The 72,089-nt window shown below is 31.6% G+C and overlaps 1 protein-coding gene and 1 long non-coding RNA gene across 2 annotated transcripts; both read left to right on the forward strand.

Moving 5' to 3' along the window:
* The first annotated feature begins 29,895 nt into the window (after positions 1 to 29,895).
* Positions 29,896 to 51,005, forward strand: LOC129958896 (uncharacterized). Its single transcript, XR_008783344.1, has 2 exons — positions 29,896 to 30,074; positions 50,664 to 51,005. It is a non-coding gene; the product is annotated as an uncharacterized LOC129958896 (long non-coding RNA).
* A 3,602-nt stretch (positions 51,006 to 54,607) lies between these two features.
* LOC129959353 (uncharacterized) lies at positions 54,608 to 58,291 on the forward strand. Its single transcript, XM_056072172.1, has one exon. It carries the CDS (start codon positions 54,608 to 54,610, stop codon positions 58,289 to 58,291), a length of 3,684 nt encoding a protein of 1,227 aa, XP_055928147.1.
* Positions 58,292 to 72,089: the final 13,798 nt, after the last annotated feature.

Here is a 72,089-nt window from a genome sequence, read left to right on the forward strand (position 1 = left end):
CTGTCTACTGAGGTAAAATACGAAATTGTCGAAATTTTTTAAGATGGATATTTTCTTGTTTGAAAATGACCGGATATTCCATAAAGCAGATATTATGTATTTCATACAAATACATTATTCCCTCAATTAAATACATAAATAATTAATGAACGAGCAAAAGCCAATTGCTAAGTTACTGTCTACTGATGTAAAATACGAAATCGATTATTACAAGTATTCAACATAGATTTTATTAACAATGTTTTAGAACATAATCAAAACTACTACGAGGGATTATCTAGAACATAGAAGTAGTAACTCGCTTGAGAACCCCACTACACTTCAGCTCTCGAAGACAAAAATCCGGGATGCCATCCATTTTCGTCACGGGTAATTAAGGCTCTTGAGTTCCAAATTATCAACGGTTCGCTCCACCACAGGAAAATCTTGAGCAGTAATAGTTTTTTTGTTGATTAGCCAAAATGGAGCCTGATTGATTTGAAACCTATATAACATCAATTAGAAAATGCATACTTCTACTGTTCTGAAATTGCAATGACTCATTTCCTCCGCCATTTGCAAGTAACTCTTTGCATATCATATTTTAAATCTATGAATTCATTTTTGTTTTCCCACATTTTAAATTTATTTAAGTGCTTAGAAAAAGGAAGGGTGAAAAAGTGAAAAAATATGCATTCTGATTTTTAGTTTGAATTTAAAAGAAATTGTTAAAGATTCGGTACAAACAATGGAAGCTGCTAGCTAATTATAAAATTCTTTTAGCATTGGCTAAATATGTAGATTTTATCTGATGATGATGATGATGATGTCGTGTCCGCATTACCACGGAAAGGGGGGAGGGGAAGTATTTTCTGAGGGAAAGGACCTCTGAGCACCCGAGGACAAAAGTTTGACTTCCAGCTCACATGAAGATGACACTCACACATTGGCTTGCACAAACCCTTTCTACAGAGGTTCGCTTTCACACACTTCCTGGACAGCTCAAACTCGGAACACCCAAATCTCGGCGAAGAGACGCTACCCCTATGTCAGGACGCCGGGAACTATATCTTCTGAGATCATTAGTAAATTGAATATTAAAATTCAATGAACCACAGAAACAAAATTAAAAGAACTTTCCAATTGAATGTAAACAAATTGGACTATTAGATTATTGTTTAGAATGCTTTAAGTTTTTAAATTGTTATTTATGTAAAGGAAATGTGTGCATTTTTATTTTCTAAAAACAAATTAACTTCTTAGAAGTTGTAGAGACAATTTTTCCGTAATGCTATTTTTCTAGTTCCCTGCAAACAAAAAGTTATTCAGATTTTTTTTTTTTTTTTTGAAAAAATCTATCAGCAAAGTAAAAAAAAAATCGGGAAATGACGGGCAGAAAAATTCAGTGCAGTATGACAGAGTTTTTTAAACTATGTATTTAAAACATTTTTGGAATTATGACTTAACGTGCCGGCGTCCTGGCATAGGGGTAGCGCATCTTCCCCGTGATCTGATCGTCCCGGGTTCGAGTCCCGGTTTGGGCATGGTTGTTCTTCTGTTGTTCTATCTGTGAGATGTGTGAATGTACCCTCCCGTAAAAAGGGGTTGTGCAAGCGAATGAGTGATGCGTGAGTGGCAAAGTCGTACTCTTGGCCCTAGTTGGCGCTGCTATAAAAAAATAAGAGACGTCCCCCTCAGGCTTAAATCGCTGTCTTCGTAACAGTGGGCTTGTCAGTGGCAAGTGCCATAAGAAACAAACAAACAAACATGACTTAACGTGGCAATCAAAAACTTGAATAAGATGACTAAAATTTAACATGCGGTCTTTTCGCCCCAAATTGTAAACATGCATCAAAATTTCTGAAAAACTCTGAAAAATATAGTCCTATAGCAGTGCTTAAGTCACTGAATGAAAAAAAAAATATTTAAAAAATATCGCTTTCTTCAGATAAAAGCGTTCGCCAATAAACATCAAAATTACCAAATGGAAAAACATATGTGATAATTGGTCACTGATTAAAGTATTTTTAATTACTGTTGTAAGATTTGTTTGATAAAATATCTGGTTGCGTTTCACATAGAACAAATTATTTTAGGTCACTGATTATAAGAGCACCCTTTTATTGAGGTATGGGAGAAAAGTTGGTGAACTCTTCAGACATTGTGTTCATTAGTTACTGAAATTTTGATCTAAATAGCAAAAATTCGCCAATTTTTTTCATATTAATTATAAACCTTTCATTGATAATGTTTCATTATATATCATAGCACATCACTTGTCTTTTTGAGAGGTAACTCTAATTAAATATAGTAAGAGAGTAAGTAAATGATTTCCAGATCTCACCTTTATCATGCTTACAAGAGATTTTAGAATCCTTTTGACTATTTTTCAATGCTATTTTTTTATTGTGATTCAAATATATACCAATTTTTATCCTCCTTCTAGCCGCCTTTGGCGAGTAGATAGTTCGCCGGGAATATTGGTTCTGTTAACTTTTTATTCGATATCTTATACGTATTTTAGTATTCTTGACTCCTTCCAAAAATATTTTTAAGTTTTAAATTTTAAGGGGTATTAAAGCCGTCAAATCATGACAGGAATATAGCCTTAGAACTATTTTCCCTGTATATATGGGCATTCCTAACAGAGTCAAGTCCCATGACATCATAATGCTGTTCAGACATAACTCTCCGGATAATTTATACTATAATTTTCGCGGTACTGTAAATCAGTTTATTATTCATCATGTAAAGTGCAGAGATATTAAACAGAATCTTTTTTCCACAGCTTTGAACAATGGAAGAATATCACGCTATTGAATATTTGACGGAACAATAAAAGTGATTTGGATTTCTGGTCAACAGTGTAACTATTGATGGAAAAGAGGCTGTAAACAATGAAAGCGATTGTTTAAAATTATTTAAAAAATTTTCTTAAGAAATTGCCAAAGTTCACGAAAGATTTGCATGACAATTAAATTGGTATCATTAAAAAGGCAATTTTTAAAATTTTTAAATGGTCTAAAAATAAATTCTGTGCTGCAATATTTTCGGAAGTTACGGTGAAAAACATTAAAATTTCTCTTAATTTTTAATTAATTAAAATTTTCAGAAATTTTTTTAGGAAGGGAGGGGGGTAAATTTAATGTTCAAAATATATCTGCGGCAAGTTCAAATGACCTGGTCTTTTGATCTAGCGAATAATATGTGCAATTTATAAATGTACTTTTATTATTATAAAATTATATTTCAATAGTTGGCAAAATTCAAGCAAATTACATACAGAAAGCAAATTTGATACATCCAGTAGTGTATATTATAGTTTCATCATGTGACTCAAAAGAGTTTATTATGTAGCTCATTAAAAACCACTAAAAAGGATGTGGTATCCTTATCAGATAAAATCCAGAAGGTATTTAAGTTTTAATCGCCGTTAGAAACTCATATGTTTTGTAATTATTAAAAATTAATTTGCAACATTAATAAGCCTTTTCCCAACACAATTTTTTTCCCGCTTGAACTTCATTGGAATCCCACAATTATAGGCAAAAATTTAAACCGAAATAAATATTATTTTTCATTTAATCACCCAATCAATTCAAGAATAAGATTCTGAAATTACAGCGTTTCAGTGATTTTCTGTTGAGAGTTCTTCAATTATAAGTTGCAGCACTAAATGTGGCCACAAAAATATTGTTTGAGAGTAAAAAAAAATGCGATAAGGATATTTTGTCACATATTTCAATAACAGAATCTATACATAATTAAAAAATCCTTCCTGAGTTGAATAAATTAAAAATGTCTGAAAATCATTTTATTACTTTTCTTTCCATCAAAATTTTCAATGGTTGTTTTACTTCCGAACAAATGTATTTAATGTCACTTGAAAATGGGGTTGCAAAAGCTTATAGATATATAAAAAAAAAGGGTGTCGAATGAAAAAAAAGTTTAAAATCCCTTGCTCAGTCAAATGTGCAGGTGCTGGTTTCCTATGATACAGTAATGTCTTGTTTACTGCCAAGTGTATTCGAACATCTCTTAAAACGGAAGTATACCCTACAGCTGGTTGAGAGGGAAACTTCCGGCGGAAACCATCAGCACATCGTCACATTTGGTTTCCAGATGGTCCCAGGTACATTGAGGGAAAAGGGGCACGTAAATGAGGGTGGATTTTGGGGTGCTTGCCTCTACCTCTGTACTGCACTCTCTCCCTGCATCGTTTTCCTAAATGGCACGTGTTAGGAGGGGAGAAAATCCGGCGGGATTAAAGAGAGTCGAACTAGAGGTTATAACTGGTGTATTTTTTGTTTCTTTGTATTTTTCTTTCATTTTCTACTTTTATTCCTTTCCCTGAAATCTGGAAACTCATTTTAAGACAACATAGAGCTTAGGTGGAGTTTTGTGTAAGCAGGTTCAAAGAGTTTATATTTTAAACTTGAAAGTCATTTGTTTGAGCGGGTTTTCTTAACTTTTCCAATTTGCGTCATCTTTCAGCAAGAAAAAAAAATCCCTCAGGCTAATTGGTGAAAGGAAAAACTTTGTTAATTTAAGCAGTGGCATATTCAGATATTTTACGACCCTGGACAATGTACGTCATTATGCCTCTCTTTTAATAAATTGGTGAATTTCGTTTCACGTTCCAACACATTTTTAATAAGCTAACCCCTTGAGACATTCATTGTTATTTTAATTACTATAATAATATTAGTAGCATTTAAGATATTTAATATCTAAGTGTTTTTTGTATTTTAAATTATTTAAAATTTTCACTTAACTGTGAATTTAAAAATTCATTAATTCGACATGCCACTATAAACGAAAATGTTAATATTTCATTTTAGCTTAATCATTTTTATTTTATTAGTTAAGTGAAATTGCATTAGTTTTTATTTATCTATTATTACTCCAAATTGCCTGGTATCCTTATTTATACATAATATTATTGAAGCACGGCCTCTATGTTTATTAATATTTTTATAAATTAGGGGAGGTAATGATACATATACGAACCTAAACTATAATGTTAATATTTGTTTATAAAATGATATTTTCCTAATATTTTATAATTCACAGAGTTTGTATTTTTCACAAACTTATTTTTTGACAAATGGAAAAATAAAGTCTAATAATCGATATGCTTGCGCCTCTTCTCAGCCTTGAGACCCTAGGTAGGCTAGCTGCCTAGTCTATCTAATCGGAAAGCCGCCTCTGCATATAGGTACAAAAATAGAATTGATGAATCAAGCAATAAGGATTAACATGTAAAGAGAGATGCATAATATTCTTTAAATAACACTTGTTTGGTGATTTTTTCACGAAATGATACAAATCAAGATATCTGCCTTAATTGATTTTACTTTTACTGAAGAATTTTACAGAAGTAATCATTGTCAGTTGTTTAGTAATGCCTAGATTCACGTGTGTATGTTCCTTTGGGGTCAGAATCCATATAGTTTAAGATTATCTGTATTCCTTTTGTGTGTGTGTTCGCTTTTAATTCCTGAATTACGAAAAGATGATGATTGATCGATTGGATGATTGATTGATTCCTGAATTCCAAAAAGATGATGATTGGATGATTGATCTCTCCAAAACTTTCTAATAAAGATAAACTCTAATGAAGATGTTATCCTAGAGAACGTCTTGCATGGCTCTGGGTTAAAATTATTACAAAATATTAATCTTTGGCGTGATTTTAGCATTTTTACTGAATATATCGTATGGCCCTTGGCGAGTATTTTGGCTATTAATCCGCAGCTTGCTGTTAGTTTCCGAAAATCGAGTTTGTGTTTTACACGCGTATTTCTCAACCAATTAAAACAAAAATTTAACTACTAAAAATAAAACTACAGATTTCACTTGTAGTCGCAAAATCAAATACCAAATTTGATGTATTTAAGTCATTGCATTTTTGAGTTTTCACTTTTACATGTTTACGGAAGTACAAATTGACAGATGATCAACTAACTCCTTGTTGGATTTGGCTAAAAATTTAACAGATGTCTACAATATAAATGCTAAATGTGTATACTGAATTTTATCTATGTAACTCAGTTCGTGTGTAGTTATCATGTTAAATTATATTTGAACAGCTGGACAGACAGACTTCTTTTAACCGGATTTTCCTCTAAATTTGGTAAGAATCTATAAATTTGGTGTAAAGACTATATACCAAATTTCATCCGTCTAGCTTAAAACGTTTTTGAGTTAACGTCGTCACAGACAGACAGATAGACGAATATACAGATATACATTTTTTTAATGTGTTTTCAAATTTATGAAGGTCCAAGACTTGAAGAATCGTCAAACTCTCGAATTCGAATTTTTTGACAATTACAATAATTTATAATTCGTATACTGAAAAGTAAAACAGTGTGTAAGTATTTTAAATAAAAAAAATGTTTCAGAAGATTGAAGAAGAAATAAAAATAGTTCATCAATGATACAAAATTCAGTAATTTTTGAATCAAAAATGAGTTACAAAATGCAGATATTTTTTAATTTAATATAAAAAGGATTCAAGCTTGAAACGACGACTCTAAAATTATAAAATGAATTGTATTCATAAAAAAATTACATCGATTTTCAAATGATTTTCTTAATCTCACGTAATCGATATATGATAGAGAAATATAGGTCCTTGCAAAATTTATTGCATCTCCATAATAGTTCAGATGTATATATTACAGTCGGTGCGACTAATGGGTTATTATTAATAATAACTGTAGTTAACATGATTAATAATCTGTAATTATTTATTCTAAACGGAATTGTAAATCAGCTATTTTGACTAATTACCGTGCTTAATGTGAATTATAACCAATAATTATTCATATTGAATGAATTTATTATTTTAACCACAACTTATACATACTTATTTAAATAGTTACCATAAGATTTTAAAACAACAATTTTTCATACTTTCAATTGAAGATGATCTCCTAATAATTTAATAGCATCGAAAAAATATTTTATGTACTAAAACCAAATAACATAATCTTGAAGAAATTTTCTGAATGTTCTTACGACTTCCAATATAAAACTAAGATTTGACTCTTTAGCCTATAATAAATGAATAAAGTAATCTGATCATTTAAATTATCCTTTTTCCTTAATAAGCAACGAAAATATGCGTTATTAATAAATATGTCAAATTTATGTGCCGAATTTGCTTTTTATTATTAATTAGTGCTTTATTAAATGTGCTTCTTCCTTTCGAAACGAGGTGCGATTTTTTTTTCTGTTAAAGCGGGTAAAAAAAAACAACATCAGCAGTGGCTTGCTGTTACCCACAATATTAATAGTATGAAGTTAATCATGTTAGCTAACTTTGCTGTGCAGTATCTTATCATAACAAATATAAGCAGTTACTGAAACTCATGTTACAGTTATTAATTTCAAAGTTATTTTAAATTATAACTGCATAACAAATATAAAGAATTCTGATTGTTTAACTATGCTTACAAAATGGAGAAATTATTTATTTATTAATTATTCATTGGTGTTATTAACTTTCATATAAAATAAAAAAATGGAGAAATCGGTACATTGATTGTGGCTGGAGGACTTTTTAAACGTTTTCTTCTATACAGAATATTCAGTGAAATATTATTTCGGGGAACTTCTCTCGAAAATGGAGGGCGGTGATTGGAAGGCAAGCATCCACTAATGGTGTATTTAGGGATAATTTTCATATTTAAAAAAATGACAAATCGATCGGATCAGTGGTTGAATAAGAAGACTGGTTCTTTAGTTTTGCCAATTATATTAAATATATAGGTGATTGGGAATGGAACAAGTTTAAGAAGATCGGTGTGAGCTGGATTACAGGATTTGGATCTCTTCGACTGAGACAAAATTTCGTTCCGACTGACGATCCGTAAGTTTTTTAACATCATTTTTCCGAATTATTTTCATTTATATGAATTGTAAAAATTATTAATTTGGCAAGAATTTGATCTATGTATATACACATAATTATTATATAAGTTAAAAAATGCATAATATATAGAGTAAATAAAATGCTGACTGAAATTACGTTTCATTTTGAAATCTGGAATTTATATTTTATGGGAGTAAGTATAGTTGGTCGTACGTCGAGATACAGGCGTGAAGGCTGTCTTATAATCTAGCAATTTTATAATTTTAACAAACTGAGTAAAAATTTATTAACTAACAGAGTTCTGGTCAGTTCTCACAATTTTTTTTTTCAAATTTACAACATTGATAAAGCATTTACGTAGTATGTTTGCAAGGATATTTACATTAAGCTCAAATCTCGAAATTATTTTTATTTGATGGATGCTTTAGCTGAAGCTTCTCTACTTTATTTATTGTTATGTGGATCTTGGAAATTGATAATTAGGTTTTAAAAAATTGGGAAATTTAATAAAACGAAAAAAATTCATTAAAATAATTTTTTAGAAATAATTTTAATGAATGAATGACTTTCTGCATAAGAAATTCCTAATCTTATGCAGCAAAGTAATGATACTCGATTTATGAATCATCTTATTGTAAGACTATTTTCTTTTCCCTAATTGGTTTTTCAGCTTAAATTTGAACTGTAAATTAGGTCTGAACTTTCTTCAGTACTTACGAAACAACAGTTTTGGCAGTGTAGTGATAAGCGAAAAAAATCCAAAGAAACCAAATTACAAAATAAAAGTTAGAATGGGAAATGTTTCTTAAAGAAAAAAAAATAATCGTCTCGAAATCAAGTCATTTAGTAGCGCAGAAAATGAGTTAGGGGTTATTATATAGAGGGGAAAAAATGCAATTTTCTTCCAAAATAATTATTTGTTTAATATACCATGCTGACCTAGTTGAGAATTCTAAATAATGTCAACTGTGATTTGTATAGGTAAAAATTTACACAATGTATTCTCTGAAAAAAGTAATAATTCCTATTTAGAGAGTTCTAAAGTGAATTAAAGAGTGCTTTAGTAATTCATAATAATTATTACTGTCAGGTAAGAATATGAATTCCGTGATCAATAAACCAGTTTTTGAGCAGCCTGTTTTGAGCTTAATAATACATCTCATTTTAACTAAATTAAAATTTTACTGAGTGCTAAGATTCATTCCATTTGAGTGGATTATTTCATCTATAGATTACTTCCTAAAAAGACAGGAATTATTGTCATCGTCTCATAAAACAGGGTTCTTCATATTTTTATGATACCAAAACACTTTTCCTTTTGGAACTCACCCAACACACCCAACATGCAATAAAACCAATCTTAAAAGTAATTTGAGTGAGTGCCTAATAAAATAAGTTATGAATTAAAGATTGTGTTTTGGAGCTCATCACTTTTTCATATTACTTAATGGGAAAAGCGTATCAAATTAAATTTTTATGCTTTCATTCATATTTTATATGTAAACCTAAACTTATTAATGGTTAACGGTTGACCACAACAAAATATTTCTTCATGTTCAGAAGCATCTGAGCGAAATGAAAATAAATTCCATGCAGCCTGTGGATGGTAAGAGAAATAGAATTACGAGCAATAGAAAGAAAGAAAAAAAAAGTATCAAGAGTAGTATCTGTCAGGGTAATTAGGAGCAAGGAGTAATTGGAAATGGTGACCACTGTTCGTTTCGGGATCCTGAGGCCAGCACTTTTCGACTATTGTATTTCGCGAAGAGTGGCGTGTTGTAAGATGAACGGTAATTACACCTTTCATTTCTGCGAATAGTCTATCAAACTATTGTTAAATGTAAATATTTCCTCCTTTCATCTCTTCTAGACGAAATAACACTTCCTGACGCATTCATAAAAGCAAGGTCCGATTTAGCCTAATTGGGACCTGGGGCAAAACTTCTTTGCCCCCCTTTGTCTTTTTTGTCTTTGAAAAGCAATGTTAAAAAAAGTTCATTAAAAAAGGAAACGTAAAATAAACTTTCTATTTGATTTGGGGGCCCTCCTCTGATGTGGGGACAACTGCCCCGTATGCCCCTGGCTTAATCAGGCTCTGCTTAAAAGCTCGGAGGTTTTCCGAATCCAAAAAATGAACAGTACAGATAAAAATTTAGCGAACTGGGTAACGCACTTTCTTTTAGGCACTGTAGAGGTAGACAATGAAATTTTTCAACGATTTTTTCCTATTTTAGTTTCAACCGTATGAAAAAAAGTGAGACCGAAACTTTTCTAAGTGTCATTATTCATTTCCTACATCGGTTGTTGGCAATGGCTTATGCGTTTCTTGGATCTACAGTATACAGAGGTTACGAGTAAGATTTAATTTTTATTTTTGGACTATCTTCTGAGAAACAGGATAGGATTCTCAGTTGCACCTGACAATTTTCATCAGAGGGTAATTAAGCACATGATTTTGATGTAATACATGTGTTTTCTTGCATTTTTAATAATTTATAATAAGAATGAAAGTGAAATTGAAGTCTAGGAACACGATAATGCCCTGTCCTGTCAATAATATTTATTATATAATGGCAAATCAGCAACTGATATTTTTAAACATTGTACCACGGGATCTACATGAATAGTACTTTTCACTTGTGAAAACTAATTATTAATAATGATTTGATACTGACTGACGACTAGAATACAAGAAAATAAGAAAATTGATCACAAGGAAAAAAAAAAAAAACGTGATGCTGACACAGGAATCCGAAGATGGTGATATTGATTCTTTTCAATAAGAAGCGGAGGTTGTGAAGATGGAGAGAATAGCATATATAATCATTGATGTTTGATTTTTTAATAAATATGTATATTTTTTATCAATTATGTTGAAGGTACCAGAATGAACGACCATTTTCCGTTCGTCTGAGGGATTTATGGAGGGATGGTGGGTAGCTTAATACGACAGATTTGAAGAATAACAATTTAACTAAATAAAAAATTGTTTTAATGATTATTGATAGTTTACGGTTGCTGAATGACAGATAAGTTATACTACCGTATTCTGTCGCTTAGCAGGTTTTTTAAAATAACGTAAATGTGAGGGAAACATTAATTGAATTGAATATCATAGGTTATACTTAAAAGGGGAACTATATTATATTCTACTAAATTTATGGATTAGTCCTTATTCATTTTAAAGCAAGTTTTAATATCTTGTATATTTCTTTCTTGTGTGTCTTTACGATCAGCTATTTCCGTTTTTGTAACTGTTTATTTTTATCTATTATATGAATTAGATTGCAGAATTTTCACAAATTACTCGAAACTGAAGATATTAAATAGTTACGACAGTTTTTATACGATATTACATGAAATAGAATATATTTTTTATTAAAAAACTTTACAAAAACCTGTACTTTGGAGTACTTGTGAACTGGCGATAAAATAAATTTTGAGACACTAAGCAATAACTTCTTATCATTCATTACAAATATGTTGTTACCTCATCAGTTCATTATTATGACTAGAAGCCAAAATAGGTGTTCTCAACAGCTTTGTATTCTCTGGAGTAAATGGACGCATTCTTGGGTAATTCTGAATGTTGGTGTAAATAAGACTGGCAAAAGATATTGTTAAATAAAGTTTCCAGATCATGATTACTCACATAAATTATATACTTATTTTTTTCTCATAAAAGCCTTTTAATTCGAGGAAAATGACAACTACGCAAAATTCTTTCCAATTACCCTAACTGACCCTACATAGGAAAGGTCAGCACACTGAAGCTGTTGCACTTGGGACATGAGGCCCTATGCTGATTTATTAATGATTATTTTCTGCGAGTTTCATAGTATATCACTGATTTCACGCGGGCAACTTTCTTATTGGAATAGTAATAAAATGTTAAATAATTCATTGAACGCCCATTTAAGGTAATTATTGGCCCGATTTCGTTCCTAGGCGCCTAAATCTCTCATATCAGCGACTTTTGTTAATAATTTTTTTAATAAAATTATCTTCGCATGCCTTCTGTAGCGAGTATTTAAAATTTGGTTTTATTCATTTATCAATTTTTGCTGCAGATTCCTCCAAACACGGAGAGTTAGTTTATGGCCAATTATTATGTTAATCCTTCGTTTTCCTAAGAAAAAACATTTTTTCGCCAATGCTCCAATTATCCGGATCAGTTCTGATCCCAATTAATCCAAATAATTAGATTAATTGGGACTCGTATAATACTAGCACATAGATCTGTCTTCACGAACGTTTGGATCAGTTTCGCCCCGAAAAGGAAAAGGAAAGGGAAGTAAAGAGGGGTATACTGATGATATATCTCTAGGACGAGTCATTATTCTATGACATGTGGCAGAGGGAGGGAGAGATGTACGTGCCGTTCGAAACAAACCGCATATACCAAAATCGATAATCTGTCAACTCCATTCAAATACAACTGAAATTGGCAGCGAGGGAATAGGTTATATCTTTACACTCAGTTAAATGATCTAATATTTGATCGCATCATATGTTTAAAAGTATGTATTTTGGAGCAAAACTTCATTTTCAAACATTATAAATATATATTCTTTAGTACAAAAGCTATCTATTTTATATTTAAAACAAAATTTATATTAAATTACGTTTTTAATACTAAAACGAAGGTATTTAACTTCAAAGGATTTTTTTTCCTACATTTTCAGACGCGTTTCAGATATTAGTTTTCCACGTGCTATCAACTTGATCTCTAATTGACTATAGTCTTTATATGAGAATCTTGTGTATGAAGTATAAAATGAGAAAGTATTGTAAACATCTAAAGATTTAATCTCGACATTTTGATGAATTTCCACATTTTGAACTACTGTGTTAAAAAATAATAACAATAAAAGTTTTCGATTTATAGCCGTCTGAGAATATGATAACTCAAAGGACACAATAAGCTAAACGAAAGAAATTTAGTATCCCATCTTTAAACTAAAATTGTTGCATATTTCTATCTTATATTTGAGGAAATCTATCCCTTGGAAGTCTTGTCTATTAAGTCCGTATGTCTGTGAACATAGAAACTTAAAAATACAACAAGCTAGACAAATAAAATTTTGGCGTAGGAGTTTATTACTTAACTTTAAGATCTATATCAAATGTTGAAGAGAATCTGTCGTTAGGTTAACTGTTTGGTGATGTACGTATTCAAGCTTTCCTGAAGAAAACAATGAGCTAGATGAGGAAAATTTATTATATTATCCTTACACCAATAATGTCGACTTGTATCTTGTCGTAAGAGGTTATTACTTAAATTGAAGATTTATATCAAATGTTGAAGCGAATCTGTCGTTAGGTTAACTGTTTGTTGATGTACGTATTCAAGCTTTCCTGGAGAAATCAATGAGCTAGATGAGGGAAATTTATTATATTATCCTTACACCAATAATGTCGATTTGTATCTTGTCGTAAGAGGTTATTACTTAAATTGAAGATTCATATCAAATGTTGAAGCGAATCTGTCGTTAGGTTAACTGTTTGTTGATGTACGTATTCAAGCTTTCCTGAAGAAATCAATGAGCTAGATGAGGGAAATTTATTATATTATCCTTACACCAATAATGTCGATTTGTATCTTGTCGTAAGAGGTTATTACTTAAATTGAAGATTTGTATCAAATGTTGAAGCGAATCTGTCGTTAGGTTAACTGTTTGTTGATGTACGTATTCAAGCTTTCCTGGAGAAATCAATGAGCTAGATGAGGGAAATTTATTATATTATCCTTACACCAATAATGTCGACTTGTATATTGTCGTAAGAGGTTATTACTTAAATTGAAGATCTGTATCAAATGTTGAAGCGAATCTGTCGTTAAGTTAACTGTTTGTTGATGTACGTATTCAAGCTTTCCTGAAGAAATCAATGAGCTAGATGAGGGAAATTTATTATATTATCCTTACACCAATAATGTCGATTTGTATCTTGTCGTAAGAGGTTATTACTTAAATTGAAGATTTGTATCAAATGTTGAAGCGAATCTGTCGTTAGGTTAACTGTTTGTTGATGTACGTATTCAAGCTTTCCTGGAGAAATCAATGAGCTAGATGAGGGAAATTTATTATATTATCCTTACACCAATAATGTCGATTTGTATCTTGTCGTAAGAGGTTATTACTTAAATTGAAGATTTGTATCAAATGTTGAAGCGAATCTGTCGTTAGGTTAACTGTTTGTTGATGTACGTATTCAAGCTTTCCTGAAGAAATCAATGAGCTAGATGAGGGAAATTTATTATATTATCCTTACACCAATAATGTCGATTTGTATCTTGTCGTAAGAGGTTATTACTTAAATTGAAGATTCATATCAAATGTTGAAGCGAATCTGTCGTTAGGTTAACTGTTTGTTGATGTACGTATTCAAGCTTTCCTGGAGAAATCAATGAGCTAGATGAGGGAAATTTATTATATTATCCTTACACCAATAATGTCGACTTGTATCTTGTCGTAAGAGGTTATTACTTAAATTGAAGATTTATATCAAATGTTGAAGCGAATCTGTCGTTAGGTTAACTGTTTGTTGATGTACGTATTCAAGCTTTCCTGGAGAAATCAATGAGTTAGATGAGGGAAATTTATTATATTATCCTTACACCAATAATGTCGATTTGTATCTTGTCGTAAGAGGTTATTACTTAAATTGAAGATTCATATCAAATGTTGAAGCGAATCTGTCGTTAGGTTAACTGTTTGTTGATGTACGTATTCAAGCTTTCCTGAAGAAATCAATGAGCTAGATGAGGGAAATTTATTATATTATCCTTACACCAATAATGTCGATTTGTATCTTGTCGTAAGAGGTTATTACTTAAATTGAAGATTTGTATCAAATGTTGAAGCGAATCTGTCGTTAGGTTAACTGTTTGTTGATGTACGTATTCAAGCTTTCCTGGAGAAATCAATGAGCTAGATGAGGGAAATTTATTATATTATCCTTACACCAATAATGTCGACTTGTATATTGTCGTAAGAGGTTATTACTTAAATTGAAGATCTGTATCAAATGTTGAAGCGAATCTGTCGTTAAGTTAACTGTCTGTTGATGTACGTATTCAAGCTTTCCTGAAGAAATCAATGAACTAGATGAGGAAAATTTATTATATTATCCTTACACCAATAATGTCGATTTGTATCTTGTCGTAAGAGGTTATTACTTAAATTGAAGATTTGTATCAAATGTTGAAGCGAATCTGTCGTTTGGTTAACTGTTTGTTGATGTACGTATTCAAGCTTTCCTGAAGAAATCAATGAGCTAGATGAGGAAAATTTATTATATTATCCTTACACCAATAATGTCGATTTGTATCTTGTCGTAAGAGGTTATTACTTAAATTGAAGATTTGTATCAAATGTTGAAGCGAATCTGTCGTTTGGTTAACTGTTTGTTGATGTACGTATTCAAGCTTTCCTGAAGAAATCAATGAGCTAGATGAGGAAAATTTATTATATTATCCTTACACCAATAATTTCGATTTGTATCTTGTCGTAAGAGGTTATTACTTAAATTGAAGATTTGTATCAAATGTTGAAGCGAATCTGTCGTTTGGTTAACTGTTTGTTGATGTACGTATTCAAGCTTTCCTGAAGAAATCAATGAGCTAGATGAGGAAAATTTATTATATTATCCTTACACCAATAATGTCGATTTGTATCTTGTCGTAAGAGGTTATTACTTAAATTGAAGATTTGTATCAAATGTTGAAGCGAATCTGTCGTTTGGTTAACTGTTTGTTGATGTACGTATTCAAGCTTTCCTGAAGAAATCAATGAGCTAGATGAGGAAAATTTATTATATTATCCTTACACCAATAATGTCGATTTGTATCTTGTCGTAAGAGGTTATTACTTAAATTGAAGATTTGTATCAAATGTTGAAGCGAATCTGTCGTTTGGTTAACTGTTTGTTGATGTACGTATTCAAGCTTTCCTGAAGAAATCAATGAGCTAGATGAGGGAAATTTATTATATTATCCTTACACCAATAATGTAGATTTGTATCTTGTTTGGATTATATCTGTGAAAGGATAAACTATTTGTTGTCTGAAATAATATCCATGGTGTTATGCAGTGATGGATTTAGGAACTTAGCGATACTTGGCAGTGCACAGTATGAGGCTCTACTTTTAATAAACTGGTTAATTTAGTTAATTTTAAACTGGTTTAGTTTCACCTTTGTTTAGAAACATGTTATCGACTTACTTTTGTTGATTTTTCATATTAGGAACTTTGTGAAATTGCTTTATTTAGCTTTAGCATAGCTTTATTTATTCTGGCTCGTAACAACTTGGGGTTTTTATCTGTACACACTATTATTAAGTAAATGTTTGGCATTTAGAAATATTTTAATAACGAAGTAAAGGTAATGAAACCTATAAAAAATTTACTATTTTACTTGGAAAAATATTACCACAATAATTAATATAATTAGTATTTTTTATAAATTTCCTTATTTGGCAAGTAGGCTCTTAACATATTGTTGTTCAACCTGTCCACTTTGGCTTTGAGCCCTGAGTCCTAAGCAGCTACCTGCATACTAATTCTCCCTCTTATTATGCTGGTGTGGTGTGGAGAGGGGGTGCCAGCTCAGGTGTCGTCCTCGTCATCTGACAGCGGTTCTGAATTACGAGGTCCGTCCCAAATTAGCCCTAGTGTTGCTTTACAACGGGACATTAATATAACTAAACTAAACTAAAACTAAACCCTCTTATTATGTGTGTATGCGAATGCTATAGAAACAATCTAGATAATTAAAATGTGGCATGTGGTTTTGACATCGAAATTGTTATAATTTAAATCCATCCGGTCAATGGGAAGGGGTCCAAAATACATCTACGCGATTCCTTTCATAATATGATGCAGCCGAACACAAACTGCACCACTAAGTATGCAAAAAATTGTGGGAGAATACATCGTGGTCTCTTCTAAGCATTTTAAATCCAATTGTCAACTTTCAAATCGAACGACTCACCGTTTTAGCACTGAGACACCTATATTGAAATATATATCTATAAACATATACGTATCTCTTTTGAAAGTACAAAAGAAAACAAAATCGGAGAAGAGCACGGTTGTGGGCTCTTCCAAGCATTTTAAATCAAGCTGCCTCCTTTCAAATCAGACGACTCTCCGTTTTAGGACTAAGAAGCCTATGTTGAAATATATATCCGAATGCTAAAACTTGTATTTCGGAGATAGGGATATAAGATGATATAGCTACTCTAAAGATCTTCTTTATCTATCAATAAAGCAGTGTGTCGAGGACGCTGGCACCGAATGATTTCATTTGATACTCAGTATTAGTATGATTAAGACGCCTATGTTTCAATATATATGCTAAAACTCTCATTTTGGAATTAGGCTTTATACATTGATAATAACCCCAAATATGGACACTCACAAGAATTAAGAAGAGTCAGAAACCTTGATATCGAATGATTTCGTTTGATTCTCAGAATTAGCAAGATGAATTAATTCGGAAAATTAATTTGATATGAAACATATGATAAAAAATTTTTGAAATAAGTTTTGTTTTTCTATTTTATTTGATTTATTTTTGCAATCGTTGAGAAAACAAAATTATTCAGTAGTGGGTTCAGTAACAATTATACTGATCTATGTTATCATCTATTAGACTGGAATAAATTGTACAGATCTTGACTGAACAAATCTTATCATCTATTATATAATTATTTTGAAATTAACCAAAATTTTTCAAGCAATGAAAATTTAGTTTATGCATATCGTTAGAATTATTGATAGATATGAAGCTTAGAGATATCTTTCAGAAAATTTATCAAGCTTTTTCCTTCAGCAAAATTTATGTAATATAAACCGAAAGCATATACGTATTTTACTTCAATATGAGCTCAAATTTCTGTTATTGAAAGCATTTAAAAGACTAAAACCTTTGAATTCGAGAGTTCGGAAAATTTAACTCTAGATATTAAAAAAATTTATGGTATATTCCTGAAACATTTGCGTTAGTTTTAAATAAAATCAGACTATTTTTGAGTTTAAATATTCCTTTGCAGATTTATTTTAAAAATATTTTACATCACTAATAAAATAATTTTTTTTAAAATTCAGCATACAGAATAAATTTAAGTAATGTGTCACTGAGAGCTAAATATTGTTTAATTTTTTCTATAATAAAAATATGATTTAATTTAAAATTTCAGATAGGTAAAGTGCAAATTTTAATTTTAACAAAAGATTAACAAGTAAAAATGAGTCCTTATTTAGGAGATGAAATATAGACGAAGTTTTTTAAAAAGTCAATCTTCCAAAAGCAAAAAAGAAAATGCAAGGGATTGTGGTCATTTGTAAAATTTTTTCCTCATACTACAAATAAACAAATTTTTGTATAAAGTGCATAAAAATGATGAAAACCATGATGAGAAAACTAGAAGCTCAACCTATACTCAATTCAATTCTCATGCCTGAAAACTCCAAATAAATTCAACGTTATTAAATATTAATTAACAGCTCGTAAAAAAAAAAATCGAAAACCATATGAAGTTTTCTAACATGAATGTATCCTATCAATATCCGAAGAGTCCTAATTTTGGACGATTCTATTTGGTTAAGGGTTGAGATGTGAAAGCGTGAGCTTATTTTCTGGAATTCTTCGATCTTGATTTCTGCTCATATTAGATAATTTTTTGTTAGACTTTTTTCCCACATGAATATGAATATCGTGTCTTTTCTTAACGCACTAGTTTGTTTCAACTCAAAATTTCGTACTGATTACTCATATGGCTAATTCAAGTGGCAAAAAAGCTTTCAGATGGGGCGAGAAAAATATATCAAATATCATTAAATATGACCCAGAAAATCTACTGTTGTTAATATCAAAATGTTATCAAAAATTCAATCACAAAAAAATTGTTTAACATAAAAAAATTATTATTATTATTTTGTAAAAAGCGAATTTCCAAATGTTAAGAACAGGAATTTCCCATTTATCATAATTTAATGTTTCCACCTCTTACAATAAATAAAAATTGCTCTTAAGAACTTTATTGTGAATTAGCACTTTTTCCGACAAAATTGTGAATTAGCACTTTTTCCTCCTCCTAAGTCCGCGGATAATCTGAATTCACCCTAATGTCAAATTAAACATCTCCTCCTTTTATATTTCCTTTCACCCCTATTTTGACTAAATTCAAGCATCCTGACGCAAGCGCAAAAATGCGGAGTGTTTTCGAATCCGTAAACGAACAGTACATCTATATCCCTACTGTTTATAAAGAAAGAAAGTATAAATTAATGGAAATGTAGACGGAAGAGAATCTAAACCTTTAGAGTTCAAAGAAAGAAACAATAAGCTTGTACGAATGTATCTAATAATATGTGGCCAGGGCAAAGGGAAAGATGAATCCAGTTCCTTCTCGTGTCAAGTCAACCGTGAAAATGAAGAAGCGACAAAAAACTGTTTTTGTGATTTTTTTTTCTTCCATTTAAACTGAATACTGAGCATAAGAGAATATTCAAGAAATTTAAATCAAATTATTTGTTTTATTACGTGTATCTACGTGTGAATGTTTCTTTTTTCATTTTAAACTAAATTTCATTCCGGAATTTCACACGGTTAATTAGTTTGATATTTGTTTACGTGCTTTTATGCGGGGTTTGTGAACTTGTTTTAGTACTATTAGAATCGTGTTATTCATTCATTCCCTTGCAAAATAATCTATGATTTCAAATGTTTTCGTGGTTTTAAATTTCCGGATCCTGACGCTTGTTTTATGAAGTATATAAAAAAATCAAATAAATGCAAAATTTGAATGAAAATCAATGAAAATTTAGAATTATCTTTTGTATTTAATTCGCATAAAGTCATTAGTATATTTAATATTCACTCCTGTATTTAAGTGCAAAAACTGTTGATAGTGAAGAATAAAGTATACTCACTAAAGGACGTATTCTCAGGATTAGATGGGATCTCTTTTTTAAATTACAACCAATGACCCCTTACCACAGAACTAAGTTGTATAAACAAGGCTTATTATGACTGACGGTTTTGCTTATTTACTATCCAGCTTTCGCATAAGAAAACAATGGTCAACAGAAGTTCAAACTGTTGATAAAAGGCTAGAAAACTTTTCCATCGTTTTTAAATGCTTTTAAATTTTCAGGGTATTGAAATAATTTTTAAAATTATTCCAATCCATAATGAGTGTTCCTGTAATTTCATTGAGTACAACAATTCTGTTATGCTGTGCTGAATTGAGCCTATTTTCTCACATATACATCTGTTATTTGTGCATTCTTCCGAATCTGTAGAAATATTCAGGAAATCTTCCATGCTGTGATGTAATTTGCATTAGCATCGGATGAAATATTCTTTTTATAATTTTTGGTTCCGATATGAATTTATATGCTATGCGTCCTTTGCACGACATAATCCATTTATCCTGCCACTGCATAGTCATCTCTCTTCTAATTTCTTTCTTTAACATTTGGAATGATTTTGAGACTACTATATCTATTTGGTCTTTTTGTGTAGCCATTTTTGCTTATTCATCTGTTCTCTCGTTTCCGTATATAGAATTAGATGGGATCTGATGACAAGAGTCTTGTCCTTCGGAAAGTGAGAAAACAAGTTCGAGGGCCAGTTGCATCAGAGATCTTTCATGTACACGTTTCCGATGCACGTTAAATCCGTCTGATTCAAATGCCCTTCCTCTTGCATGGTTTTAAAATTTGGAGAGGGAGTTTTACCAGCTCAGGTTTTTCCTAGTCATCTAACCATAGGTTTCAAATAGAGACGGTCATTTCAAAAGGTCTCTCACATAATTTCAAAACGGAACATTCGATTTTCGTCTGACAAGTAATTAATAGCAAAGTATCGGACAAACAATTTTTGTCCTGAAGACATAACAATTGGGTAAGGCATGCATATCTACAGTAGCACAGCTGTGTCGAAATATTCATTAGCAACAATTTTGCTCGCACTTTCTGCAAAGCTTAAAACGAAATCGGTCCATAACCAAACTCGTTTTCATTGCGTGTGGAAAAGCAATTCAGTACAATCGATAGTGTAGAATAAAAAGCGTTGATAGCAGTTGGAGAGTGCACACATATTTCCGATTATACAATTCTGATACCATTTGGGAGGGGTGATCTGATGTGTGCACCGGGCTTAAAAAATTAAATCCAAGATCAAAGAAGCATAGACTCCCAATAGGCATCTTTCTAAACGCATCATATTTTTCCTCGTGTATCCCCAGATGTTTATCTGCAGAATTCTATCTACAAATGTGATAACGAAAGAAATAATTACATTGCTTATTCTTTATATCACCGGTATATTACTCAAAATGCCCAAGTCAATAGAAACAGAAAAATTGTTTCATATGCTCTTGTTATAAAATGTCATCTCTGTAGCAGAAAAAATTGTTCAATATATCCTGTTTTCAGACTATATATTGATATACATGATTTTTGTTTCTATTAGAGCAGTTACATTTTAAAACAACAAGAACGCAATAACTTGCTATTCTTTCAACTTGGCTACTTTAAACAATATTCCGACAATATATTTCTTTGTAGCATGACACAGGAGACTGTATACATTAATAAGTCTTTGAGAACTACTATCGAAGAAAAAATGAAGCGAAGGTAAACAGAAAAGTTGGCGCATGAAAGAAAATTTTTGTACTGGAACCTACATTAGATCTTGTTTTAAAAAAATTTCACCTGTAAAAATAACATTAGGAATTTCATTATATCTGTTTTGAATGTATTCTGAATTTCTGAATCTACATTGGGCTGAGAACGCCCCTGTTGGCCAGACGTCTGGGCCGTCGAGACAGATGTTGAATGAATAAAGAATCTTAAATATTTAATGATCTGTAAATGTGACTTACAGTCAGCCGGCGTACGTCACGTATGCATTTTTATTTATTTATTTATTTTGACTATGGCTGCTAAATTCTGCGTGATACTGAAAACGTGGAATTTGGTGCCGTTCTTATGTATATTTTGGTGGATACTATATTTTTTATCGCTACTATAACGAGAAGGAAGAAGCGTAGTTTATCAGTTTTTACTAGCTTTTTAATAAATATTTACAATTAAAATACAATCTAGAAAGGACAATGATTCTTTCACCAAGTGGTAGTTCAATTGGTACAATTTATTTTATTTCATACTATGAGCATAATTTTCAGAGTGTATAAGTCATTTATAGATAATACAATAACAAATAAGAGTGCGAATAATTCTCAGAATTGATAATATTTTAAGACTTAATGCAGCTTTACACATCGAATAATGCCGTCAAAACAGTAAAATAAACTTAAAAAAATAATTTACAATCCATTCAACAGTTTAAAAAACAACCCAATTAAATGAGTTAAAAGTGCTACGGAGTCTTTGAAATTCAACAGTTGAATGGGTAGCCGAAGAGAAATTAAATAAACTGACAACAGACTTATATAATTGATATTATAAAGTAATTTTCTGCTTAGATTATATTTCATTAAAAAAACTAACCTCTGTAAATCAACAACAAAGTGAAAACTTCGTTTATTTTTATATTTTTGCTATGTGAGAATTACCCAGTAGCTTCTTGGGGATGGCCAGATGAGGAGAAAGACCTATGACCTTGAGTCTGTCTTCAAATGTGACACACAAGGGTGATGACTCAGTCATAAGTAAGCTAATATACACACACACCATGGCGACAGGATGGGGAGATATGTCTATCCAAAATTCTGAAAGCAAAAGAAGAAGAAAAAAAAAAAAAGATCCAGTCTCTCGAGGTTTGCAATATCATGGCTCATTTAAGCGATTCAATCTCTGCTGTAAAGATTAAATGTGGAAACTAAAATGACAATTATAATATTTCTAAATTAATACAGATTAGAAAAAACATTGCACCTAGTTTATAGAGGATAAGTAGGCAACTGAACTAGGAGAAGTTAAAATTTTTAGCAACTGAATATGCGATAATTTCTAAAAAAATTTCCCAGTGCAAGAACTTAAAGCAAGCCGTAATGGAGTGTCAGCAATAAAATAAAAATTTCCCAGTGCAAGAACTTAAAGCAAGCCGTAATGGAGTGTCAGCAATAAAATGTTTTTGGTCACTTCTGTACTTTCTTTTTTGATGAATTCATGATTTTAAAATCATAATAGAATTGCTTAAATTGTGAGCCGAGATATAAAAGGAGTTTTAAAAATCTTACCAGAGACTTTTTCTTCAATTTTTTTCAATATTTGTAAACAAAATTAGATAATAAAATTGTTTTGACTCAGAGTATTTATAAATGAATTTCTTTCCATATATATATTATTAACTAACACTAAAAACTCTTTTTTTTTTTTGATGCAGCAATAAATCTTTCCATGGAAAAAGGCAACAGGAGAAAAATAAAGTCATCATATCGAATTTAAAGTTGCAAAACACATCTTATCATTCATTTTTTAATTATTTCTTTTTTACACTTAAACTGTTTACTTATTTTTAAAAATTGTGAAGTCCTTATTGTATTTTAATGACATTTTATTCCTGAATTGGAAGTAGAATCGAAAATTTGTCATTTAACTAGTTAACTCTTTTTTGACGAGTTTACTTGTCAAGGAAAAAGTACAATATTTTGCATTATGACAAGTTTATTCGTCAGGAGTAATAAGTAGGGACAATTCGCAGTTTGAATTACATTTTTAGTAAAAACTAAGACATATTCGTAAATTTCAAGATGTTTAAAATAGTTTGAGGCCAAGCAGAAATCAAAGGATCAAATAAAAAATTATTATTCAAGATTATTATTACAAATAACAGATTACAAATTTTTATGTTTCTTTTCGTTTATATACAAAAAATGTATGTTAGTTTAAGTAAATAAATAAAGGTGATTATCGAAATAAAAAAATAAAATACAACATAATACAACAACTCAATATAATATAATACAACAACAACTCAATACAACATAACACTCAACATACAACTCAATACAACATAACTCAGTGTTAGGCGATATACTCGTCAACGCTAAATTTTTGTGATGCAATTTAGATACGTATTTTCCGATGAGGCCGAAACAGTTAACGGGTTAATCTATAATTTTCTTACATTTTCTATTATTTTCTTAAATTTAGTACCTTGAAAAATACTTATTACCTTCCATGAATTTAAATCGCATTAATTAATCTTTTATAAGAGAGATCTCTCTGAACTTCAAGCTCAGAATCTGGTTTAAGATGAAAAATTGATTCTGTGAGTGATAGAAAAGAAGCTACGCTCGGTTGAATAAGGTTGTTCCACTTTCAGAATTTGGAATGCTTTTAATCATACTTTGTATTTGAACCGAATTGTTCGGCTCACAATACAATCGAAGAGGCTTTTAGAAAACGTCTTCAGTAAATGTTCCACATGAGCATATTCAATGGAGAATTGGATTGTCAAACAAATGGCTTAATCTGCCTCCCATTAATCGAAATCCGACAGCTTGAAGATCAGCTGAGGATTTGGTTAGCTGTTATCTGCTTCAACTGCGATGAAATCGAGTCATAGGTGATTTGAATGCAACCTGAGTAGACCCCTGACACATTTCGAGGCATTGTCTGAAGTCGTAATATTTTATTATTCAAATTTTCACTTGTAACAAAGGAGTATAAAGTGAAATAGAATTTAAATGAGACAGGAGCCATAAAATAGATTTCGCGGAAAAGGAGAGTATTCAAAGCTTTAATCTGAAATCGACTTTTTCTCGGAAATGCCATTTTATGGACTTTTTACCAGACAAATTCACTCCTTCAAATCCTAAATTGAGTTTATGGCAAACTTATTCAAGTAAAGATCAAAATTTAGATTCTGTTTCTTTACAACTTTCATTAGATATGGAATCCTGGTATTTTCTATACAAAACGTAAAAAAGAAATTGCTGAAAATTGATTTTTCATAACATTATATTTTAGTAGTGACGTTGATTGATTTTTCTCTTTCCATAACTGTTCGAAGGTAACAGCGGCTGACTTTTTAAAAAATAATCTATTAATACAAATAATAACAAATTTTATAAAAAGAAAGCGTTCTAACTACCTACTATAAATACAAATAATAGCAATTTTTTTGAAAAGAAAATGTTTTAACTACAATATTAAAGTCGGAGAAATGTTAGAATGTTGCCAAAAAAATAATTTTATATTTGCTCCGGCAGGCTTTAAAGACAATGTTTTTTTTTTGTTTTTTTTTTTTTTTTTTTTTACCTACTTTCTCTCTTATTCATATTTTATCTTTGAATCAAAATGAAGCAATATTGTATAAAAATCCAATTTTGGATAAAAGGTTAGATCTGTCTAAAATTTATTGCCTTTTATATTTTTCAAAAGTAAGTAAAAAAAAAAAGTCTTTTTACCGACTCTTCAGATATTTACATCAAAATTTTTGAATACAAGTCAGAAAATGTATGGAATTTATTCCTATGCATTATAAAGAACAATTATCAAAATGAAGTAGCTATTATAAAAATGTCCAATACGAATGAAAGGTGCGACTCTATCTAAAGCTTATTGCCTTTTTCAAAAGCAAGTAAACAAAAAGTCTGTTTACCGACTTTTCAGATATTTACATCACAATTTTTGAGTACAAGTCGGAGAAAGCATGAAGTTTATTTCCACGCATTGTAAAAAACAAATATCAGAATGAAGTAATGACTGAAAACGAACCAAATATAAATAAAAGGTTAGATCTGTCTAAAGTTTATTTCCTTTTTTATTTTTGAAAAGTAAGTAAACAAAAATCTGGTTACCGATTCTTCAGATGTTTACATCACAGTCTCTGAGCACAAGTCGAAGAATGCATGAAGTTTATTCCCATGCCTTCATTATAAAGAATAATTATCAAAATAAAGAATAAAGGGTGAGACTCCGTCTAAAACTTAATGTTTTTTTTGTTTTTTTTTGAAAAGTAAGTAAACAAAAAGTCTGATTGCCGATTCTTCAGATATTTACATCACAGTCTCTGAGTACAAGTCAAAGAATGCATGAAGTTTATTCCTATGCATTATAAAGAACATTTATCTCATTTTCATATACAATCAGTGACATATGAACTCTCTGTGACCCTCGATATACGACTAGCTAGAGGACATGAAGTTCAGTACAAGGTCATCCTGATTTAACATTTGGGATGTTTCCAATAGTCCATTCAAAAATATCAACAAAAAAGTATTGAAATCTTGTACAAAATAAAATAATGTATGAAGAAGCCATTCGCATTGTTTGTAAAACATCATCAATTAAATTTTAAAACTTGTGAATGATGAATTTTTCGGTTGTATAAGATATGATATTTATATGTTGTAATTTATTAGTCATGGTATTTATAATGATTAATTGCGTTTTAAGTATTTTTTTATAATAAATCTTCGTGAAGCGTTGTTAAATTATGCATTAAAATTATTGAGGTTGAATGTTCACATTAATAAAAAAAGTTAAAATTTCATTTAGTTTTAAACTAAAAAGTAAGATATAAGGATATGATTTTTTACTAAGATTCTTAAGTAAGTCTTGACGGAAATAGCTTATGTTAAAGTTATTTTAAGTTGGATTGCTACAAAATATGTTATGCATCTAAGAAACCAAAATAAAACAATTTTTACAATTAGTCTAATACTCAAAAAAAAGGGGGGGGGATAGATTTTCAAACCATAGATTTAAATTTAATATCCATCATTCTGAAACTTCTACTCTTAATCATTTTGCATTGATATTAATAGGTAAATCATGAATCGACTCAATAATTTTCATGTGATTAATTTATAAGCTAGACGCTTTTATATTTTAAAACACATCCGAAAGTAAAAATGTGAACAAATTTTACAATCAGAGCAAAAAAAAAAAAAAAAAAAAGCAACGAATACAGCTGCACAGATTTGACATTTTTATTCATCGTTATAGATGAATTTTAAGATTCAGAAGCGTAAAAATATTCTGCATAAGTCCAAGATCTCATTGAAACACAGTAGAGTAGAAAAATTACTTTAGCTGTGATCTGAATATGATAAAAAGTTGTGAAAATGTTCAACACCCGTGAACTTTGTGTCTAGTTAATTCTAATAGCACTTGACATAGACCAGCCACTGACTTCAGAAGTCAGTGATTTTAAGCCAAGGGTGCGTATCTTGTTTTTTCAAGAGCGCCATCTAGGGCCAAGAGTACGACTTAGCTACACACACGTCACAACCCTTTTTACTGGGCGAACTTCATGCATTTCATTCACTCATCCACAGATCATAATTTAGACTTGAATCGGAGAATGATCACCCCTGATCCAGTAACCCCAGAGGTACTACTCTCAATATGGAGGACTTTGCTACCACGACAGATTTTTACGTGCGCCAGCCACCACACACACGGAGAGTCTTCGGCCGCTGGGGTTCGAACTCGAAAGCCATGGGACGCGAATCCAACACCCTATCAACCAGTTTATCCCGGCCCTTAGTTAATTTTATTTATATCTCAAGCGAAAGACACCTCGCCCCCCCAAAAAAATCGAAAAGCAAGGGGAAAAAATTGAGCATAATTCTCTTTTAACCTTATCATCGAAAAATCAGTCTATAAAAATCGGCACATTCTGTTAATATTTAAACGTTTATTTTTTCAATCAATTTTTTTTTCTTGGCTTCCATGGTTAAATTCCTAAAATATTTAAATGTTGTGAATTAAAGTTTTTATTTTTGTTGCTCGAGCAATATTTGTTGTCAGACTATTTCAGATGGCATAAAATTTTTTTCATTATCATTTTCATTATACAATATTCAATTTTTTAATTAAAACATATTAAATTTCGAGGGTCAATATATGCTTCCTGTTACATTAAATTCTTTGTAACCAAAAATCAACATATCAAAACATTCAAAACTTTGTGTAACTGGTGGCACACTGCCTCAACACCGCCTTTTCTAACAACATACATCAATCACATATCACATGCAGCAATTGGAGAGTAGATACAGCTCTATATAAATGCTTTGAATCAATAAAATGTTTTGGTAAATATACTTTACGATATTTTGATAAGGCAGTGACAAAATAAAACAAGTTGCCTAATCTATTTCTTAAAATTTCTCAAATTGTTTCAAAAAATGACTACAAAAAAAGCATCTTTAACAGCATCTTCAAATGTTTTGCAATAAATTGTTGACAGAATTTATAATCTGTAAGTTGGTCATTACTACTTCTACACTGAATAACATTCCAGATTTGAGGATCTTTAGCCGCAGGCCAGAAACCTAGCTTATAAGCACTCTTTTATTTACACGACAATTTTCTTTTCTTTAACAGTCTGCTTTGCCTATAATAACGTTATGCGCAAGAGAGAAATTAAACGTGAATCACTGAGATGTTGCGTTAGTTTTCTGTGATAATATTTCTTACTGCGTGTTAAGAATGGATTATACAAATAATGAAGGTTGGCCTTGGACTGCTTTTGTTCTCGCTTGTGGTTTCTAATATCGTCCAGAAATATTTGATATATTTTATAAAAATTCTTATTGAAAGAAAGTTTATATTTCGATCTTTTTTTACTTCAGAATATATAAAAAAATTGATGTTCTGTATGGACCAATTTTTTTCATTACAAAAACAAAAGAGAAAAAAAAGTCGTTCGTTAAGTGCTTCACAATAATCCATAAAAGCAATAAAAACATACTTTTATGAAATGTCTTTTCAGACCATTTATTTTTACAAAAAAAGTTTTTTAAACCATTCTTTTACAAAAAAAAAAAAAAAAAAAAAGTCTTTATAGACCATTTTTTTTTACAGAAAAAAAGTATTTTTAGACCACTTTTTTACAAAAGAAGTATTTTTAGATCAATCTTTTGATTTTAACTGCTTTAATAATATTTTTCGGAACAGTTTTTTTTATATAAAATAAAAGGTATGAAAAGACTCTGAACTCCCTTCCCCCTTTGTTTTTTGCATTCTTCAAGCATTGAAAAATAAAATAAATCACCATTTAAAATCTTTACTTTTTCTCAATAATTAATTAATTTTAATCATATAATCACTCAAAAGAATAAAAAAAATTATAGAATACATTAGCATGTCTACTGAACATTCTGATTCCAGTAACATTTGCTAACATCTCTTTTTTCTTAAAACATTTTTAAACTTAAAAGAATTCTGTTTATTATTTGTTCCTGTTACCATATTTGAATTTAAAACAAAAATTTTTCTTATTAACAGATACAAAATTTTTCAGTTTAATTTGAAAGACTGAAAACCCCGAGACAAAAACAAAATAAATACTTAAAATTGACGCTAAAAACATCCAAAATGATGCTTAAAGAAGTTACTTCGGAATTTCATCTTAGAATCAAATGTTTTCCACGTTGCCATTATGGAAGAAAAAGAAACAAAGAGGCGGGGAGATGGAATATTTTCCATTGTTTTTTGTACGCATTGTTTGCTCCCAAAATGAATAACTGAGACAAAAACGCTACTCAAATAACATTTATTAATTTAGTAACATTTGCTAACATATGTCTTTTCTTAAAACATTTTTAAACTTAAAAGAAGAAATTCTATGTATTATTTGTGCCTGTCTCCATATTTGTATTTAAAATAGAAAAAAAATTTCTTATTAGCAGATACAAAAATTTTCTAATTAATTTGAATAACTGAAAATACCGAGACAAAAAACAAAATAAATTCTTAAAACTGATGCTAAAAAACATCCAAAACAAAGCTAAAAAAATGACGTCGGAATTTCACCTTAGAATCAAATGTTTTCCACGTTGTCATTATGGCAGAAAAAGAAACGAAGGGGAGGGGATATGAATATTTTCCATTGTTTTTTCTACGCATTTAATTTGCCCCAAAAATGAATAACTTGGACAAAAAAGCTACTCAAATAACATTTATTAAATGGTGAACGACGGTCATTTACTTCGGCTACTATCTTTGCCATTTTGTATTATGGCATCGAAAAGAGATAGCTTAGCATTTTTCTCAGCTCAAACTGGATCGTATCTTTTTCAGCAACGACCTGCCCTCTTCTTCAGTGACGATTCGTTCGCGTGAAGCATGGCCTTGCTTAAGGACAAGCCAGCGCATTACTCTCCCCAAAGGCGAGCCAGAAAGAAAAGGTAAAGAACAAAACAAGAAAAGCCAAGACTGGTGCAAAGGGCCCGGAGTCAGGTCACGTCAATGGCATTCGCGGAAGCAGCAAGAAGGTGAGCGATTCAGGATGGTTAGATATATTTATATGCAGCCATTTTTTTATAACTGTTCGGTGAAAGTGCATGTTGCAGTGACGAAACGAGAGCGAAGACGTGAATTAGGTTCACCACTCACAACAATGAACCATAAGTGCTCGAGCATGTTAGGCAACATCGACAGTTTTGCGATGTGCTTTTGTCACGATCTCGTGGAATATGCCTTGGCGAGTTATTTGAAAGCGTATGATCTTGAGAAAGTAAGCTGAAATTAATTTCGAAACATTTAAACAGCTGAAGCTCTTTATCACGCAAATTAATGCATGAATTGTTCCCGAGATGTAGCAGTGGATAGATGCTATTATTAAAAATTATGTTTTTTACAATTGGCCGTTTATCTTCTCGGAGGGTGTTTCAATGAATTTGAGGAATACGACCTATTATTTAAATTGTTCTCCATTCATTTTATGCGAATATCGCCATATGAGGGACGCATTTCTTTCTTATATCATGATGACTACAATTAATTCTGATTTCAGCATGTTTCAAGGGCGTGGCGCTTTTGTCAAATGACTATAAAATTTTGGAACATTATTTCTGAAATTAATTTTTCGCAGCAAACCGCTCAAGTAAATGACTGGATTGTTTTGCCATCCATTTATTCTAATGTTTGAAAACTTCGCAGTTAGAGAAAACTATTATTAAGAATTTGGTTTTACAACTGGCAATTTGTCTGCCGAGTTTGCTTTTCTGATAAAAGCTTTTAAATAACTGGTTTTGTTTCTGAAAACTGTGAAGTTCTAAAAAATAGAACCGGATTTATATTTAATTCTTTAAAGTGAATATAATTCTTTTATTTAGTAAAAAAAATATATATATTTTATTCTTCATTACTTTTAGAATCTAATTTGTTATAATTTTTTTAAAAAATTTTTTGTTATTGAGCATTTATTTCTTTCATTTCATCATTAATTTGATATCTAATTCTAAATAAAAATCTTACTTCTTACTTTCTTGAATAGGAAGTAATATGTAATCGTCAAAAAATTCGAACTAGAGATTTTGACAAATCTCTACATTTCAGATCTCCCCTAGTCCGAAAAACGTAATTTTTTGTATTATGTCTCTCTGTGAACATAATAATTCAAAAACACTTTGAACTAGACAGCTAAAATTGTTTTATATAGAATTATGATCTTGTTTGTATACTTCTATCTAATTTTGAAAGAAATCCATTCTCAGGAAATCGGCCCGTCTGGCTATCCGAGCTTAGCTTAGTTATATTATCGTCCCGTTTTAAAACAACAAGAAGGCTATTTTGGGATGGACCTCGTCATCTCAAACCTCGGTCGGACGACCCTGAGCTGGCACCCCCTTCCCCACACCATACCAGCGGGAGGACGTTTGATCCGGACACAAGACCCGCTTACACGACGGTTCTTCGGTGGAATCGGGCCTCGAACCTAAAACCCTCGAGTTCCGAAGCCGAGACCTTACCACGAGGCCACCATGTCCCTGGCTACCCCAGAAAAAGTGAATTCGAAAATTATAAAACAAAAAGGGCTAGACAGTTGCAATTTGGTACACAGTATTAACGTCTAAAATATAAAAATTTGAACGAAATCCTTCAAACGATTGACTCTCTGTAGATCTGTACTTTTGCATTTATGTTAAGCTTATAATTTATAAATCACTGATATTCGGTATTATGATTACAATTACAATTGTCGTTGTCAAATTTTGGTGTCAATCGGGCAGCAAAAAGGAGTCCAAAATATATAATATCGCGATTGATTCAGTAAAAATGCGAGATTCTGGTCAAAGATCTATATCTCGTAACTGTCCTTCATCAATGCCGTGCAAGTTATTGACGGCCTTCCAAGGTCAGCAATTTTATTCAGTGGAAGAGGGACAATACCTTTATTGGAGAATATGCGAGAAAGTTTAGGGGAGAATTCGCTCCTTTGAGAGGGGTCGCACTAAACATCTTACAGATATTTATGGCTAATACTAAAAATTTCGATTTCACCTTTTCTTGAGGATGTTTGAGTTAATGGTACTGCATTAGAATAAAAAACATTTTTAAAAAGAAATTCTGTTTTCTTTTCTGTAGATAAGAAATAACTGAACCATTAAATGGGTTTTCCCAATAAATAGCAGTAAAATGCTAATATGTGGTTCAAATGATATAATGATAATATACGGTTCAAAATTAGGAGGTCCGTCCTAATGTGCCCTAGTGCTACTTTCAAACGTCACATTAATATAAGGAACTAAGTAAACTAATTAAAAAAATTTTAATAATTTAGAAAATTTTTATATTCTCGAAGATAAAAACACTGCAGTTTTTTTAATGTTCATTAGATTAATTCTATTTTTTTAGTCATTTTATAAAACGGCAGATACTTTTTAAACTTGAATCAATTTCTCATTATGTGCTTTAATTTTAATAGTAATTTACTTTAGTAACAATTTTTCTTTATAAAATGCCTTTGATTAATGCAAGGGGTCACGGTGGCTTGGTGAAAGGCCTCGTCTTCGGGATCGGAGGGTTCCAGTTTCGAGATTCGATTTCACCGACGAACTGTTGGGTAAGCTGGTCTGATTCTCTGTAAATCCATCGGGGTAAAATGTTCTCCCACTTGTATGGTGCGGACGTTTGGAGAGGGGAGGGACAACTCAGGTGTCATCCTCGACATCTGACCGCGGCTCAAAATTACGAGCTGCGTCTTAAAATAACCCTAGTGTTACTTTTAAAAAAAATGGGACGTTCATATAACTAAATTTGGTTAATGTAAGCTTCCTTAAACCAGTATTTTTTTCGAGACGAGGATTTTCACTTTCTTGCAGAACTTTAATATAACTTTCATACCAAAAGATATTTCGAAATATCATATTCAAACTATGCAGTCAATTACCCATGCTGAGTTATTAAGAAATAAATTTCATCTCACAGTAATATTGATAGGAAAGAGAGTCAAATGTCATCAGTTTAAAAGTAATATCCGAAACTGAGCACACAATAAAATAAGATAAACAGAACTTGTTCTTAATTTCTATTGTGATACAATAAAAGCATAGTTATAATAATGGCTTAAGTTTTTTTGTTCTTTTATATATTGCGCTTTATATCATTTTATGATAGTAAAAAAAAATTATTTATAATGATGCATGATTGACTAGCTTTACTTTGAAGTAGGTTTATAAAATGATATCCGATTTATTATTTTTAGTTAGTATTTGTAGTTGCTATTGATTTTTTTTTCTTAGTCACAAGATATAACTATAGACCAGTTCAAGTGAAAAGAATATTTTGTATAGATTCCACATCAAAAAATGTATCCATATAAGAAATGTTAAAATTTTTCAAGACGTTTTAAAGAAGAAAAATGAATACAATCTTTTCAGTCAAGAAAATAAGTTCATACTTCAGAGGATTTTGAAAGCAAATTCCATTTTCTTTTTGTATGTTTCATAATAAATAGAAACTCTTCGCTTACGACATTTTGCTGTCATGTGAAGCGCTTGCGGTTAATAGTTTCATTTTTTATATTTTTCATAAAGATTGCATATTTTTTCCCGAAAATATGCAACCAACGATTTTTTCCAACAATGTAAGATTAAAAGTACTTTCTTTTTATTTAAATAATAATCGCATCTTTAAAATTCAGAAATTCTCCGCGAAGACCGTACATAATAAAGAAAAAGCCTCAGAAATAACAAATACCTTCAGATTTTAAAATGCTTATTGTCATTACGTTTCTGAAATTGAGATATAAATGTCAAAAATGTTATTTTATTCTCATATGCGGAAATAATGGCTTCAACTATTCTCATGTATTTCCAAATAAAAAAAAAATTAATATGAAGAAATCTAAACCACTTCTTTAGGCTATTCAAACATTTCATTCTAGAGCGCAAAGTAATAATGTAAATACGCGTAAAAACTAAAAGCAATCTTCCATGATTTCCGGATTTTTAACGAGGACTTTTGAACTCTCCATGTTTCGTTTTCGCTACAGCTTATGCAAACAAACAAAAACGCCTGAAGTATGCGCTATTAAAAGTGTACAATCAAAAGAAACATCATATTGACTTATCGGTCAAAGCTCCTCGCGATGCAACTAAAAATCTGATTTATTTAACAAGAAAACTGACATGTTTGAAAAGGAACGTTTGAGTCACTCTTTGAAGAGGTTAAATTAGATGCATTTTTTTCGTACTTGGGAAGAGTTAGCTGCTGCTTTTCAGCAGCATAAAAGCACTTAAATGCTCTAACAGTTTCGACATAGTAATTTTTCAAGATGGTTATAAATCTAAAACAAGAGCCTCTGCCAGGATAAAAAGTGATCCTTTCATACCAATTTTCAAAAAACGTTGACCTTAAGAGGAGTATTTATTTGCTAAAAACAGCCGTGGAATTGTGTTTTCAAATATAATGTGTTTCTTTTATAAGCGACGCAACTGTCTGTCTGTACACGCAGGAATGCGAAGGCTAACGTTTAAAGCATCCAACGAAATGTTAGGAAATAACGTTAACTATGACTTTGGTCGAATTGTAATATGTTTGCATGACTTTAATTTCTTATTTATTTTTGGTCAAATTATATGTACTCCTAAGCCATTAAAATTAAGCTTGTACAAACTCCATTTGTTAGTTTATCATTTCAACTGGGAAATAACTTAATTGACTCGATTTTAAGAGTTTCGAAAGCGAGATGCTTTTTCATGTGTTTTTTTTTTTTTCCTCCGAGGTAGAGGGGGGGGGGGGATATTGGACAAAATCCAAGAAGTAATTCAGCAAATAAACAAATGTAGGAACAATAAAATAGTTAATAAACGAAAAAAAAATTGTTCATTTTTTTGTTCCTGTCTTCCTTTCTTTCATTTATTTACTTACTTATTTATTTATTTTTGGAAAATAATGTATAAAAGATAAAGAAACATAAATTGCACAATTTCTGAATTTTTTATCTTTTTTCTCTATTAAGAAGATCCGATCGATTCTTTTCTCCATACATAGAATATATTGGAAATGAAATGAAAATGCTTCATTTTTACTTCTTCAATCCTATTTAAATGTTTCTGATGTAAATTATATAATAACAATTAAAAAGTGAGACAATCTAGGACCATTTCAGGACAAATCCGGAAAAAGCAGGCAAAATTCTGGATTGTTTCAACTAATCTACGATATCTGGTAATTTTGAAATGACGTTAGTGCTAACGAATTGCTGAAGGAAATGAATTCTCTATATTTTTCTTCAATCAAGAAAAACATGAAAAATTTAAAATATTTTAACGCATAATTCGGAATATAAAATTTAAATAACACTCTTTAAAAGACAAACAGTTTCTTCACTCCCATTAGTTAAATTAGCTTATCATAAAATCAGCAAATGAAAATTTCCTATATGAATTTCCTTTTTTTCCTATATGAAATAAAAAATATCCCCAGTCTTGCTTTTTAAGCCAAATTCTTTATATGAAACCATGAATATTGAGTATTTTACTAATTTTTCCAATTTACAAAATATTAAAAGAAATTATTTAATGAATCTGATGCATTCATCATGTTTTAAATGTTAAGCCGCAATTCATTTCTAAGATTTTTTTTTTCATTAAGACGTTTTATACAATAAGTTTTTATGCTCAAATTTTTGATACATTTAAGAGTAAACAAGAAATAAAGTATCTGTAAATTTTGTATTCATCTATGATGAATTCTTATAAACATTGAAGTAGTCGAAGGGCTTGAGGCTATATTTATGATAATTTAAACAAACTTAAGCGTTAACATTTAGTTGAATTGGGGCTGCTGCTGTAGGAAATTGTACTCTAAAACATAATTTCATTATTTTTTTAAAAAAATATTCGCCTACTAATTGAAATTTCATTTATACAAAATTTGTGACTCATGGAATAAAATTACAATATATTTTTATATCAGAAATTAAAATTAAAGGTGTGTTGTATAAATTTTAATCAGATTATTATAGATTAAAAATTAAATTAACCTTAAAAAAACCTTAAAAATTTCATTAATCTCATTTCATTTACTCCTGCTTTCTTAATGGCTTCATAAAACACAATTTATCAGCAAGTGCTTATAGGCATTGCTGGTGTGTAAGCACTAGCAATAAGCAAATAGTCTTAACTAATTGTATGCACATAGTTTCGTTTTCGTGTGTTTATAAATTTCGTTTACATTCTATCTTTCTTTGTATTTATATTAAATGGAAAATAGATTTACATTAAATATTAATGCACTTGAAATACTATACCATTATTGAAATACTATACCATTTTACTTTACCACATTCATTTTCATCACTTATACAAAACTTTATTTTCAAATTCCATCGGGATATTTTTTTACATTAAAATTAGAAAACTTGATCAAGAATTTAATGAAATAGAGTTTATTCAATTGTCTGTCATTTGATAAAAGTTATTATTAAATATCGAGAAAAATGTATCATATTTGGTTAAGCTGGAACGAAGTAGTATTTCTTCAATTGAATAGCAATTTACTCTAAGTATTTTGACAATTTATGTTGAGCTATCTTTTATTCTCAAGTCAACTCTTAATGCAGTTCATTTGATTTGAACTACGAGAAGGATATTCTTTTATGTTTGTTTGTACGAGAAAAAATATTTTCATGGCGAACCCAACGTGAACCATGGGAACACAAGAGGAACTATCAATCATTCATTACCAATGGAAGAGGGTGATAGAGGATTGTCCTTGAAAGCGCTTGATTTGCATATTCGTTGGAGGTTCACAGTAACCGGCTAACTACATGCGAACACATTCATTTTGAACTGTGAAGATTTTGCGTTCACCATAAAACAGATAGAATTCGGTTCTCGGCAAGCGGTTCGCGATTCATTCGGCTTATTATTGTGAACGGGCTTTGATGCGATTGCTATTATGAACATCGAGTTTTTTTAACGTGTGCTTGTGCATGTTCTTTTATTTAATGCACATACAAAATATTTAAAAAAAATCAAAGGCACAATTTCTCAGAGAATTCATTTCTAAGAAAGTGATGTAAAATAACACCTTTAAGTGAAAAAGGCTACATTTTTTTAAGAGTTCAGAAAGAAAAGAGAAACTTAACAAAGGATGGCATATCTAAGTTCTTGAAATGGTATAAAAAGATTCAGTCTTGAATCAACCAGCTTGGGACGGAAAGGAAAAGTACTAAACTGAAAATAATGATATTATAATTGAGATACTGGGTCTAGGTGTCAAAAGAAAATCATGTGGGTGTGTTTAAGAAGAAATGGAAATACGAAATCTTTTGTTGAGTGTTTGGTACAGAATGTAGGAATTTGATTCGAGTCCAAGAATTCAACTAAAAATCCATTAAACTAAATATGGGAAAGATCAAACGACTAAAATCAATTAACTTTGATATATAGCGATATTTGGTATGCGGCAACAGAAGTTTTCTTGCTTCATGGTAATAGTAAAAATAACATGGCATAAAGCACCAAAGAAGTTTTATATTCTTACTGCATAGCACCTATTGCCAAACTTGCTAATTATGTTATAAACAGTGGTTATATCATGTCATTTGGTTTGAGTATAATTTGCTTGATAAATGGATTATAAATTATAGTATACCACTGATATACTTAGAATTAAACTGCAGCTACTGTAAGTAGAATTTTTCAATTCTTTTTTTACTCCAATAATATTAACACATTCACTGCCATTTACGAGATATCTCGTTGGAAAATTAAACGTTTTAAAATTTCACTGGCAGTGAAAGGGTAAAAATGCACGTTATATTGCAAAAGTGAACAAAATGTGGTGTCGAAAAAGATTCTTTTCTGGAAAGACTCAAGAATATTTCAGACTTGGAGTGATTCGAAAATACCTTAAGAAATTTCTTAACCTGAGACAACTCAGTAAAGAATCCAATTAATATAAAATGTGTGCCGGCGTCCTGGCATAGGGGTAGCGCGTCTTCCCCGTGATCTGGGCGTCCCGGGTTCGATTCCCGGTTTGGGCATGGTTGTTCTTCTGTTGTTCTATCTGTGAGATGTGTGAATGTGCCCTCCTGTAAAAAGGGGTTGTGCAAGCGAATGAGTGATGCGTGAGTGGCAAAGTCGTACTCTTGGCCCTAGTTGGCGCTGCTATAAAAAATAAGAGACGTTCCCCTCAGGCTTAAATCGCTGTCTTCGTAACAGCGGGCTTGTCAGTGGCAAGTGCCATAAGAAACAAACAAACAATAAAATGTGTTTTCATTTTAATATTATGTCAGTAGTGTGATTAAAACTATATATGGTTCAATACATGGAGAAATGTTATTTTCCACAATTTAGGATACATTAGATTTTGCTAAGCGCTGTTCATTCAAACGTATTGCATTATACAGTACTTTTATTAGATTGTAAAGGTATTATGACATAACAAACAAGTTTTGCTATGGTAATCACATATCAAAAATTTATTTTCATAATTTTATAATTGTATAATTAAATTTAATGTTAGAAATAAAATTCTTTTAAAAGTGGACAAGTGATTATTAAATGTTTCTAAATTTATCGATTTGAGTTGCATTTTGTCAATAAAATTTCAAAATATTGATTACATGATCAATAACCATTGTACTCAAAGTTTGAATTCTATGTTACAGACCTGTTAAATCTTTATGTCATTGGTCTATATGCATAACTTCGTTTTAGTTATTGGTTTATCAATTTATTCTACGTTCTCCTTGTGAGAGAAAGTTCCAGAAAAATTACTCTTTCAGCGATATTCAACTCTGCTAAGTAATTCTTGGTGTATTTTTTGAGAGAACCACAAATATGAAAAAAAAGAAAGAAGAAGTTAATCTCTTTATTAATTACCGAAAAGAAAATCTTTTGATTATCTGCTTTTATGCATTCGCCATCGGCAAAACACGACAACAAGAGTGCGATGAAAAAAATAATTTCCAGTGACACATTTTTCTCTCGTTAAAGAAATTCATTCAATCCACTCAACTCAATTATAGGAGAATTAAAGAGTAATAACGAAAACTAAGCTCTTCTATTTTGTATCCATTTGAGGAAAGTTTTTCTTAACCAAAATTACTCCACCACTCCAATTACTCTTGGCCAAAGTCATCAAGTTTCTTTTTAAGCACTTATACGTAACTAATGAGCTGTCATCATTTTCCCTTTGCACGATGAAGTTGTAACAGTTATTGTCACTTTTTTAAGAACACCCTTTGTTTTTACAAAAGAAGGCTGTTCTGTTCCTATTTGTGGAGCTTATTACTACTTAAATTCGAATGTGGTTTCAAAAAAGTATAGCAGTATCATTATTTATCATAAACCTGAGAGGACTTCTTGAGAAGTTGAACCCTTTACAACAGAGGAGTAATTCTTTTCATATTTTCAACAGTAATACGGTTTCATTTAATGAGTGCACTTCTTTATTTTCTCTGATTAAGGTTAATTGACATCAATCAATTTTATCTTTCGCATTGCTGTTAAATATTATTTTTTCTGCATTTTTGAATATATAAAATAAAAACTAAATCCTCTGTGTGGTATTATCTGAATTCAATGAACAAAGTTTTCATCTTAATGGTTTTAGCTAATAAAAAAAAAATTAAAAAATCGTTTCTTTGAGAAAAAAATTTGTATACATTATAAATTATGTTAAGTTATCGCAAACCGGACTGACTTTTGGACTTATTATGATTATAGGACCATAATACTTTCATTCAAGGGCCGGGATAGCCTGGTTGGTAGAAGATTCCCCGCGTGCTTGGTGGCTGACGCTCGTATAAATCTGTCGTGGTCACAGAGTCCTCCATGTCGTGAGTAATGCCACTGGGGGTACTGGATCAGGGGTGATCGTTCTCTGATTCAAGTTTAAATTACGATCTGTGGATGATTGAACGAAATGCGTGAATGAAGTCAGTCCCGTAAAACGGGTTGTGACGTGTGTGTAGCTAAGTCGTTCTCTTGGCCCTAGATGGCGCTACTATAAAAACAAGACACGCTCCTCCACCGGCTTAAAATTGCTGTCTTCGTAACAGCGGGCTTGTCCATGGCAAGTGCCATAAGAAACAACAACAACATACTTTCATTCAAAGGTATTTTTGCTAGTGGAGTCAATATGAATATTTTCTTATTTTTCCTTCCTTTCCCTTTTTTTTGTTGGATTTTTTTATGGTTCAGTACAATGTAAATAGAAAAATGCAATAATAAATACTACAACATTCTTTAATAAATAAGTCTGTCTTGTGACAAAGATGTAATAGGATTTTAACATGTAAGAAAACTTGAAAATATTACTTTTCTGTAGTCATTCCGGTTAGCAAAAAGTTATTAATGCCATTAGAATTATGTATAAATCCACAAAAGCATTTATAGAATTTCAATGAAGCAGATTAAGTTACATTTTTTAATAAAAAGAGGAAACTAATAGCTAGAAGCATTGAGTTGAGACATCCAGCTGTTCATTACTTCTCTTACTAATTGACAAAATTGATCATCAAAAGTTACTGAGGCTATTTGCATTATAGTACAGACAAAGAAAAACGCATTTCCTAACAGATATATCAAAAGGATTTTTTCGATTTCGAAGCTTTTCTTCAAGTAGATTATTTGTTTAAATAGATTTGTGTTCCTCTTCCACAGTTATACAAAGGATGTCTTCGGCCTACGACAGAGACCGAAGTCGCCCCTTGATTGAAACATACGGGAATGACACATCAGCCGACATCCAATTTCTAACCATTACACCTTCTATTAAAGACCAGGACCATTAATAATAATAAGACATTATCTTTACTAAGTACCAATCTTTTTACCAATACTGTTAGAAATCTACCAAAAAGATACGCTTCCAACTGCGTCTGATTTAGCATTGAAATTACACATGTACTGAAACTGGCAAATATGGTTGAAACGGTGTCAGAAACATGTGGATTAACATCTTCATTTATTATTATAACTCAAAGATGAAAGAAAAAGGGGATAATGAATATGTAATAAAAGAAACTTTATTAACACGCGGTGAATTTTTTATTGAGGATATCAATAAAGCTCCAGTATGTGTGAACAATTATTTATCCTCTCCTATGCATACATTTATTGAATCTCCTTTATAAAAAAACATAAGCTATTCCAGAAAAAATAATAATGTATTACAGAATTATTAATTCCCCTCATTCTAATATTTTTCCTGAAAAGAATTGTTGATATATGCTGTTGATTTCAAAAAAATAAATATCCAAAAAAATGTATGAAGGCCTCGAATAACTTTTATAGAAATAATAAATAGCATTCATCAAAGTTGCATGATGGAAAAGGAAAAATAATAAGGAAAATCAAATATTTTTGCTATAGGAAGTTCAAACATTTTTAAGAAATAATGCAATCATTTTCATTTTTTAGAAATATTATTACTTTTCTTAACAAAATACTTTTTAATAAATTGTGGCTCAATCAGTCATCATAATTATAGATACTTACAAATGAGAATCCTCGTTTGTCGGTGGAACACTATGAGACCTTTTTATATGCTACCTATGTAGAATAATTTGTTAAATTATGAAAGATTTGGGTTTATTTATTGAGAATACCCCGACTGGAGGTGTTTGTTTGAACAAGAATATTTTATGCCATGCATTCATGAAATGTTAAAGAATGATACTTGCTGCAGAATGAGGCACCTTCACTACTCAAATACATATTTTGATGGCCGCACCTCGTCAGCATGAAAGTTCCCTGGCATTGTCCAATGCATCTATTCTAGTACATAGATATTAATAACGTTAGGTAAAATGATATTAATTAATAACTAATAAATTACTTTTTTTTATTTTTAATTCTTTTTTATTTTTTTCTTTAATCAATATATTCCTCATAATTAAACATAAAATTAAATAATACAGTTCCCAAATTACGTTCAACACATATTGTTTGTTACTCATTCATCAAGTCAGTCGAGCGGAAGATTAAAGACCTCAGAGCCTAGGCGCTTCCCAACAACCCCCATATCATTGGCATTGGCATATTTTGATGGATTCTGGAGTACAGATGGTTAGCACGAAGACGTAGTATTTAATTCTCCCCTCATTCACCATTTTGATGAGTTATTTTTTTTAAGGAATACGTGAAACAATATTTATAGCAAGCATATATTACAATATTTATAGCCAGCTGCAATCAAGAAGCTGAAAATATTCGTTAAAACAGAATATAGATGAATGTCAGCTAAAACATTGAACACCGTTTGCGAAAAACCACCGTTCCATTGATCTATTGTGATTCCATTCATACATTGATAGAAGCTGTTCCATTGATCCATTGAGATTCCATTTATCCATCGAGAAAAACCGTTCCATTGATGCTTTGAGATTCTATTTATTCATTGAGAAAAGCCTTTCCATTGATCAATTATTTTTCAGCAGCACCTGGAGACAAACGTCGAGAATTCGAACACTGATTTCAGAAAATTCTACATTTGTTTAAAAGTAAATGATGAAATTTGTCAAACTTTGTAAAATTTTGCATTTTTTGTAAATTGTGTAATGAAATTTAATGCACGCTATTACTTTGTTTAAGTAATAGTTATTCAAAGTGTGTAAACATTTTTAGGACATCCTGAGTTTCAACGAGGAAAAAATATACAGTTAATCTTTCATTGCTTTGAATTAACATATTTTGTTATCAGTATAGCCTTAAACGTTCACCCCAGACTGTCACGATATGTAAAACTTTTAAATTGAATGCGTCTCTTAATCATATACTCAGAACCACCGACCTGTGAGGTTGAAAAGTCATTAGAGAACCATCTGCTCTATTTCTAACTCGTCATTTAGATAGTTAAAGCCACATGAACTATAACATTGCTTTGTTTTAGACCTTCGGCAAGGAATGTCTGAGATGATGCGTGCTCGAAATAATCATCACACTTTGCAACATGAAAGGCTATCTATGTAAATGCCATGAAAACGGTGATTACCAAACGCATCTACGAAGTAAGAAAAAATGTGGAGGTCACTCCAGAAAATGAGAGATATCCCACCAAATGTAGCGAAATGACGCTAATTCCTGTTGATTGACCGATAATGCTAAAGGGTGAGGCTCGATCCGAGTTCGAGGTCAAAAGGTCTCTTCGTGATTCTGTACCGGACCCACGGCTGCTTTCTTCCACGAGTTCGCTTTCAGCTTATTGCTTTCATCTTCAAATGGTAAGGGATGCCAACAATATTTTAAGATTGGGACATCAGTATGAAGACATCAGTCATTAGAAAGTGGGGTGATTTCAACAACTTGTATTCTTTTTTAGGGTATCATTTGCTGCCTTTTCCATTAGTCTGAATTGAAACATTATTCCTTAAGTTAGTAGTGAAGCTTAAAAGCAAATAGGAATATTTTTAGAGGCTAATGGTACAATTGCAGTATATCGATACAATGTAATAGTTTCACCCATTATCGCCTCTGGGAATAAAGACTGATAATTTATTTAATAGTAGCATGTTTCTTAAAAAATAATAAACACGATTCATAAGAAAAAGATGTTCTGAAAAATCAGACATCAGTCATTAAGCAGTGAAAAGAATGAAGCACTTAGAAAATTCTTCTTCTATTCTTCAATTACTTTTTTTTTTTTTTTTACTTTTCCTTTAATCTAAATTGAAATATCATTCTTTAAGTAAGCAGGATCAAGAAATCAGCAGCAAATCGAAATAGCAATTTGACAAAAGAAAAGGGAAGATCGAGAATTTATTTAATGATATAGCTTTGACAAAATATAATACATACGCTGAAAATTAACAGATCTTAAAAAATTACCAATTGAACGAAATGGAATGCCAAAACTGCTTCAAAATTATCAAAATTTCTTTTCTTTTTTTTAATGCATTGAAATATAAACGAAATTGTTAAAGTAAAATTGATGTTCCCGAGAAGAATACTAAAAATTTAAAGAACTTAAATGCATTAATTATTCTTTCAGACATTTCTCTGGAAAAAAACATCACCTTTAACGGGTTTTTTTTTGCAACAGTTAAGGAACTTCGAATGAAGCAACATTCCATTTGATTCTACATATTGACAAAAACCTATTAATGTTCATTTGGCAGTTGTCTTCCGGCCATTTTCTTTTAGAAAACAATGATTTTGACAGACAATTACTGAAAGTGGTATTTAACCTCATAAACGAATTGTTTGTCACTCATACTGATTATATCCTGAGGAAGAGGTTAAAAAAAACCAGAAAAAAGTACTACGTGCTTCATTTTTTTTTTTTTTTTTTTTTTTGTTCACTAAGCAAGAATCAAATATATTTGTAATTTTATTCTGTGTTGTGGCCCAGGCAAAATTATCAAAATGGCAAAGTTCATCTAGAAGCATTGAGTCTTCATGATACACACACACACACACACACACACACACACACACACACACACACACACACACACACACACACACATATATATATATATATATAGTATTATTTTCTGAATATTTATACATTTTCACGTGATTTATAAGAACCGTGTGCACGAATTTTTCCAAATTAAAATCAACTATCTTACAATAAGATTTATTTACGGTATATTAAGGGTATTCTAATTTGGTTCTGTTACTTGACTTACAAGAATCATATTACTTAAACCTATTTAATTTTTTTTTAAATCTCTTAAATTGAAGAATATTTTTCGTAGGATATTTTTCATGTTTTCAAATTTATTGAAAGATCAATAAGGTCCAATCTTTTCTGTAGCTAACTGACCATATCACGAGACATCAGCATTTACAAATTCTGTATTAGACTATTTAACTTATTCTAAAAACGTTTTATAATTTTTTTTTTTACTATTTTGTTTAAAATTATTTTTAAGTTTAAATTTTCAAAAAAATTATTTGTGAGGTACTTAAACCGATTTTCTTCCAAATGACTCTCAGTTGCGTGTTTAGATACATCAGTTTCCTAACATTTGTTGCTAAAAAACTAAACATCGAGCAAACAAAACAAAAAAACTAACATTTGTTGCTAAAAAACAACATGCTTACATCGAGACTAAAATAGAATGAGTAGAAGATATCTGATTTTGGATATCTTCTACTATATTTGACAGGTCAAAACCTGCATTGCCTAAAGATACTCAAGGGAGTTAATCCAGCTGTGGGGAGGAAAGGGGGCCCCAAAAATTTCATTGCCTATAGGACTGTATAGAATTTAATCCGGAAAGGATCAAGATTTCTTAAACTGTTTGTTGTGCCGCCAGATACAGTCTTAAAAATTTTAACTTTTCCCCCTTTTTTCTTTCCCCCCACCAAATTATTTGTTATTTTCCAAAATTCCCAATTATTAATTATTTTCCCAAACAAGGTTTTCAAATTCCCTCTTTATGTATAAAGCTTCTCCTTGTAATTTAATCAGCAAATAATAAGTTTATTTTCTATTTTTTTAATTTTAAACCGATGTTTCATTTTAATATTTATTTCCAAATTTAGCATGCTAAGATGGAAAGTTTTAGTTCATTGTTCCATGTTAAATCTTTCTTAATTAACGCTTTCGTAACAATAGAGCTAATAGAATATTAAATTTTGATTTAGAGCAATTTTTATTTTGAATTCCTTGCAGACGCCAGAGAGATATTTAAGTAGTAGGATCGGGTAAACCTCTTCCTTAATAACTCTGTTAGCTATTTAGGAAAAAGAAACAACTTGTTGAAGAAGTACTGTTATTGCGTACAATGACGTTGTACGCAATAACAGCCAAAAGAAAAACACCTGCACTGTCACTGGGTGAAAAGCACCACAGGTAAAATGTATTTTTTACGAAAATACCAGTTCTCTCTCTTATTCTTATGCATGAAGGAGATAAATATTCAACTCCAAACTCGCGAGGAATTTACGAAGAAAAAACGTGAGATTCACATCAGAAAGGGGTTTGACTATGCATGCATTTCCGATTCAAATTGTTTTTGGTGACCCACTTTCGCATATTCTCTAGAAAACACCTAGAAAATTGGATAAGTTCAACTAAAGAACATTACCTAAATTCGCAACTCCAAATGGTATCGCAAAAAGATAGAGAAAGTCTTTCTCCCTCTTTCTTTCTTTTATTTTTGAAAGAAATTGTTACGTTTTTCCACATCAGATTTTAAGATAAATTTTCATTCAAGAAATCAAATAAATAACCTTGATTCAATTGAGAAGTTAAAATTTTTTAATGGTTGAAGGTTTTCTATACCTGGAATTAAAATACTGATTTTTTTTAAAAATTAAACTCAAACTTCCGTTTTATTATGAAATAGTTTCCTGTAATAAATTGAAATCTGCTTGAGTAAAATCTAATTTTGAAAAAAAAAAGAATCTATTGTTCAATTAGTTAAAGAGAGAGAGAGAGAGAAACATGACTTTTTACTTTCTCTTAAGAATAGAGAAACAATTGTAATTGTCAAAAAGTTCTAACTCGAGTTTTTGACGAATTTCCATGTTTTAGACCTCCATGAGTTAGGGAAACATGCTTAGAACATGTTTGACTGTCCGTCTGTCTTTTTGTCTGTGAAAATAATAATTCAAAAACGCTTTGGGCTAAACGGAATAAATTTGGTATATTGTCTTTACATCAAATTTTTAGATTTCTTCTAAATTTTGAGCAAACCCTACCTATTCAGAAGAAGTCTGTATGTCCGGCTAATCAAATATAAACTAAAACTAGAGCTAAAGAGAGTTAAAGGGATAAAATTTGGTACACAAATGTAGCATATGTATTGTAGACACCTACAAATTTTTTGGCAATTTGTTTAGTTTAGTTATATTAACGTCCCATTTTAAAGCAACACTTGGGCTATTTTGGGACGGGCCTCGTAATTTTGAACCGCGGCTAGATGACGAGGACGACACCTGAGCTGGCACCTCCCTCTCCACACCAGCGAGAGGACGCTTGGTCATGAGGGATTTAACGTGCAACAGACCCCCTTACACGACGGCTCTTCGGTGGAATCGAGTCACGAACCTGAAACCCTCCGGTTCCGAAGCCGAGACCTTACCATTAGGCCACCGCGGCGAAATTTTGTGCCAAATCCAACAAGGCGTTGAACGATTATCGGTTTTTTGCTTTCAGAAGCATGTACACGCAATAATTCAGAAACGGAATCACTGAAATGTATCGAATTCAAAATGTAATTTTGTGACTACAATTGTAGTTATATCTCAGATTTTAGTTTCTATCTGTTGGGAAAAATACGTATAAAACAAACAAACAAAAAAAGGCTACATTTCAGACTCCCCGAGCCCGAAAAACACGATTTTAGAATAATGTCTGTCTGTGAAAATGATAATCGAAAACGCTTTGAGATAGATAGATGAAATTTGGTATACGGTCTTAATGCGAAATTTCTAGATTTCTAATAAGTTTTAAACAAAATTTATTTAGATGACTGCCCATCTGTCCGAATATAACACGATAAATACGAAGAGTAAAAAGCTAGATGAATAAAATTTGGTGCACACATTTAGTATCTAAAGTGCAGATTTGCATCACATTTAGAACAAAATCGTCAAGGGGCTCATCGACTGTTGGTCTTTTCGCTCACAAGCAACATAAACTTAATAACCCAATAACGTAATTACTTAAACGTGCAAAATGCACATTCAGTTTTCTGGTACTTGTGCATTAATTGCATCTCAGCAATTAATCACCAAAACAATCGCCAAAGATCGTACGCCAAAAGGCTCTTTTAGAACTATTGTTCGCCAAAAGCGTACGGTTAATAATATACGTCTTTTATTAGAGAGTGTGTAAGAAAGTTTCAGGGGAACCACTCCAGCTGATTGTTATTCGAGAGGTTACTCGAAGCCTAGATTACTAGAACACATAATTCAAGTAACTTTTTAATACATTTAAATTATTCAATAATATCATCTTTACTAAAATGATGTGAAAAAATTTATGCGGTTTAGAACATACAATCATAACAAACAATTATATTTCAGCCTTATGGAGATCACCGGAGACTTCAGTAAAATAAATGAATTACGAATGATTACACAAATTAACTTATCTATGATAACTAATATTTCACCAAAATATTCAAACCAAAATGAGATATTCGTGCTGGCCAGACGGGTAAGCCATGTGAAATTAGCGTGCCAATCAACGTGTTAATCAAACATTTAAAAGCACGGTTTTCTTGCATTCTTGAGTGCTAAGGAAGAAAGAGTCTGCTGATTCTCTATAAAATTTTTATGAAAAAGCATTATCTTTTGCGGAAGTTGCATTGCAGTAAAAGACAACGTGTAATTTGAAATAGATTTTGCAAGCATTTAAGTTTCAATGGTACTATGATATTACGGGACTCGACTCCATTAAAAAGATTTTAGTACATAACAAATAGAACAAATGTAACGCTATTAAAATTAAGATAAACAGCCTTGGTGCCCGTCTCTATTTAATGCTCAAAAGAATCATGAACGTTAAGTTATGCACTAAAAGATTTAATTGAAATGAAACGCATCTAGCATTTGAACTGCTCGTTAAAGATAGCCAGCGTAAATTAATAAGTTAATTAAATATGAGTTCATAAAATTATTTACAGTAATAACTTATATACATCATAGCATAAATTGAACAATAGCGTGAAAATAAATTGTGGAGAATATCCATATGAATCACTGATATAAAGCATGAATAACAAGTTCGTTTAATAACGACAGGGCGTGGTTGTATCTGATACGAATCTTAATAATCCAGTGCGTTATGCGTTATAATAGACGGACTCAGTGCACTTGTGTGAAATAAAAAACCTGAATTTCAGGGCCCGCTGTTTTCTTCGTTTCTTTTCGGCGAACATTCTTAACTTACGTTGCCTTCGATCCCATTTATGTTACATAAATCTTCAGACAGAATTTGCTTTTACAGAAGATTTAAAGAAACGATATGTAGACACTTTGAGATTATGAATAAAATAAAAATTGTTTAGGGAAACACGCTTTCATTAATGTGCTAAAAAATGACTTTTTGATTTGTAATGATGGTCTACTTTTTAGCTAGGATTTATACAAAACCCGACTTTTTGAAAAACCGGTTTTCGAATTCAATATTTTTAAAAAACCGGTTTTAGCCGTTTTTCGAATTTTTGTCCAAAAAAAATAGAATAAGGAGAAATATTTTATTTCATTTATATAAAATAACAAAAAAAAAAAAAAAAAAAAAAACGAAATCAATATCAAAGTCAAATTATAAAAAAATAAGGATTACATACACATATTACTTACATAAAATAACGAAAACTCAAACAAAAATTTCAAATAATATTTATATTATTTTCACTAATTTTAATATCTCCTAAGAAAATAAGATTTTAAAAAACATGAAATATCCACTGAGCGGTGGCTAAGTCTTGTTCTTATTTTGGGTAAAATATTGTCTGTAATTGAAAATACTCGTTCACTAGCTACTGAGCTTGGTTTTATAGTTTTCATGGCATCAAATTAAAAAATTTAAGTTTTTTGTTCTTTCATTCGTTGCCTCAAATAATAAAAATTCAACTTTCAGTGTCTTTGGATTTGTAAGTTTTTTTTTCAGGGTCCTTAAGAAACTTATGAATTGATTTTTCCCTGGCTTCTTTTAAAAAAGCATTACTCTGATAAGTAGTTTCTTCGATTTGCTCTTCATCAGAATTGGTTTCTATATAAGAATTTGGAAATATTCAATACAATATCTTTCCAGATAACTTAAGAGTTTCAGTTTTGGAAGCTAAATAAAATACACTAGATTTCTTCACTGAACTAGAAATGTTTTGTGGATTTTGCAAATACAGCAAAAGAGTTGCTAATTCTATTTGTCTTCGTTCTTGAATCCATTCTTCTAAAGCATATAATAATTTAAACTTATTTCAGTGTTTAAATTTCTTAGTTCATTTAACAGAAATTCAAATATGCCTTCACTTGTTAATAAATTGACATCTCATCACCCTAAGCCTTCAGCTGCGAGACGAATCGATCCCAACGATAAAATTCAAAATACTTGTTTGTTTCTTTGAAGTAGAGGAATATCCTGGCGTTCCGAGATACCGGTTTTCTTAATTTAAAAACCGATTTTCAAATGTAACAAATTTACTTTAAAAACCGGGTTTGAAAAACCGTCAAACTCTATTTTTAGTCTTTAATTCATAATTAATTATTTTGCTATGGATTCTGTAATTATCTTTTCAAAACTTCGTCAACGGATGATATCTCTTATATGAAATGAAAATTTAATTAAATTAATTGACTAGCTGATAATTGAGTTCAGAAAAATTAAAATTATGCATTATCGTCGAGAACACGTAAGTGTATTAAAATTAAAAATGTAATCAAGAAATACTTGAAAAGTCGGTTAGAATATCCCATATTTATAAATATGAAAAAAAAGTCAAATTCAAAAAAAAAAAAAAAAAAAAAAAAAAAAGAGTTATTTTGTCAAATTTATTCAGAGTTTCTAAGGTAGAGAAAATGATGATGATGAAATGAAATGATGAAATTGATAGAAGAAATCATTGTTCAAAGAAAAATGTTGATCTCTTTTCGTCAATAAAATAAAAATTTGGTTTTATTTTAATTAATATTCTGTTTTCCTTCTTCTTTTAGATATACTAGATTGATTTTGAGAAGGACTAGTGATTTGGAACCATGGCCAGCTGACGAGGACTAAACCTGAACCAACAATCATCTCTCCAAACTTCTATACTAAGCTAGGAGTGGATCTTTTGACCCGATGGATTTAATATGCATCAGATCTGCTTACATGGCATTTCACTGATGAATTAGGATCTGGAACTAGTGATCCTTCGGTTGCTAATCGAGATTCTTAAATTAAGACACCACTTCCCAAAGTTTTTGTGAAGAGAAACGTTCAAACTCAGCAGTTGTTACTTATCTTTTTTATGATTATGATTATTTACCTCTACAAAAAATTGCAAACTAACAGTCTTTTGCCTTACTGTCTGATTATTCGAAATTTCCTTTTCTCTTCATCTGCTTAGTATAAAAAAGTTCATCAGGTTTAGATTTAGATTAAATCTAATTATACTCTATCCGATGATTTTTTTAAAGTAAAATTTGATTAATTTTCTTAAAAATCAGGAGAATGGAAAAGATTAAAATAAATAAACATTATGTGTTAAAGAAAAAAAAATAATGTGTTCCAACACATGATTGTCGTGAAAAGACTTGCAATGGTAAAAATCGATGAAAGAATTGGAAATAATTTTCAATTTACCATGAATAACGTTGGAAAAGTTTAATATATTGACATCGCGTTTTTATTTTATTTTGTTTAAGTAATAAATAAAATTAAACTATTTTTAAATACTTTTGGGAAAGTTAACCAGAAAGAGGAGGGGGGGGGGTGGAATGAGAAAGAAAGAAACAGTAACAAAGTCAATGAGCTATGAAATATAAATGGAGTCAGTTCATGCTCAAGCAAAACATGTTTCAATACAACATACAAATTTCATTGTCGAAGCTAGTGCGTCTTTTGCACGAGGGTAAAAGACGTGACGCTCCAGTGTTTTGTAATACAATGAGTAATAAAATATAAAATGATATGCGCAGTTACGCTTTTCGTGTAATTGCGATGTTACGTGTGTGAATTAATTCCATTATATTATCTATAAAAGATGCCTCCTCTATGTCTTATCATTTATCTCGTTTCAAAATAACCTTCCCTTTAATTTTCATCAACTAATCAACATATGGAAAGGGCAATTGCCTTTTTTATTGCAATCGTCAAAAAATTCGAACTCGAGATTTTCACGAATTTCCATGTTTCAGACCTCTTTGAGTACAAAATACACATTTTTTTGCCATTGTGTCTGTCTGTCTGTGAACACGAAAATTAAAAAATGCTATGAGAGATACTGATGAAATTTGATATATGGCCCTTAAGACCGAATATGTAGATATCTGTTAAATTTTGAATGAAATCCATTGCGAGGAAGTACACTCAATAACTACGAAACATAAAGAGCTTGATAAATGAAATTTGGTGCACAGGTCTAGCATCTAAAATGTAGATGTTTTTTTTTCAGAATTTTGAACTAAATCTGTCGAAGGGTTGACCATCTATCGGTCTGTACTTTGCATGCATCTGAACATAATTGTTTATAAACACAATGACTTAAAGGAATGAATTTCGATATGTGTTGTGTTTAGTTTTATCAACGTCCCTTTGTAAAGCAACAATAGGACTATTTTGGGACGGACGGACCTCGTAATTAACTGCGGTCAGATGACAAGACGACTCCTGAGCTGGCACTCCCCTCTTCACACCTCACCACACCAGCAGGAGAACGTTTGGCCTGACGGATTTCACGCGCAACAGACCCCCTAACACGACGATCTTTTGGTGGAATCGAATCTCGAACCTGAAACCCTATTGCTCACGAGCCGAGACCTTTCCACCAGGCCACCGCAGCCCACAATTCGAAACGTCATCTCATGACTATAATTGTAGTTCCGTATCAAGTTTTGATTCAATCTGTCGAAAAAAAAAACTCAAAAATGCATATCCGCACCATAAATTCTATAAAAATATTCCCGTCGAAGATCTACGTTTCTTAATTATTCGCTAATGCCATGCAAGATATTTGCGACCTTATTCAAGGTATTCGTTTGTAATTTTATGCTGGGAGAGGGGAATAAAAGTTTGAGTGAAGAGTACATGAAAAAATTTCGACCGAACCACTCCCACTGGTTAAATTTTGCATTCGTATACATTTGAGAACTATATTAACTATATTAAATACTTTTAGAATAATTCTTAAAAATTAATATATCTTTTAAAAATTTAATTGAGAAATTTAATAATCCTTTCATTTTGTTTTGTTTTTTGTTATTTTTGTTTCATTCCATTTTCCATTTTTTTTTCATTTTTATCACTTAAAAATACATTCTGAACAATTCTTATTAATTTAAAATGTAATGATTTAGGGTATATTTTTATGCGTTGATAGGGAAATTTCACTTTACTAAAATTGAATTTTGATAGTTTAATGAAGTTGAAGCTCAAAATATATACATATTTATTTTAGATTATAACATGAATTCTTTTTGTAAATTTTATACTGTTAACTCAATTAATAAGAACCCTAAACCGAAAAAAAATATTCGTTTGCTGAAAACACATTTCTAAACTTGCTTGTTGTCATAAACTCATTTATTCAGTTTATTTGTCAATACATATTTGAATGCAAATATGCGCGTTTAGATTCAAGCATATATTTTGGAAATAAAATGTGAAAATGAAATTTTAATGTCGCAGTTGATTTCATTAAATTTAGAAATCTATTGTTTCCAACAACGGGAAAGAAAAGATATTTTTAATTTTTCAAAATGATTGTATTCGATCAAAACAATGTATACCATATATGAATATTCAAATGACTAAAATTTTGGTATTATGCAACAATCAATAATTATAATTAGAACAATTTTTTATAATTTAACAATTTCTCGGGGTTATTATTCTATTAATAATATATTGAGATTTCGAACTGAACTTATGAAATATCTATTTCCTTGTTTACATGAAGTAGAAAAAAATATCAATGGTATACATTTTTAAATATGCACTGTACTCCAAAAGATCTTTTACAAACTTTACGGTTGGGTAAGTCGTACAGAAACAAACATATTTTTTTCACTTTAATATGGGGTCGCAAACGTGAAGTTGGTTCTCTCTCAAGGAGTAAAGTAAAAGAAACGGGCACACCAGATATTATGTACAGTATAGGCTTAATGGAAAAGAAGTTTACAATAGCAAAGCAAAAGAATTGCATCAATAGAAACGTTTGAACTCAGTAGATACATTTGTATCTCCCGCAGCATGACAAATCCGTATGTAATCATTCGTAGCACGATAGTTACGTAATCAGCCTGACATACCGCAGCATGACAGATCTTATGTGTATCTCGCTGAATGAGGAATAAGAATGTAGCGTGAATCCGCAATCTTCGACGAAGCGAGTAACAACTCAACTCCGTATTGAAAACAACAACAACTTGGAAAAACTTGAAAAACGGAACAGCGTTGTGATCAGCAGCTGAAAAGATTCTGAACTGTTTACTTTCGGAAATGCAGTCATTTAAACTTAATATGTATATAGAATAGCTTGTCTTGTCGTAGAAATAAATGTTATAGTTATTTTTTCAAGGAGAGTAGTTTTTTTCAATCACAGTAAAAGAACCCGTGTACCATAGGCGAGTACACGACATGGCGTCCGCGACAGGACTGTGATTTGAAATCAACGATTCGAAAGGCAAGTGAATTTTTTTGACGATAAATTATTTGTTATTAGAAATTTGTCGATACTTTGAAGAATAACTGTTTCAGAAAAATTATGGAAGCTTTAAAGCTTAAACGAAAAACAGTTAGATCCGCATTTACTAGATTGTTTAATCATTTAGATGAGTCAGCGAAAACGGAAGTAAACATTGCAGATGATTTAGATTGTTTGGCAACCTTCCAGCTGCTTGGCGAGAAAAATAATGAACTTTTGCAATTAAATGAAGATATTTTGAATCTTTTGTTGATGTCTGAAGACATAAATGAAGACGATATTGAAAAAGAATCTCGTTCAGCAGATGAGTATTCACTCAATTTTAAAAGGATGAGTTTATTAGTGGATCGAAAAACTAATCCCACTGTTAACGCTGATACATTATCTTCAGTTGGCGGTGAAAAGCGGAAATTCAAGCTGCCTCGTTTGGAACTGAAGAAATTTGGCGGGGAAATTAAAGATTGGCTGCCGTTTTGGGGACAATTCGTAAAAATTGATGAAGACAACGATATCGATGAAACCGACAAGTTTCAATACTTAGTCCAAGCAACTATCCCGAATTCCAGAGCGAGGGAATTAGTTGAAAGTTTTCCCCCTACCTCCGGAAATTATTGCAAGGCGATTGATTGTCTGAAATCTAGATTCGGCAGAGATGATTTATTGGTTGAATATTACGTTAGAGAATTGTTAAAATTGACACTCGCATTTAATCTAAAAGAGAAACATGTTGAATTATCAACTGTTTATGATCGACTTGAAACCCAGCTGAGATCATTAGAAACTCTTGGCGTTACTACAGCAAAGTATGCGGCCATGTTGTTTCCCTTGGTTGAGTTTTGTTTAAGTGAAGAAGTTTTAAGAGCCTGGCGGAGAAATGATAGAGGATTGGATGAAAAAGATGACACAAAAGAATCTCGATTGGAAAGTTTGATGAAATTTTTGAAGAACGAAGTTGAAAATGAGGACAGGATAGCTCTTGCTATGGAAGGCTTCTCTTTGAAAGAAAATAACAAAAATATAAAGATTAAAAGAGACTTGCCGACAGCTGCGGGACTTTTTTCAGGAAACCAAAAATCTGTTTTGAAGTGTGCATTTTGTGACAAGAACAATCATGAATCCAAAGAATGTCATGTTGCTCGAAATTTGGATTTAAGTGAGAAAATGAACCGATTGAAGAAAAGAGGTTGCTGTTTCAGATGTCTAAGTAACGGTCACGTGTCAAAGCTATGCAGGGTCCAAGTGAATTGTGGAATTTGTGGTCAAAGACATCATGCTGTGATGTGCCCTGATAGAAAGACCGTTGAGTCTTCTAACTCTCAAGAAGCAACGGAAAGTTCAATCAATTTTGGACAGTTCAATACATTGACCAATCCCACATGTTCTACAAGTGTGTTTCTACAAACCCTGGTCGTGGTTCTTCGAGGAGAAACACAGGATTTTGCTGTGAGGGCCCTCATAGACACTGGAAGCCAGAAATCTTATATTACGAAAGAAGCTGCTAAGAAAATGAAGTATCCTGCATTAAAAGAAACAACTCTTATTCATACGTTGTTTGGAGGGATGCAAAATCCCCAGAAACATTCAGAATACAAGATTTTTGTAAGTGATTTTAACAAAAATTATCATTGCACTTTTAACGCATTTGATCAAGAGAAAATCTGTGCCGAAATTTGTCAGATACCAACCGGATTCTGGTCAAAGGAATTAGAGGATAATAAAATTCATCTAACAGATCAAGAATGTTTAGCATCTTGTTCTTCATCCACAATCCATTTGCTTATTGGTGCTGACATAGCAGGAAAATTGATGACTGGAAAAATCCTCAATTTAACTTGTGGATTAACTGCCACTGAGACTTTGCTTGGTTGGACACTTATGGGAAGAGCACCAAGCAGTTCAGACTCTATAAGCATGACAGTAACAAACTTACTTATAAAAGATTGTAATATAAGTGATTTATGTAAGTTAGAAGCCATTGGAATTACTGATCCTCCTGAATCGAAAAAGAAGACTGAAATGGATCAAGGTACTTCAGATTATTTTCGAAACACTCTGACGATTGATGAGGAAGGGAGGTACGAAGTCGCCTTACCTTGGGTGTTAGAATCATTCCGGCTCCCTGACAACAGACAAATGGCCGAGAAACAACTTTATTCTGTTTATAAAATACTTGTAGAATCCGAGAGAGTTGGAGTATATGCAGATATCTTTAAAAAATGGATTGCTTACGGTGTCATTGAAGAAATCGAAGATAAAAAGGAATTGAATGTATACTATCTCCCGCATAGGCCTGTATTTAAAGAGAACAGCATTATTAAGAAAGTGAGGCCAGTTTTCGATGCATCCGCACTTATAAAGGGTACACCCTCACTGAATGCCTACTTAGAAAGCGGTCCTAATTTAATTGAACTTGTTCCTTCCCTACTGAATCGTTTCCGGAAATTTCCTGTTGGAATAACATCAGACATTGAGAAGGCATTTCTCCAGATCAGAATCAGAGAGAGGTACAAGGATTATCTGCGATTTTTATGGAAAACCAAAGACAAGGGAATGAAAATCTACAGATTTCGTAGAGTTGTGTTTGGTGTCACCTGTAGTCCATTTCTTTTAGCGGCAACTTTGAATTGGCATCTGGAAAAAGGCCCTGAAGAGCTCTGTGCGAAAATTTTGAAGAGTTCATTTTATGTGGATAATTGTGTCTGCAGTTTGAAGAATATAGATGAAGCAGATAAATTTATAGTTGAATCGCAAGCGTTGATGTCTTTAGGAAAATTCAATCTACGAGGCTGGCAATCAAATGCTTCACTTGAAATTATCGATCAACCCGATAAACACCAAGCTGTACCCTTATTGGGCTTAAACTGGAATCTAAAACAAGATACTCCGTCTTGCTGCCCGAAAGATGAAAACCTGGTTCTTACTAAAAGAGATCTGCTTTCTTTGGCTCAGAGTATATTTGACCCTTTGGATATATCTTCTCCCGTAACCATCATTTCAAAGTTTATGCTTCAAGAATTCTGGAATCTTGGACTTAAATGGGATGGCCGGCCAGAAGGTCTATCCAAACGATTTTGGAACTGGCTGAAGGGTATAAAGAATCTTTCAGAGGTCAAAATACCTCGATGGATGAAGCTGAGTCAAGGTGAAGAAGAAAGGAAAAAGAAGGAAAATATTTGGAAATTTATACCACCATCAGCTCCATGGTGGGAGCGCCTTATTGACCTAGTAAAAGACCTTCTGAAGAAAGTTCTAGGCCGAGCATGCCTGAGTTACGAAGAATTGAATACGATTCTATGCGATTGCGAAGACATCGTAAATTCAAGACCCAATACCTATGTTTCTGAACACGATGATTTGGAACCTATAACAGCATCTTCATTATTCATAGAACGTAGGAAAAATGGAATTCCAGATCTTGACCACTTGGAACTATCTCCTGAGTATTTTAGCAAGCGGCGACTGTATAGGTGTAAACTGCAAGAAGATCTCAGAAAGCGATTCCGACTGGAATACTTGGGGCAGTTGAGGCAACAAACCAAGAAAATGATAAAAACCCACGATTTCAAGGTGGGAGAAGTGGCTACTGTCGAAGTAACCAATCAAAAACGTCTCAATTGGCTTCTGGGGAAAACAACAGAAATATTCCCTGGTAAGGACGGTTCAGTTCGTCTTGTGAAAGTAAAAACGAAGAACGGCGAATTTCTGAGACCTGTACAGCGTCTCTACGCACTTGAGATTCAAATGCCATCAGTAGAGAATCTACTAGAGATGAGAGCATCTGAAATTGAAGATGAGAAAGAAGAGACAGTACAACAGCAATATGTTGAACATCCTGAGAAGCTACCAGAATCGGACAAAACGTCTCTACCAAATCTAAATACCATGAAAACCCGTTTCGGCCGTAAGATTCAAGCTCCCAAACGACTGGACCTGTGAACTGTTTGTATTAAAGAACATTTTGAGTTTTCTTGAAAAGAAAAACCTAAAAGGTGGGAGTGTAGCGTGAATCCGCAATCTTCGACGAAGCGAGTAACAACTCAACTCCGTATTGAAAACAACAACAACTTGGAAAAACTTGAAAAACGGAACAGCGTTGTGATCAGCAGCTGAAAAGATTCTGAACTGTTTACTTTCGGAAATGCAGTCATTTAAACTTAATATGTATATAGAATAGCTTGTCTTGTCGTAGAAATAAATGTTATAGTTATTTTTTCAAGGAGAGTAGTTTTTTTTCAATCACAGTAAAAGAACCCGTGTACCATAGGCGAGTACACGACAAAGAAAGTAACGTTCGCAGCTTGGGCAGATACGTCTCTACAGCACTCAATATAACAGATATGTATGTATCATTCGTAGCATGATAGCTACGTATGCATAAATCGTAACATGACAGATTCATATTTATATCTCGCTGTATGAGGGATTAGTATGTAACATTCGCAGCTTGACAGATACATATGCACAGCTAGCCTAATGACAAGTGCGTATGTATCATTCGTAGCACAATAATTACATATGCATAATCGGCAGCATGACAGATACGTATGTATATCTCGCTATACATAGATGTAACGTTCGTAGCTTAACATATATGTTTGTATAGCTCGCAATATGACAGGTACGTATGTATATCTCGCTATACATAGATGTAACGTTCGTAGCTTAACGTATATGTTTGTATAGCTCGCAATATGACAGGTACGTATGTATATCTCGCTATACATAGATGTAACGTTCGTAGCTTAACGTATATGTTTGTATATCTCGCTATACATAGATGTAACGTTCGTAGCTTAACGTATGTGTTTGTATAGCTCGCAATATGACAGGTACGTATGTATATCTCGCTATACATAGATGTAACGTTCGTAGCTTAACGTATATGTTTGTATAGCTCGCAATATGACAGGTACGTATGTATATCTCGCTATACATAGATGTAACGTTCGTAGCTTAACGTATATGTTTGTATATCTCGCTATACATAGATGTAACGTTCGTAGCTTAACGTATATGTTTGTATATCTCGCTATACATAGATGTAACGTTCGTAGCTTAACGTATATGTTTGTATAGCTCGCAATATGACAGGTACGTATGTATATCTCGGAGTACGACAGAAATGCATGTATTTCGTACCCTGACAAATATGTATGTATAGCTAGGAACATGACAGATAGATACGTATATATAGTTCACAGCATGATATATATGATAATGGCTAGTAGGATATGGTATCAATATCTCATTTTTGAAATATTTAAAGTAAGTATTCAAAGGTCTAACCGTCTGAAGCTATACACGCTTCGCATGTCCTTGTTCATGCAGCATATGGTTATGTGTGATGATGTTATTTTAAATTTTAATTTTGTTAAACTTGCTTTATACATTTTATCTTGCATATTCTTTTCTTTTACTTGATTGACTGACACAAGTCTTTCTGCAGTTGTCGCCGTTTGCGTTTCCGACCCCATGTTCTATAGTAAAAATGACTTATTCCTATACGCCTGACCTATCTTTAAAGTTTTTAAACGACCTTTTTGGACACCCTGTATTTAATAACAACTATTAAAGATAATTTAACCCCACGTATAAATACTGGGTGGTTTCGAAATCCTTCTCAAATTTTCTTTCAAAAGAGTGAAATTTCTTTTTTTGACTCAGAATTGTATTTCACTGCTAGAAATGCCAACTGTTCTTTAAAAAAAGTTCAAACAAGGCTGGTACATAACAAATGAGTAAAAGGGGATTCGAACAACCCGTTTCACTGGATTCTAACCTAGATCAGAATCATAAAAGAGAAAATTTCTCCCTGCCAATTAATTCCGAGCTAGATGCTTGGGCCCGACAACTTGTTCCAGGAGTGTTTCAGAATCTAGGTCAAGGAATACAGCCCAACATTCTAATCGGGCTATTTAAAACAAAGAAGATAAAGATAACTGCCAGAATAATTTGTTAATTTTATTTGTATTTCCGGATTTTTTTTGTTAATGAATTGACAGCTGACATCGTAGTACGATTTATAGCTTTTCTTTAATTTATAATCCACTCGTGTCATTCTAGTATTTACTGACAATCAAAACATTGCATCATCCTTTTTGACATTCAAAATCAATATGTAAAAATATTCGAGTTTTACCAATGACTACAGTTATTCTGGCTTTCAGAGCAAAATTTGTTGTTTTTTGGTTTTTGTTTTGGTGCATTCATTAGTGAACCTAAAATATCATTTCAGGGTCAAAACCCAATTACCCAAAGTCGGGCGATAAATTATAAATTGCATTTTAAATGACAGTGTCCTGTTAAAAGAGATTAATGGTGGGAAATGTGTATTTAAGCATTTATAACACAAGTCTCAAGGACTTAAATGAGCGTTAATGTTTTAAGAACAAATTAACCGAATATATTTGGTCTTATATCACTAAAACGTATTGCTATGCGAGACGTTATTGATTGAAACAGAGTTGAACAAATAAAGTTTAGTATATTAAAAAAAAAACAATCTTAGAATTAAATGTTTTGTTATGAATGACCATTTTTTATAATGATTGATAACATTTTATTATTAATAAATTGGTTTTTAATAGACTTCAGATGTTTGGAAATGAGTTTTTACTTATTTCCTTTTTCTCTACTTTCTCTATTGAATTTCTTTAATTCTGTACTGAAATAAAAAAAAAATATGAAACATGCGTGTATTTAATAATTACAAATTACGTATATTCTAAAAATAGTTTTCTAATCACTCGAACTGTAATTTTAACTTCTAAGTTTCGCGAACTTCTCATTTTCCGGTGGAATTTAAAACGCTGAGTCAACAAATTCCTTTCTAAAATTATACAAACTAAGAGTATCTTCTCACGGTCTTTCTATGCAGCTATCTGTTTTTCTATTCGGTCTACTGCACTACGCTCTCCATGACTTGGACAAACAAATCTTGGCAAAACATAAAAATTGGATTATCTGTTTGAAAGGAAGAGTAAAAAAATATTTAAATAACTTCCATGGTTGTTTTATCAAATAATGTTTTGCACACATAAAAATATATATTCACTTTCTCTTATAGGAATTGCACAAAGAAAAAGAATTGAAGTAGTAAAAAAAAATCAATTTTCAGATTGAGTTGATTTGAAAAAATATCCACTCTGTAAACATTCCGGAACTAGGAATTTTTTTTATTTTTATTTTATGCATATCTGCCTAGTGATCAGTCTATATGTTAACACCATAAATCAAAAACATAACAAGTTAAAAATATGAAATTTGATATATAGCTTTTGCACTTAAATTGAAAATTTTTCCCAAAATTTTGGGCAAAATCAATCAAACTGAATATTGTAGATTTGCTTTTATGCGAATATGACAACTCAAAAAATGTAAGCTATATGATTGAAATTCGATATGAAGTTTGAACATCAGTTTTGTAGATTTATCTTAAATTTGGACGGGATTTTTCGATTAATAGATGAAGTGAGGATGAATAGATTGAAAATTAGCTGAATAGAAGATGAATAGAATGAGAATTAGTTGAAGAGATGAGGATGAGTTAAGCGTATTAAAGCTCAGACATGTCGTCTTGACACCAAAATTATAAATATGGATCATATTTTGGGCCTAGTTGTTCCAAGAGAAGGTGTCGGAAACGTATAACAGATTTTTTTTTTTTTTTTTTACTGCTTTACGAATCTAAACGAAAAATAATATTGTGTAACTGTATGAGAAAGTAGAAGTCAGAACACGCTCGCTAGTTATTATTATGAAATTAACTGTAACACAAGTTTGTGGACTTTGTAAATGAAACAGAAAACATGAAAGAATACCTATTTTTATTAATTTTTGTATTTCTTATATAAAAGTTTCTCTTCTAAAAGACAGAAAGTTACTGGTGAACGATCTAATAATTTTTAATTAAGGTCGGTTCCGAAAGTCTATGTAGCATCCCACTCTCCAAACATAAACAATACGATTACTTGGTGGATGTCTGACTACCGACCACAGCGTGGTAAGGCCATGTAAACAATGGATATTTCATGCCATCGGACCTCGAAACTGAATGTGATAATATTGTTATGCATTTCATATCTTCGACTTCTTATCTTCTACTTCATATCTTCGACTTCTTATCTTCCACTTCATATCTTCGAGCCCGGAGTCTCTGATATCAGATCAAGTGTTCTTTAGAGTTTTGAGCTATAATTAAGTATTGCAATTTCGAAAAGCATTTTTGCTCTAAGTGCTTTTTTTAAAGGATAAAACAAAATAATAAAAAAAAGAGATACATTTATTCGAAAAAAATTTTTTCCCCCAACATTCATGATATTTTACCTTGAAAGTATTTTTTGAAGTTTTCTTCAACCATTCTAGTTAATTGATTAAGGAAATAATTTTTCTTAATCCTATTCAATAAAACTGAACTAAACCTATTTCATCATTAATTACTTGTCAAGCATGCATAAGATGTTTGATAGAATTTTCCCCCCTTTAATTCCATCTCGTTATCTGATCGTTTTTATTTTAAAATCGCTTTTGACAAATCCCTTTTAATTAGCTCGAACTTTTAATTAAACAGTATTGCATTCATTGGAATTTCATGCACTTGGGCAACCTTCATTTCTAGACACTTGCATAAGTGCCAAAAAGTTGGTATTCGTGGGGAGCACGAATTCATTGCAGCATGTGGTTAAGAATGTGTTACTTTGCTAATCACGTGCTAATTGGCATGATACAAATTCTTAGATAAGGCACTACATCAAGTAAGAATTTTAAATATTTTGATATCTAGAGGAGAGACATTGCATTTTTTAATGTCGTTTACTTTGACCTGATTTTTCCCAAGTTGACGAATGAAATAAACAAACATAATGGTCACATGACTAGTTTTTTTAAATGCGTTTTTGCTTCCATTTACGGAATGTTTAATTACTAATTGGTTTATTTTTTTCGGCGATAAGTTTAATAGTTATTTACGTCCTTCCGACTCAGGAAGTTTAGAGTCTGTTTACACCAATTTTGAATCCGCCTTTTCTTAATGTATAATCAGATTAGGAATTTTCGCAATGACTAGATATATGTATGAAAGAAAGTGTTCTTCGGTTAAGTAGTTGATTGATTTAAGGAAAGGTTATTCCGAAAACACCTTATCTGACTTGTATAATCCTCCTACAAACTAGATAGAATTGGAACCGATTCTGCCTACTTCCTTATATGTTAATGAGGAATCCAATTTTCTCTTCTAATTTATTATAAGGAAACACGGTATTACGGAAAACTTTCGTTTACAGTAATAATTTCTATACCATTAGAGAAAACAATTACACTATATGAAAGAAAAAACTCTTGCGTGAAGTGCAAATTATTAGTCAGTTTTGATTAATAGCAGTTGCGCCCTTTTTAAGGCGACGCGAGGATTATAGGGGTGGATTTCGTGATCAGATTGACTGGTGCGAATTCTCAGTTGGCCCCCTTTTCAAAGTTTCTGACGGGACAGCTGAGAATCGAAGTCTTATGTAGCGTTATCACAAGTGTATATTGCTGTTTTTCGCTGGAAGCGGGTTTCGAGCTTAAATCCCTTTGATTTCGAAGCCGTAGATCACAGTATATGTTCGAATGAACGTTTCCTTCGATTAGATAGACAATTGATTTTGAAGTCATAGATCACAGTATATGTTCGAATGAAAGGTTCCTTCGGTTAGACAGGTAATTGATTTCGTAGTCATAGATCATAGTGTATGTTCGAATGAAAGGTTCCTTCGATTAAAAAGGTAATTGATTTAAAGAAAGGTTGTAACGAAAATATCATGGCTGACTTGTAAAAAGCTCTTTCAAACTAGAATTGAACTGATTCTCTCTTTTAAACGAAATAAATAAATCTGCAGCAGAAAGAGACATATTAAATAAAATGGTTGCACACCAACAAAATGAAGTATTTAAAGAAAATGCATATGACATAATTGATATAATTCTATTAACATGATATAAGGTATATGATATAATTATTTAATCCCTTAACTGACGTGGTCATACATTATACTCAATTGAATTTTAACCTTACGAATTAATTATAAAAATTCGTAGTTAATATAATTCGATACAAAAAGTACACTTTGTAAGCGGGGAGATCAGTAAAAATTCGACTCGGGGGGTTTCAGGTTCGCAATCCAATTCCGCCATTGAACCATTGTTTATTGTTCGTTACCGGAACCCAAGACTATCACTTTCGTACAATTTCAACCTGTAAAAGGGTGATACGCAGTAACATGAGCCCATTTCCGGAGAACATTGTTAAGCCTTAACTGTTGTCCCGTTATATATATTTTCTTTCAGTTTTTTTTTTTAATCTGCTGGTCATTTTGAACAGCAATATTTTATTTTTATTCGAAAATTGTACATTTATTCATCACATGGTTAGTTCAGTTTTTCAGAGTTTCTGCGTTTACAACACCACCTAATTCCTTTGTTAACGGGCGTTTATGGCATTGCTAAATGAATGTAAAATTAAATCTCTTCTTTCACCTCACCCTTATTTTGGTGAAACCAAAGCGCAGGCCATGCGCAAAAACATCGAAGGGTTTAGCATTTAAGAATAGTTAGTATATGGATGCATGTTTATTTTGATGTTGAAAATTAAACTTTGGACATAAAATGATGTTTCGGAGATGTCATTCGTTTCATGTGTTATTTTAGACTTGGCGTCTTCAAAACCTCAAGAACTGTCTATGGCGGACAACAAAAATCTTGCGTCGATTCTGTTTGGTTTCGAAGGCTCAAGGTTCTTTCCTCTTCTCAACATATACCTTTAATTAATAAAAAAAAAACATCTTGTAAACAAATGCCTTATGTGCTTAAAAAAATAAGATAAGAAGCGGAACAACTTGGCGGTGTAAAAAAAATGTCCTTTACCTACACATTTTCCTTAAAGTCTTCAAATGTTTCATATTTTGCAAACTTTTAATTTATTATTTTATTATAATTTATTACTTTATTATTGGCCGTTAATTTTATATACCAACCTGATTAAATGTTATATATAAATGATAATTTCAAATTATTTTCTAAGCTTACGTATAATTGTTGTATCACATATTTTCAAACGCTTCAAATTCCATTTTTTTTTTTTTCTTGTATGTCAAGGGATTAAACATTCTCCTGCTTATAAAGCATAAAAATTTCAAAAGGGTTGCTGTGTCTAGTGTCATCATCATCTGATCACGGTACAGAATTACAAGTTCTATCCTCCTTCTGAAGTGCTCTCGTGGTGCTACGAAGCGAGTAAGTTAATGTGACTGAATTAAAGAAAATCGATACAAAGAATGCATGGCGTCCATAAAAATATCTTGTTTTTCATGGATATATTGTTAAATCAATAAGATTGCACATTCCGAAGACCGAAGATATGTTAGATAGTAGATTAAGAAACTTAAAAAAACTCTTAATATTAATTAAACTGCTCAAATGCAATATGCGATCATTCTTTTTTTATCCCTCATTACTAAACTTTTTCTTATCTAAATGTTTTATCTAACTTGTGTTATCTAATCTACCTATCTATTGAATTATTTTAATAAGGGATGAGAAGCACAAATATTCTTGAAAAACTACTAATAGTATACTTATATTATCTGGAAGCAATTTAATGCAAGTCATGAATGTTTGACGAGAAGGTGAGACATAATCACGAGGAGAGTTATTTTTTCTCATTATTGACTTGCTCACATTCTTTAATATAGCTCATTTTCCATTTAGCTTTATCTTATAATAAGGAGAATAAGAATTGTTTTGTTCACAAGTAATGATTTCATATTTTTTTCATATTCATACGGAAGAACAAGCAAATTCCTCTTTATTATTATCCTTAATTTTTTTTTTGAATTTCTCACATATTTGTTCAGTATAGGCTATCTTGTATTTAACTCCATTTTATATTAAGGAAAATCAAGTTTGTTTTATGGATCAATCATCGCTCATTCTTTGGATCGAAAATTTGTTTAGTTTAGTTATATTAATATCCCGTTTTAAAGCAACACTTGTACTATTTTGGGGCGGACCTCGTAATTTTGAACCGCGGTCAGATGATAAGGAAGACACCTGAGCTGGCACCCCCTCCTCCACGCCAACCGCACCAGCGTGACGACAGAATCAAAAATTTGATTTAAAAAAATTTTAGTCAAGTAAGTCCGCATACCAAGTTTCATTTATTTAAATTACTGCATTTGTAAGTTATCGTTTTCACATACACACTAAAAGGCAGACTGATAGGTAGTGAAGCAGTTGACGAATTTAGTTCAAAAACAGATTAAATTTACAATTCTGGCGCCATATAAATGATATAGATCTGCAGGTCTGGTGTAAAACCATTGGGAAAATTTCATCTATATAGTTTTCTACGCTTCTTTGGAAAAATTCGGCTATCTAGCTTTCTACGCTTTTGAGGAGGGCCACGGTGGCCTGGTGGTAAGGTCTCGGCTTCGGAACCGGAGGGTTTCAGGTTCGTGACCCGATTCCACCGAAAACCGTCGTGTAAGGGGGGGTCTGTTGCACGTTAAATCCGTCATGACCAAACGTCCACCCGCTGGTGTGGCATGGTGTGCCAGCTCAGGTGTCGTCCTCGTCATCTGACCGTGGTTCAAAATTATGAGGTCCGTCCCAAAATAGCCCTAGTGTTGCTTCAAACGGGACGTTAATATAACCGAACCAAATCTACGCTTTTGAGATATCGTGTACACAGAACTCTCATAAGCGTAGAATCACATTATTCTAAAAATGTATTTTTCTTACTCAGAAAGGACTAAAGCGGGGAAATTTATCAAAATTTTTGGTGATTAATTTTGGCCAAAAGTATCTCTTTGAATGCTTCATATACATTATATATAAATTATTAGGCGTTATTTATCCCCCTCTTTGTATCTACTAGAAGCAATACATCAAGTGTTAGAGCTTCAGCTATCGTGAAGGTTAATATTGGCCCAGATTTACAAAATTTCCATATTATTTCAACAATAAACTTTCCTTTCGCCGGCGTCCTGGCATAGGGGTAGCGCGTCTTCCCCGTGATCTGGGCGTCCCAGATTCGAGTCCCGGTTTGGGCATGGTTGTTCTTCTGTTGTTCTATCTGTGAGATGTGTGAATGTGCCCTCCTGTAAAAAGGGGTTGTGCAAGCGAATGAATGATGCGTGAGTGGCAAAGTCATACTCTTGGCCCTAGTTGCCGCTGCTATAAAAAATAAGAGACGTTCCCCCTCAGGCTTAAATCGCTGTCTTCGTAACAGCGGGCTTGTCAGTGGCAAGTGCCATAAGAAACAACAACAACAACAACAACTTTCCTTTCAGTCTTGTTGGTTTAAATGTAATTTATATAAGTACGTATAATAGATAAGATGATGTTTCTGGAGATCTAGCAGCATGTCTAGAACTGTTGTTTCAATATGTTTATATCTAAAAGTAGTAATTGCTACTAATGTTTACCCCTGGGTTAACGAAATTATGTCGCTATAAAAATATTGAAATATGTATTTAGATTGTATAAATTACCAACGAGCTATTATACATCAAGCTTCATATTTGTCAGTCGTCAGCCTGATATCTTTGTTGCGCCTTCACCAAACACGACTTTCTGCTGTACAGTAGCAACACTACCTTTGATTTGATTTGATTTGCTCGTACATCCTTTGCTTTGTAACCTGATCCCTTTATATCATATAACAGAAGAAAGGGAAAACACATCTTCTCATCTATCAGTTGGGAGGTTGCAAAACTGAATATAACAAACACACTGAGCTACAGAAGGCGGCCTGAAGTACGGATGGCCAGTCTGGGTGTGTCGCTTTTCCCCTGATAATACAACCTTTCATGTTTGACATTGACGGATAAGTTCAATGGATGAGTACAACCCTATTCAAGTTTGCAGTCACATAGTATTATTGAAGTAACATGAAACAAGCAGACTTTTGATATGGTAGATGCCCCTTACTGTCCACGGAGCTAAAAGTAACGAAGAGACGCTTAATTCTCTAACTTGTCAAAGCTCTAATAATATTACTGTAAGAGATATCAAATATGAAGCCAATATGTATTTTTTTCTGTACATCATCACATTGTACAGAAAGGGAATTTTAAAGTTATGATAAATATTTTCATAAATCATTATTTGATGAAAAAATTTAGTTGTACCATTAAGCAATTATTATCTTTGTTTTGCAATGATGTGCCCTACATTTAAAAAAAAGTCCATTATAAAATAAATATGAATAAAATAAAACAATTAAATTAAAAATGAGTAAAATTTGCAAACAAGATTTGGATTCCACGATTCTTATGCCCAGACTTACGATAAGCAGAAAATAAATGACCGCCATGCGTATTTAGTAATTCCAAAATTATTTTAGTTTAACTTTGACTAATAAGAGCACTTGTACATTCATGTATTATTCTAAATTCACTTTGTAGTTACAAGTCTAGTCTTCCAAACTGCCATTTATTTCACCTTCAAGAAATAAAAATTAGACAAACTGTAATCTCTTATGTATAATACAGGGTGTTCATTAATTATTGTCGGGGTTTCCGTACCTCATAACTTTCGAATAAAAAATATTACGCAGAAACCGATTACGTATTCGTAAATTACAACTCAAAGAATTTTATTAATGATATTAAAGTGTAAAGCTTGCACAATTTGCACTTTGTAGGCATTCAGTTGAAGAAGATTATGTATTCGTAAATTACAACTCAAAGAATTATGAATACGTAAATTACAACTCAAAGAATTATATATATTCGTAAATTACAACTGAAAGAATTATGAATAAGTAAATTACAACTCAAAGTATTATGTATTCGTAAAGTACAATTCCAAGAATCGCCTTCAGCTGAATACCTACAAAGTGCAAATTGTGCAAGCTTTACACTTTAATATCATTAACAAAATTCTTTGAGTTGTAATTTACGAATACGTAATCGGTTTTTGCGTAATATTTTTTATTCGAAAGTTATGAGGCACGGAAACCCCGACAATAATTAATGAACACCCTGTAGAATCTTGATAATGAAAAAGAATATTTTAATCTGAAAATTTTAAGGAAATTTACTAGTAACCATGAGTTTGACGCTTTGGAACTAAACATGAAGAACAGAAAAAGACTGTTGAGTCCTATCAATCAACATTTCAGACACTTTCTCTCATTTTTAAATTAATCTTCATTAATGATAATCCATCGATTCGTCTATGTTTCAAATCAACACATCAAGGTTTTAAATTCATAATAACATGAAATCACTAAAGCCACGGGCTATTCCAGAGCTTCACATTGCAAATATGTATCAAATAGGAGGAAAATGAGATTTTAGCGAAATTTTCCCAGGAACTTCAAGCTTTAGAAAAGGTATTTGCCTTCTTTTCAAGTCGTCTATTAATTGATAACGCTGTAGGCATTTTTGTCGTAGAGAAACAGACTTAATCGTTATTGACACACGCGTGCGACGAGGTAGAAAACAAACCTTGAAGACTTGTTTCTGTGTCGACGCACTTTTATTTCCTTATTAATTTTAATTGGGAAAGAAATAACTAGAAAAGAACGCTTTCTTAGTAGTTTATTTAAAAATTCCATAAAATAACTCTTGGATTATTGAATTAAGAAATATCCTTTCATAAACGCGATTTAAATATTACTCATCAGCTGAAGGGTAATATTAAGTGTCATAGAGCTCATTTTAATCTCGATTTTCTCACGAAACTTAATTGGGCGGGGTTTATTTTCTACTGTCTTTAGAATTATATATCACTTAGAATGGGATTAAGTGATATTTAGAGCAAGGATTACAATTTTTAATCTGATGAAAATATGTACCATCGAACATTAAAAAGTCATCGACGTTAGCGATGAATCACAATAATTAAAAACTTTGCGCGCTAATAAAGAAAGATACATATAACTTTGGAAAGATTATTTGAAAATTTAATGACAAATGTCGAAAAAGAGAAATTTTATTTTCACTTTCCTTTTTCTAATTAAAAATTCGAAAATTACAACAACAAAAAAAGGAAAAAAAAAAGACTAAAATTATGGCGATTTAATTCGAAACTTAGGTCTTAAACCAGTATTTAAAAGATATACTAAAAAGGATTAGTTAAAGAACACATCAAACAGAATTCTCTAAAAACATAAAACACGCATTTATCATATATGATTATACAATGAGGCATGTTTTCATGATACCAAGTCTAAACTTCAAAGTCGATGGGTTTCAAGTATGAACCTCGAAGATTCTGATATATAAAGGTATATAATGAGTGCGTTTAGTCTGTAGCCATATGACAATTATCCTCAAGCTTGGAGGAATTTTATGAGTGGAATATCAAGTCATTTGTCTTGTTCATGATACAAACCATGATATCAATATGCAAGCATTAGCACCAAATGCGGATTTCAGAGATTCTCATGTATGAGAGGATATTGGGCGCAATTAGTCGACCGCTATAGGATAATTGTCCTCATTGCGGAATTTCATTAGTAGAATATCGTTTCAATTGTTTTGTTTGTGGCAGCGATGGAGTAAATTCAGCCAACGTCGTAATTCACGTGTCAAACATAACTGCGCATGTGTACTGAGAGATTTCCAACAGGATGTCACATGCCTAGGACGAAAAGTGGTTAATAAATGGAGGAATTGACCCTAAATTTTTAGCAATAGTAGTTATCAAAACGCTTTTGACCCAAAAGTTTTTCCCTAATATGGGGCAATAATTTGCCAAATTTGAATCACTTTTGATCCAAAGGTGTTTCACTATGATGGGGCAATAATTTACCAAATTTGAATCGCTTTTGACACAAAGGTTTTTCACTATGATGGGGCAATAATTTACCAAATTTGAATTGTTTTTGATTCAAAGGTTTTTCGCTATGATGAGGCAATAATTTGCCAAATTTGAATCGCTTTTGATCCAAAGTGTTTTCGCTATGATGGGGTAATAATTTGCCTAACTTGAATCACTTCTGACCCAAACTTTTTTCACTATGATGGGGCAATAATTTACCAAATTTGAATTGTTTTTGATTCAAAGGTTTTTCGCTATGATGAGGCAATAATTTGCCAAATTTGAATCGCTTTTGATCCAAAGTGTTTTCGCTATGATGGGGTAATAATTTGCCTAACTTGAATCACTTCTGACCCAAACTTTTTTCGTTATGATGGGGCAATAATTTCCCAAATTTGCATCGCTTTTGACCCAAAGTGTTTTCGCTATGATGGGGCTATAATTTGCTAATTTAGAATAATTTTCTGTATTTTATACCAAGCAAATTTGGTTGAAGTTTTCCATACAAATCAATAATTTCTCCTAGAATTGCTTGAGATTTGATTGCATGCATCTAATATTAAACATATAATGATTTAATTATATGTTTGATGTTATAGAACTTCTTTCAATTCGCATTCGAAAGAAAAAAATTTATCTAGAATCTATTTTAAAATGTAATTGTAATACGTTATTGTGAAGAAAGATAAATCAGTTAATCAATCGAATTCCAGAATTAATATCACTCTTATTAACCCAGAACTTTTCATTAACCTTAATTTTATGGAAATCCAACGAATGTATATAACAACTTTGAGAAGAAAAAAAAAGAAACGGTTGATAAAATTAACTTTCTTTCAACATCTCTAATGTCCAACAGAAGATTTTACTGTTTCCAAATTCGAGAAACAGAACACTGACCCAAATACGTCCCAAGCAGTTCAAAAGT

Source organism: Argiope bruennichi, chromosome X1 (assembly GCF_947563725.1).
Source record: "Argiope bruennichi chromosome X1, qqArgBrue1.1, whole genome shotgun sequence".
NCBI classification, from domain to species: Eukaryota; Metazoa; Arthropoda; class Arachnida; order Araneae; family Araneidae; genus Argiope; species Argiope bruennichi.

What these genes read in the sequence shown, in the direction of transcription:
- LOC129959353 (XM_056072172.1), top strand. Translation starts at nt 54,608, where the DNA reads ATGTCTGAAGACATAAATGAAGACGATATTGAAAAAGAATCTCGTTCA.